The sequence below is a fragment of the Myxine glutinosa genome, chromosome 12, assembly GCF_964187855.1.
Source record: "Myxine glutinosa chromosome 12, kmMyxGlut1.1, whole genome shotgun sequence".
NCBI classification, from domain to species: domain Eukaryota; kingdom Metazoa; phylum Chordata; class Myxini; order Myxiniformes; family Myxinidae; genus Myxine; species Myxine glutinosa.
The window spans coordinates 20,359,625-20,425,791 of record NC_136272.1 but is presented as its reverse complement, the minus strand read 5'-3'; the positions used below and the strand labels follow the sequence as shown (position 1 = coordinate 20,425,791).

The following is a 66,167-nucleotide window of genomic DNA, read 5'->3' as shown; positions in this document are numbered from 1 at the left end:
ACGTTTGCAAACTATGTTGCCGCTATGTTGGCGTTAAACTATGTTTTAAAACTAATAAAAACCATTTCATCTAAATAGAGGGGGGGGGGGGGGGGGATTGTCACTGTACTCGCAAGCCGTTCGCCGTTCCTTTGCGTTGCGAATGGACCAAAACATTTCATGCACCAAACCATTTCATGTAAAGCGTTCGCCGTTCGCTTTGGCGTTGCGAATGGACCAAAACATTTCATGGACCAAACCATTTCATGTAAATAGAGGGGGGGATATAATTTTAGATATAGATATAGTACGGGCATGCCCTAGTCTATCTATAATTCCAGTAATCTCTGTCTGTCTGTCTGTACGTCTGTACGTTTGTCTGTGACCGCTGTTTCTCGACAACCACGGGTCCGATATACTTTTAACTTGCCAGGTATATTGCTGGGGACCCGAGGATGTGCCTTTTCAAGGTTTCATATTAATCGGACAATTACTTACCGAGCTATGTCCAAAAAACGATTCAACCAATCAGAGAGCAGCGAACGATCGCGTGTGCCGAACGTGGCGGGCACACTCTGCCTCGGATGGCACATTTGAGAGCGTATTCATTTATTTCACGTTTGCAAACTATGTTGGCGCTATGTTGGCGTTAAACGATGTTTTAAAACTAATAAAAACGAATTTGCGATTCATTCGCTTTCCTGCGCGTTTGTGTACGCGATGGCGATTTCTTTACCAAACTCCGGAAGCCGTTCGCTTTGGACCGAACCATTTCATGTAAATAGAGGGGGGGGATTGTCACCACTCGCAAGCCGTTCGCTTTGGACCAAACCATTTCATGTAAATAGAGGGGGGGGATATAATTTTAGATATATATATATAGTACGGGCATGCCCTAGTCTATCTATAATTCCAGTAATCTCTGTACGTTTGTACGTTTGTACGTTTGTCTGTCTGTGACCGCTGTTTCTCGACAACCACGGGTCCGATATACTTTTCACTTGCCAGGTATATTGCTGGGGACCCGAGGATGTGCCTTTTCAAGGTTTCATATTAATCGGACAATTACTTACCGAGCTTTGTCCAAAAAACGATTCAACCAATCAGAGAGCAGCGAACGATCGCGTGTGCCGAACGTGGCGGACACACTCTGCCTCGGATGGCACATTTGACAGCGTATTCATTTATTTCACGTTGGAAAACTATGTTGCCGTTAAACTATGTTTTAATAAAGTTTTAAAACTAATAAAAACGAATTTGCGATTCATTCGCTTTCCTGCGCGTTTGTGCACGCGATGGCGATTTCTTTACCAAACTCCGGAAGCCGTTCGCTTTGGACCAAACCATTGCATGTAAATAGAGGGGGGGGATTGTCACCACTCGCAAGCCGTTCGCTTTGGACCAAACCATTTCATGTAAATAGAGGGGGGGGATATAATTTTAGATATAGATATAGTACGGGCATGCCCTAGTATCTATAATTCCAGTAATCTCTGTGTGTTTGTTTGTTTGTACGTTTGTCTGTGACCGCTGTTTCTCGACAACCACGGGTCCGATATACTTTAAACTTGCCAGGTATATTGCTGGGGACCCGAGGATGTGCCTTTTCAAGGTTTCATATTAATCGGACAATTACTTACCAAGCTATGTCCAAAAAACGATTCAACCAATCAGAGAGCAGCGAGCTATCGCGTGTGCCGAACGTGGCGGACACACTCTGCCTCGGATGGCACATTTGAGAGCGTATTCATTTATTTCACGTTTGCAAACTATGTTGCCGCTATGTTGGCGTTAAACTATGTTTTAAAACTAATTAAAACCCCGGGGGGATTGTCACTGTACTCGCAAGCCGTTCGCCGTTCGCTTTGGCGTTGCGAATGGCCCAAAACATTTCATGAACCAAACCATTTCATGTAAAGCGTTCGCCGTTCGCTTTGGCGTTGCGAATGAACCAAAACATTTCATGAACCAAACCATTTCATGTAAATAGAGGGGGGGATATAATTTTAGATATAGATATAGTACGGGCATGCCCTAGTATCTTTCAATCCTGACAAATCTCACACTCTTACGATGTCTCTCCGAAAAGACCGACTGGACAACCATCCACTTTCTGAATAATCCTCTCCAAGAAGTTCTGTCACTCAAGCTTTTGGGTCTCACTATCTGCCATGATCTTTCCTGGGAAAACCACATTTCAAATCTGGCCTCCAAAGCCAGTCGCCGACTGGGCATCCTCCGTCGTGCGAGGTCCTTCCTTGGCACACCTGAGCTCCTCACCACATACAAGGCTTTCATCCGCAGCTCAATGGAATACTGCTCTCCCCTCTGGGGTGGTGCTCCTGCCTCACACCTAGCTCGTCTTCACGCTGTTGAAACCAAAGCATTCAGAATCATTGGAATCTCCCGCGATGAAGCTAACTCCAAGGGCCTCTCACTCACTCACCGCAGGCAGGTTGGTGGTCTTTCCGTCTTCTACCGACTCCTCTCTGGCCTTGCCCCCCCAGCTCTCTCTGGGCTCTGTCCCGCAAATATTCCTACAGGTCGCACAAGATCTGCCTGCAACCCTCTTATGGTCAAACTGCCAACATCAACACTCTCTTTGGTGTTTATTACCTTGGTATTGTGTTTTATACCTCTCCCCCCCCCCCCTCCCTTCCCACACCTCCTCCCCCCAAGCCCTCTCCCTCCCACACATCTCCCTGCTCTCAAATGTTGTGTTTGTGTGCTTCCCCTTCTCTCCCCATCTTGTTTTCTGCTCCCTCTTTTTGTATATTTTGTTTGTCTGGTTGATTTGTTTGTGAAGTAAATGTTCGCTCTTTCACGAGCCTCGATTCAGTATACAAAAAAAAAAAAAAAAAAACTTTGTTTCGGGTGCCGGAGATAAGTCGCCGACTCTTCGAGAAAGACACCGTGGGATCGTTAGCGTCCACCAAATGCCGCTAGCGGAAGGGACAGCCGGCTTAACATCCATCCGAGGGACATGCACCACGTGGTATTATTTAATAATTTATCATCGCCTCCACCTTTTCCCGCGGAACCTGCACCACGTGATATTATTTAATTTATCATCGCTTCCACCTTTTCCCGCGGAACCTGCACCACGTGATATTATTTAATTTATCATCGCTTCCACCTTTTCCCGCGGAACCTGCACCACGTGATATTATTTAATTTATCATCGCTTACACCTTTTCCCGCGGAACCTGCACCACGTGATATTATTTAATTTATCATCGCTGCCACCTTTTCCCGCGGAACCTGCACCGCGTGATGTTATTTAATTTATCATCGCTTCCACCTTTTCCCGCGGAACCTGCACCACGTGATATTATTTAATTTATCATCGCTTCCACCTTTTCCCGCGGAACCTGCACCACGTGATATTATTTAATATATCATCGCTTCCACCTTTTCCCGCGGAACCTGCACCACGTGATATTATTTAATTCAACATCGCTTACACCTTTTCCCGCGGAACCTGCACCACGTGATATTATTTAATTTATCATCGCTTCCACCTTTTCCCGCGGAACCTGAACCACGTGATATTATTTAATTTATCATCGCTTCCACCTTTTCCCGCGGAACCTGCACCACGTGATATTTTAAAATAATTTCTTATCCCTCGCACCTTTTCCCACGGAACGTGCACCGGACACGCACTTACTGATCACGACTCGTGTGTGGAAGACCTTATTACCAGGTGGTAGTGGTAAGGATGCAGCTACCCACGTAAGCATTGAAATCGATGATTTCCGATGGTTGAACCACAAACTGCAGCGGAACCGCGAATTCGAGAAAAAAAGTCAAAAATTCAATTCGAGCAAAATGCGATTCTTGAAAATCCCCAGAAAGGGGAATTTGGAATTTTTCCCGGTTAAGTATCAGAATCTTCTTCCCGAGACATGATGATTGGTTGGTCATGTGATTGATCATGTTAACAAAAGTACATCATTCGATATTGATAAGTGAGTGCCAATTGAAGTTCAAGGACTGGCAGGATAAATCTGGCAGGTACATCAATATGCAGGTACATCAATATGCAGGTAGATTAGCGCACACGTCTCTGAGCTGTCTCGCCTGGGTTCAAATCCAGACACAGCTATAAACTGCCTACCTGGTGTTTCGCCATGCAGCGACATACACCAATCATTGTGTGAAGGACGTTTAACCCAAGGAGCCATCTCGGACACATTGCTGTTGATGGAGGTTAAAGATCCCAACGGAGTCTTTCACGAGGAGTAGGTGAGTTATCGCCGGCACCCTGAACAAAGTACAAATTCCCTTCCAAATCAATTGCAATCGAACGTCAGCAGCTCGTGAAAGACTTCGGCCAAAATTTTTCTCTGCACTATAAAGTGGTGTAATAATTGGGCACTTAAAGAAGTAGTAGCAGGAGTAGTAGTAGGAGAAAGGCTGAGAAGTAGTAGTAGAAGTTGTATAGTAGTAGTAATGGTATAGTAGTAGTAGTAGTGGTATAGTAGTAGTAGTGGTGGTATAGTAGTAGTAGTGGTGGTATAGTAGTAGTAGTAGTGGTATAGTAGTAGTAGTAGTGGTATAGTAGTAGTAGTGGTGGTATAGTAGTAGTAGTAGTAATAGTAGTAGTAGTAATAGTAGTAGTAGTAGTAGTAGTAGTAGTAGTAGTAGTAATATTCGTAGTAGTAGTAGTAGTAATATTCGTAGTAGTAGTAGTAGTAATATTCGTAGTAGTAATAGTAGTAGTAATATTCGTAGTAGTAGTAGTAGTAGTAGTAGTAGTAGTAGTAGTAGTAGTAGTAGTAGTAGTAGTAGTAGTAAAGCGACAAATCATTTCCACATTGGAGATGGAAGCTTGTGGGTGTTCATGCAGGACTTGCAGGTAGCTTGTGTGTGTTCATGCAGGACTTGCAGGTAGCTTGTGTGTGTTCATGCAGGACTTACAGGTAGCTTGTGTGTGTTCATGCAGGACTTGCAGGTAGCTTGTGTGTGTTCATGCAGGACTTACAGGTAGCTTGTGTGTTCATGCAGGACTTATAGGTAGCTTGTGTGTGTTCATGCAGGCCTTACAGGTAGCTTGTGTGTGTTCATGCAGGACTTGCAGGTAGCTTGTGTGTGTTCATGCAGTACTTACAGGTAGCTTGTGTGTGTTCATGCAGGACTTGCAGGTAGCTTGTGTGTGTTCATGCAGTACTTACAGGTAGCTTGTGTGTGTTCATGCAGGACTTGCAGGTAGCTTGTGTGTGTTCATGCAGTACTAACAGGTAGCTTGTGTGTGTTCATGCAGGACTTACAGGTAGCTTGTGTGTGTTCATGCAGGCCTTGCAGGTAGCTTGTGTGTGTTCATGCAGGACTTACAGGTAGCTTGTGTGTGTTCATGCAGGACTTGCAGGTAGCTTGTGTGTGTTCATGCAGGACTTATAGGTAGCTTGTGTGTGTTCATGCAGAACTTACAGGTAGCTTGTGTGTGTTCATGCAGGCCTTACAGGTAGCTTGTGTGTGTTCATGCAGGACTTACAGGTAGCTTGTGTGTGTTCATGCAGGACTTACAGGTAGCTTGTGTGTTCATGCAGGACTTATAGGTAGCTTGTGTGTGTTCATGCAGGACTTACAGGTAGCTTGTGTGTGTTCATGCAGGACTTACAGGTAGCTTGTGTGTGTTCATGCAGGACTTATAGGTAGCTTGTGTGTGTTCATGCAGGACTTACAGGTAGCTTGTGTGTGTTCATGCAGGACTTACAGGTAGCTTGTGTGTGTTCATGCAGGACTTGCAGGTAGCTTGTGTGTGTTCATGCAGTACTTACAGGTAGCTTGTGTGTGTTCATGCAGGACTTACAGGTAGCTTGTGTGTGTTCATGCAGGACTTACAGGTAGCTTGTGTGTGTTCATGCAGGACTTGCAGGTAGCTTGTGTGTGTTCATGCAGGACTTACAGGTAGCTTGTGTGTGTTCATGCAGGACTTACAGCTAGCTTGTGTGTGTTCATGCAGTACTTACAGGTAGCTTGTGTGTGTTCATGCAGGACTTACAGGTAGCTTGTGTGTGTGTTCATGCAGGACTTACAGGTAGCTTGTGTGTGTTCATGCAGTACTTACAGGTAGCTTGTGTGTGCTCATGCAGGACTTACAGGTAGCTTGTGTGTGTTCATGCAGGACTTACAGGTAGCTTGTGTGTGTTCATGCAGGACTTGCAGGTAGCTTGTGTGTGTTCATGCAGGACTTACAGGTAGCTTGTGTGTGTTCATGCAGGACTTACAGCTAGCTTGTGTGTGTTCATGCAGTACTTACAGGTAGCTCGTGTGTGTTCATGCAGGACTTACAGGTAGCTTGTGTGTGTTCATGCAGTACTTACAGGTCGTTTGTGTGTGTGTTCATGCAGGACTTACAGGTAGCTTGTGTGTGTTCATGCAGGACTTGCAGGTAGCTTGTGTGTGTTCATGCAGGACTTACAGGTAGCTTGTGTGTGTTCATGCAGGACTTGCAGGTAGCTTGTGTGTGTTCATGCAGGACTTGCAGGTAGCTTGTGTGTGTTCATGCAGGACTTGCAGGTAGCTTGTGTGTGTTCATGCAGGACTTGCAGGTAGCTTGTGTGTGTTCATGCAGGACTTGCAGGTAGCTCGTGTGTGTTCATGCAGGACTTGCAGGTAGCTTGTGTGTGTTCATGTAGGACTTGCAGGTAGCTTGTGTGTGTTCATGCAGGACTTGCAGGTAGCTTGTGTGTGTTCATGTAGGACTTGCAGGTAGCTTGTGTGTGTTCATGCAGGACTTGCAGGTAGCTTGTGTGTGTTCATGCAGGACTTGCAGGTAGCTTGTGTGTGTTCATGCAGGACTTGCAGGTAGCTTGTGTGTGTTCATGCAGGACTTGCAGGTAGCTTGTGTGTGTTCATGTAGGACTTGCAGGTAGCTTGTGTGTGTTCATGCAGGACTTGCAGGTAGCTTGTGTGTGTTCATGCAGGACTTGCAGGTAGCTTGTGTGTGTTCATGCAGGACTTGCAGGTAGCTTGTGTGTGTTCATGCAGGACTTGCAGGTAGCTTGTGTGTGTTCATGTAGGACTTGCAGGTAGCTTGTGTGTGTTCATGCAGGACTTACAGGTAGCTTGTGTGTGTTCATGACTCGGCAGATACCGGTGTTGGTGCCACGCAGGCATGATGGGCCGAATGACCTGGTCATGCGCCAAAGTTTACCTTTCGTGTGTTTTACATGTCGAGAATAAAACGGAACCAACCCGGTCTTTACTTTCCAAGGCGTGAAGGCAGGAATGACAGGTACTTGGGTAACAGAAATCCCCAGGAATAATTACAAGGCAGGCACAAGTTACTCACCATTTTAATTACTCACACAATTACTCAAACTTATGGTCACGTGGACAGCTCGTGCGACCTTCAGGTTGCCATGTACGATGTACGACAAGTCCGTGTACGATTTGAGCTCGTTTGTGAGTACCTGTGCTCGTTTCTCGTTATAATCCAAGTGCAAAACAAGTCCCGAGTAACGATGGAGATGAAGAAGAAAAAGAAAGAAATAACAACATGGCTGAAGAAGTGGAGCCGGCTGCGTGGAATTTCCCCGGGGCAGATGGGAGGGGTTCGGGTTTCCCCATCAGAAATTCCAGTTTGCCTACACCCTCCTGGGGGCAGGTTCAGCACGCCACTTGGGTTCGGATCTTCGTGCACGGCGTTCGCTTCTGCTTCACCTGCGGCCGCACGACCTCTACCTACCTGCCTTCGATCGTCTCGCTATGGATTCCGCGCCATGGACCCTCGATCCCACCAAGAGGAAAACGTTGCCGGGAAAGGAGGCGCCAGCCACGGACGAGCGAGTCGACTCCGGGATCGCTTCCCTCACCGAGGACGAATGGGATCTAATGAATCGCATGGGAAGCCTCAAAGTTTCCGAGGACTCGAGCAACGACGGGGAGCCGGCGCAGGTATCCACCTGCCTTCGTCTTCTCGCGGACGTGAACGACGATGGAGACAAGTGAGTTTGTCCGTACACATGACGTCAATCTGAGTTTAACACGTTAAATCGACAACACCTTGCTGGAGGTATTCTAGCCTGCCTGGGAGGTGGCGGACGGTGTCCTTCGTGACGAGTAGGTGAGTCATCGCAGGCACCCCCGAACAAATTTGGCCTAAGTACTGCTGGGAAGGCAATGGCAAACCACCTAGTGTAAGCAATGCCCCGACGGTGTCCTTCGTGACGAGTAGGCGAGTCATCGCCGGCACCCTGAACAAATTTGGCCGAACTATTGCTGGGAAGGCAATGGCAAACCACCTAGTGTAAGCAATGCCGATAAACTGCAACAAATTTGGCCTGAGTACTTTTGGGAAGGCAATGGCAAACCACCTAGTGTAAGCAATGCCGATAAACTGCAACAAATTTGGCCTAAGTACTGCTGGGAAGGCAATGGCAAACCACCTGGTGTAAGCAATGCCCCGACGGTGTCCTTCGTGACGAGTAGGCGAGTCATCGCCGGCACCCTGAACAAATTTGGCCGAACTACTGCTGGGAAGGCAATGGCAAACCACCTAGTGTAAGCAATGGCAATAAACTGCAACAAATTTGGCCTAAGTACTGCTGGGAAGGCAATGGCAAACCACATAGTGTAAGCAATGCCCCGACGGTGTCCTTCGTGACGAGTAGGCGAGTCATCGCCGGCACCCTGAACAAATTTGGCCGAACTACTGCTGGGAAGGCAATGGCAAACCACCTAGTGTAAGCAATGGCAATAAACTGCAACAAATTTGGCCGAACTACTGCTGGGAAGGCAATGGCAAACCACCTAGTGTAAGCAATGGCAATAAACTGCAACAAATTTGGCCGAACTACTGCTGGGAAGGCAATGGCAAACCACCTAGTGTAAGCAATGGCAATAAACTGCAACAAATTTGGCCGAACTACTGCTGGGAAGGCAATGGCAAACCACCTAGTGTAAGCAATGGCAATAAACTGCTTGGTGAGCACCTCCGTTCTGTTGTACACGTACGGATCGTATAAATTGGGCATTCATTTTATCCCATGTGATTGTGAGTGCTTGTAGGATAGCCGGCATGGTGACTGTGAGTGCTTGTAAGATAGCCGGCATGGTGATTGTGAGTGCTTGTAGGATAGCCGGAATGATGATTGTGAGTGCTTGTAGGATAGCCGGCATGGTGATTGTGAGTGCTTGTAGGATAGCCGGCATGGTGATTGTGAGTGCTTATAGGATAGCCGGCATGGTGATTGTGAGTGCTTGTAAGATAACCGGCATGGTGATTGTGAGTGCTTGTAAGATAGCCGGCATGGTGATTGTGAGTGATAGGATAGCCGGCATGGTGATTGTGAGTGCTTGTAGGATAGCCGGCATGGTGTACTCCTAACCAATGATGCTTTGTGGTTGCAGCTTGCTCCACCAAGCCATTATCCATGAGGTCCCGGATGTGGCTCTGGAGGTGATCAGGCTGGATGCAAACAAATTGCTCATCAACTCGGTGAACGACCTCATACAGGTGAGCGTTTCTTTTTGTTCAAATTAATGATAAACAAGCAGAATGAGGGATTATTACTTCGGAATCCAGAACCGACACAGGAAAGATTACAAAATCAAACCTCCTCCCTACAAAGCCCCACTAAGTTTCAGCTTCTTCAAATGGTCTTCTTGAGTTGATCGTTCGAAGGGCTTGTTGCACAATGAATGAATTGTTGAATAGAATGATTTTTTTTTTTTTGGTATACAAGATCGAGGCTCGTGTAACAGCTAGGGGTGAGGGGAGAGGTATAAAACACATGGACACTGCTAGGACTTCCAGGAAAGAAGTCGGAATTTCAAAAAAGTGGATCTGGGATGAATTGACGGGGGTAGGAGTTGAAGTTGAAGCACAATGCTCAACTGCTGCCTGCAATTTGTTGCAGACCCCACTACATTTGGCCATAATTACTGGCCAGTTGGCAGTCGTGTCGGCCTTGGTCTATGCTGGTGGAGACACGGCTCTACGAGATGGCGACGGGAACACGGCCTGGCACCTGGCCTGCACCTTGGGTCGCGAGGACTGCTTGCGTCACATGGCTGGGGCTCTTCAGCGCAACGCCAGGCAGTTGCTGGAGCTACACAACTACCATGGTAAGACGGTTTGACAACCTACTGTATAATGCGTCGTCGTATGTACCGGGATTTCTCAAAGGTCGAATTCTGATGTCATTCAAGCTGCATGAATGACGTAAAGGTTGAAGGTAAGATGTATTTGTCGCTTCAGGACTCGACTGCCTACACCTGGCAGTGCTTCAACGTGACATCACGATGGTCGAGCTTCTCCTGCAACTCGGAGTTAGTCTCGAGTCTTACGAAAGCAGGAGCGGCCGAACCGCTCTGCACCTGGCCACCGAACTGCACGAGCCAGCTGTGGTGTTCAGGTTGGTGCGTTACGGAGCCGATCTCAACGCTCGCACCTTCAGTGGCTGCACGCCGCTGCACCTCGCCGTCGGCCTTGGAGACGAGGGGACGAGCGTGTTGCTCTGCCACCTGGGCGCAGACAGGCACTTACGCAACGGAGAAGACGATTCCCCAATGGATTTGGCGGAGACTTTCCCACAGGTGAGACTAACGTGCAATCTGAAGTACACAGGTACACACAATTGGCTTGCACTTTGATCAGATTTGGACCCAAGAGCCAAAAAACAATTTTTTCCAATTTTAAGATATCCCGATTAATAGTGAAGACTTTTTCCGAAGGAATTTTTAGAATATTAAGGAATCAAGAGACATCTTGAAGGAGGAAACTTTCTGTTAAGCAGATTAAGTCTCGTTTGTCAGAAGCAACCTGTACGGAGAGATCAGTCAAGTTTGAGCGAAGGCCCCGGATATTTGAGGTTCATACCATTAATGAAGAGGAAGGGGGAGCATCGGGTGCAGGACAGGGGAGGGGTAGGGTAAGATGAGGAAGAAGAGGAGGAGGTAGGGAAAGCTGTTGATAGTGCGTCGAAGACTTTCAGTTTTGAACACTAGTCACTGGATCCCAAATTGCCATTTTAAACATTCAAAAGGTCTTGCCTTTTATCAAATATCAGGTGAGTGTGCACTAATCATCCGAGACCAATTAGCTAACACATCGTCGTGACCTTTGATAATTTTCAGGAAATGACACCCGAGCAGGGGACCCCCATCACCTTCATCAAAATGAAAGTGGAAAATTGCACATTTGGGTGGGATCAAGTTTAATGCAAGAAGCAGCTCCATTAGTTATTTATTTTAGACCAAATCGTGGAATGAAGATCTTAACCTAAACTTTGTTTTGCAGATGACATCGCTGTTCCTCTACGATGACATCCGGATAGCGGGACAAAAAGTTTGCTGAATGGACCACATACGGGACAGTTGAACACTGACGTGCTGTCCTCCGAAACGGTCCCACAAGGATCATTTCAAGTGCAATAGTACGCTGTTGGACCATGGATTCCAGAAGGAAAAAGAAGAAGAAGAAGACCAACCAGGGAAAACAACTCTTCGGAGCCCTCAAAACCGCATGGATGGGAAAACGAAACGACTGAATGCCAAACCCAACTACACGATCAAAGGAGCTATTCCGAGTTTTATTACAGGATCGTCTGTCTGTCGGCGGACTTGGATACCCACATCCTGGTCAATGATCTCAGTCATCCAAATGTCCTCTCCCCGAACCCCGATATTTCAACCACAATCCCCAAAACAGACGCTTTGAAGACAGCTCCGTATGTCCAGATTCCAACTTCGACTCACGAACCTTGGAAAGTTGGACCGATTGTTAAAATGGTAACCGATCTGGTGACTTAATTGATGAAATTCAACTTGTGATGCAAATTCAATTCTTATGGTATTGTGGACTAAGCAAGTGCATCACCAGCCCCGCCCCTTATAAAGGGAATTGAGGAAGAAGATTCACGATATTTTACATAACTTGAGAATACATTTTAAATACAAAATCCATGGAGACATAGTCAATGAAAATGTTTCAAAAACCACTATGCTGTATATATTGTACGGAATTGTAATACACTATTTTATTTTAAATATTGATCACGTTTCACGGTTGTTTTATTTTAACTCGACATACCATCATGAATTTTTCAAGTATATTTCTCACCCCGCCCCACGCCGGATCATATTCTTGCCAAATGCGCAAATGATAGCATTTACAGTGACTCTTTCAAAATGCAAGAGTAATAACGTACCGCAAAAATTCCTAAAGAATTTGGCTGCTTGGCCTCAAAACCGCCGCAGTCGAAAGAAAAAGTTCAACTCTGACTCAGATCGCCACGATTTGCCAGGCACGTAATGATGAAGCCATGATGATTGAAATCGGGAATTTCCACTCGGGGATCGGAGGACGAATCACGTGACTCATATCCATGGAGCAAATTTTTTTTTTATCCAAACCTTGCAACTATTGTTACAAAATTTCCTGCGGGACATATTGCATGCAAAACTTTAGTAAACCAACAGAATTTAAAATAAACAAAAAAAAATCTCCATTGCACTCCGCCTAGGGAAGTGCGTGGACAGGGAATTTATGAGAATGAAATTTCAATGCATACGGGGACATCTATTTATTACGTACACGATTGAAATCGAGAAAAAGGAGATAGAACCAAAGGCAGAAAGAGAAAGGGAATGCACAGAAGGGGCAAGATGAGTCAAAAATTTGCATACTAGTTGATAGTCCATCATGTGTGCTTTGTCCTTTTGACGAACAGGTGGTGTAATTTCCTGAAGGTGATACCGATCTTTTTGCTTTATTTATTTATTTATTGGACAGCTTTCAAATGCATCATGGGATTTGTCTGGATCCATTTTATTACACAATTTCTTCACAAAACAACGAGCAAGCAGTGAAGAGGAACATAAACCAAACTTTTTGCCAAAGGACATTCAGTTATGGAGAACATTTGAGGTGATGCTTCCAAGGTACACCTGACAAAAATAAAATTAAAATAAAAAAGTAGCCATGGCTCAGTCTCTCTCTGCGATTGCCACCAAGTGGGTATCCACCTCGGCTTCTGTCAAAACCCTGCAGGAAAACAATTTCAAATAAATAAATAAAGCATTCACACAGGAGTGAAACGGCACACGGTCCTTTGGAAACATTGACGTGCCACTCGGAACAGATGACGGCGACGTGGGCTGAATGGAAACTTTACCTGAAGTTGGGAGCCTGAACCTTCACAACGCCCACCTCGATCTCCGTGGGCTTGAAATCGGCCGAAAGCACAGTGGAGAGACACGTGATTGCCGTCTGCAGGCAGAACACACGACTGCCAACATGTACACCTTCCATCGAGAATACTCTCAGGTAAAGAGGTATTAACACACAAGGAAATAAATATAAACCCTTCACAAATGAGTTTCCATGCCAAACTATTACTAGTGGACGTACTTGCTATGTGTGGGTTACAGGATGGAACAAAGAGGGTCATAGAACAACAGGATTAATAAGAAGAGGAAGAAGAAAAGTGCGACAGCTGTGCTTGAAGCAACACCTATCAGAATGCTGTGACGTCATGTGGGATACAGGAACAACTGAGACTTCGCTCTTTCACGAGCCTCGATCTCGTATACAAAAAAAATATATAAAAAAATAACGAGCATATGCTACTCCTCCCATATATGTCTATAAACCATCGTGAATATTATTATTCACAGAATCCAAAGCATTTAGAGACATCTATAGCTCAGCAGCATTTGGTGGAATTTTCATAACTATTGTTGAACTAGAACGACACTCTTCAACCTCACTGATATGCCTCGGCCCACATTATTACATCATTATACATACTTGTACCAAGTTTGATTTAAATCCATTCAGCTGTTCTCAAGTTATCACATTTTTTACCTGACATGACCTCTTGGCCTTTGACCTCTTGATGCCATAATCCAATCAGTTCATCTGTGCATCATACATACTTATACCAAATTCACAAGTTGGTGTTGCAACATACATTTTACTTAACTTGACCTCTTGACCCCCAAAATCGAATCAGCTTATCTTTGCATCATCTATCTATAATTCCAGTAATCTCTGTCTGTACGTTTGTACGTTTGTACGTTTGTCTGTGACCGCTGTTTCTCGACAACCACGGGTCCGATATACTTTTAACTTGCCAGGTATATTGCTGGGGACCCGAGGATGTGCCTTTTCAAGGTTTCATATTAATCGGACAATTACTTACCGAGCTATGTCCAAAAAACGATTCAACCAATCAGAGAGCAGCGAACGATCGCGTGTGCCGAACGTGGCGGGCACACTCTGCCTCGGATGGCACATTTGACAGCGTATTCATTTATTTCACGTTTGCAAACTATGTTGGCGCTATGTTGGCGTTAAACGATGTTTTAAAACTAATAAAAACGAATTTGCGATTCATTCGCTTTCCTGCGCGTTTGTGTACGCGATGGCGATTTCTTTACCAAACTCCGGAAGCCGTTCGCTTTGGAGCGAACCATTTCATGTAAATAGAGGGGGGGGATTGTCACCACTCGCAAGCCGTTCGCTTTGGACCAAACCATTTCATGTAAATAGAGGGGGGGGATATAATTTTAGATATAGATATAGTACGGGCATGCCCTAGTCTATCTATAATTCCACTAATCTCTGTGTGTATGTTTGTTTGTATGTTTGTATGTTTGTATGTTTGTCTGTGACCGCTGTTTCTCGACAACTACCGGTCCGATATACTTGAAACTTGCCAGGTATATTGCTGGGGACCCGAGGATGTGCCTTTTCAAGGTTTTAAATTAATCGCAGAAGTAGTTACCGAGCTATGTCCAAAAAACGATTCAACCAATCAGAGAGCAGCGAGCTATCACGTGTGCCGAACGTGGCGAACAGACTCTGCCTCGGATGGCACATTTGAGAGCGTATTCATTTATTTCACGTTGGCAAACTATGTTGGCGTTAAACTATGTTTTAAAACTAATTAAAACTACTATCTATAATTCCACGGGTCCGATAAAAAACACCGTACTCGCAAGCCGTTCGCTTTGGACCAAACCATTTCATGTAAATAGAGGGGGGGGTTGTCACCGTACTCGCAAGCCGTTCGCTTTGGACCAAACCATTTCATGTAAATAGAGGGGGGGGATATAATTTTAGATATATATATAGTACGGGCATGCCCTAGTAATATATAATTATACCAAGTTTTGTGAAAATCCCATGACTGGTTCACAGGTTAGCTCGGCAACAGAAGTTTTACCTGACGGGATGTCTGACATTTGACCTTTGACCTCTTGAACCCAAAATCTAATCAGGTCATCTTTGCATCATAATACATACTTCTCCCAACTTTGGTCAGAATCCCATCACTGGTTCATAAGTTATCATGGTAACAGTATTTTTTACCTAACATGACCTGTGAACTTTGACCTTTTGACCCCAAAATCTAATCGGTTCATCTTTACATCATTATACACACCTGTACAAAGTTTGACTAAGATACCTTCAGCCGTTCTCAAGTTATCACGGTAACAAAACCTATCATGGATGGACGGACGGACAACCTGAAAACATAATAGCTCCAGCGACTTTGTCGCCGGAGGCAAAAAAAAATCCAGCGACAGACTTCTGTACTGTAGACTTGTAAAAAAAAAATTAAAATGTTTGAATGAAGCCGTAGTTGTTAAACCCACCTCAACGGTCTGCTCGTAGGTCCACTCCGGCTTCTTCTTGATCTTCTTTTCCAAAAAGCTGTTCGCCTCCGTCTGTTTCACGCCTGCACTTGTTGCTTTGAAGCCGCAGTAGTAGCCAGCTGGGTCGCACTTGTACAGCTGAGGCCCGTACTCTTCGTCGATTCCGATGATCATCATACCTGTATAGAGGTTATGGAGGAAAATGCTCAGAAATAAAACAAATAAACAAACAAGCATCATCTGGCAGAGTTCATTTTTGGATTCAATTTATTTATTGTCAAAGTTTCAATGTAAGTTGGCACAGAACCCATTCCCAAAAATACAATTACCACATAGTACAAGTATATGACACAATTTCATGAGGGCATCAATGCAAGAGATACAATGGAAATAAAAAAACATTCTACGTTTGGAAAAACAATGTCATCAGTGCTTTCGCCGTCGAAAGGATGAGAAACAACAGTCTATTTGGTTCCAAAAACGTTGGTTTCTTGCACCTTGAGAACGAACAAAGAAGCCTGGTGTTGGTTTAGCTGTTAGGGTGCCGGCTTGGGATCCCAGGATCCTGGGTTCGAATCCCGGTCGATCGCTGAATTAATGCCAGAGGGTTGGACTCAGCCTGTCATCCTTCCAAGGTCGGCAAATTGAGTACCAGTTCACTGGTAATTCCCTGTGTGTCGCAAGAGGTGACTAACAGAGTTGGCGGCAGGAAGGGCATCCGGCCATAAAACATTGCTTCAAAAAGGGGACCAAGGTGCCAAAAAACGCCAACCCCCGCTTTGCGGGGGAAAATGGCCTCTGAAGGCGGTTCTTCTTCTTCTTCAGCTTGAGAACAAACTAGAGGGTACTTCCGTTTATGCAATCTTTGAACTCGTATGTCGAGCATGACGGTTTATTGCAACTCACTGTTAAGTTCCTTTTAGGTCACCGATTGCATCATCACTAACCAACAGCCTTTATAATTGTGTGTGTGTGTGTGTGTGTGTGTGTGTGTGTGTGTGTGTGTGTGTGTGTGTGTGTGTGTGTGTGTGTGTGTGTGTGTGTGTGTGTGTGTGTGTGTAGTTGTACACATGCACACAGATACACAAACCCATTAATGTAGTGGGTACCAGGAAGCAAGTGCCACACGAGCTATTGCTGCATGCATCCTGACCAACAGGAAGTGCCACCACACATTAACCCGTCTGTGGTACACAAAATAGTTCTGGGGGTATCCAGGAACAAATTAAATTTAAAAAAGTCTCTCCTCGACAAAGTCGCATAGGCTTCGCCTATTAGGCACTTCTGGGAGGAGCTTCTGCTCCATGCTGAGGGCCAACAATGCGTGGATGTCCGAGGCTGTTCCCTCTGGGGTGGATTGGTCTATAATTAAGAATTAAATTATCCTCCCAGTATTGGCTACATTACAATGCTATGGAGATGGACCTCCTCTAAGTTCATGCCAAATAGGTAGAGCCTATACACCTGTTTAGCCAGAAGAGCCTTTTAGAGAAATATAATATATGTCGTTGTTGTTATCAAATTTATCTCCAATTGATGTTAATTTTTCACAATTTAGCTCAAATACCATGATGTATCCATACTCCACCTGAAATTTGTTTTGTGACATTTTGACTTCTTTTTGAAATAAAGGAGAACTTGATCTTGCTTAAAGATGTGACAACATCCTTTTGTGGTCACTCTTTTGCAATAACAAAATAAAGAAATAAATTATCTAGAACGGCACTCGGTAGAGCGCATACCTACGCCAGGCTGAACAGTTTATGTTTTGTATCCCACTGATAGGCCGGATCTGGATTCGGACCTGAACCAAAATCTAATCGGCTTGTCCTCGTCACCTAACCACCTCGTCCACCAAGTTTAGTCATAACCTGTACACAATTTTTTAAAATATCATGTTGTGTATTTTCCCGATCTCCCAATGGTGTAGAATCACTTAGAAAAATTAAATAATTATCGTATCCGAATCCATATTCAGATCTTCACCAAAATCGAATCGATTTGTCCTCGTCACATACCGAACCTCTCCGCCAAATTTTGTCCGAATCCGGCCACATCTTTTGGAAACCATCTTGTTCACAGACAAACAAACAACCAAACAGACAGGGGTGAAAACAACCTCCATCCACCTTTGGTGGCGGAGGTAAATACGAGTCTGCACAAGCCAGATAATTCACACCTCTTCAGCAATAAAACACGTGTAATGGGAAAGGGAGATAAAATGAGAGGTTAACGAGTACGGAACTCAGACGGGCATCGTTGGAGAAAATGGAACTCTAACCCAAATTTAAAATCCTAGAATTAAGCATAAAGTTCTCCACAAAATATCCCAGAAAATGAAGGAGCAAGACAAAAAAGGACGTCCTGAAAATATCCAAATGTTGTGTAATAAAATTGTGTCCCGACAAATCCCATTATACATTTAAAAGCTGTTCAACAAGAAAAATAAATAAACAATAAAACGGTATCACCTTCAAGAAATCACAACTAAATGTGCATTGAAAAATACAATAAAGGGCCTGACAGGTGACAAACATATTTTGCAGGTAAAGACATTCAGGACCATTCAGTGAGAGGCCCCTCGATGTCAGGTCCATTCAGGACTGAATTCAGGACATTCAGGAATGTCAACAAAAGCAGAAAACTGACCTTCGAGGGGCCTCTCACTATTGAGAGCAAACAGGAATAAGGAGCCAAATAGAGATGACTAGTTACTCATGCAAGTCAGCGTGCCACAATGTTCAGCCATTGGAGCCTAACTTGAGGCTCATATTCACTTCCTATTCTGGCTGCTTTCTCTTCGCTCATCGCATCTACTTTTTCCTTTGTTTTCCTTGCTAGCCATTTATCTTCCCCCAACAAATTGAATCTTTGCATCCAGGCCTTTCCACTCCCCCCCCCCCCCCCCCCCCCCAATAAACCCAATCAATACTGGATCCCAAATGCTGCTCTTCTTCTAGACTTATTAAAGACAGCCAAACCACCAACAGCATATAATAAGAGCCAAAATGTCGCTCGTCTCTTACGATTCACAACAATGCTTGACACAGCCAGCTCTTCGTGACCATAATATTGTGCAATTTATTGAAGAAAAAAAAACCAAAAAACCCGACGAACCAAAATACACGTGACCAGGAACACAGCATTCGGTAACTTAATAAAAAACAACCAGCTAGCAAAGTGAACTCACAACAACCCAGGGGACGCATCTCAGCATTTTGCGTGTACACCTGGGAAATGTCCGCCATACGCTTGCACAGCATATCCACGGGGATGTTGTAGTTGAACTTGTACTTCCAGTTTGCAGCCTCGTAGCGTGCCCGCTGAACTTGGGACCTGCCGTCAGCTGTGTAGGCCAGGACATAGGACTGGGTTAGTTAGTGTCACACCGTCTTGCTCATATACATGCGAGTGCACGCACGGCGATGATGCTCGCACTCCAAAACCTCATTCAATGGATTAAGCATTCAACTCTATTATAGGATATGGAGCCATATACATATTGCATACACAAAAATTACCAAATTTATAATCCCAAGTACACATATTCCCCTCTCCACTTGTTCTTATTCCCTACCCACCCCCACACTTAAATTTTTTTTTTCTTAACCTAACTCCATAAAAATTTATGGGGGGGGGGGGGGGTAGGGAAAGGAAATTTCTAAAATACATTTACAAACATGCGACAACACTTCATATGTTATGGGACATACAGTCTGGGGATCGAGGGCATTCTTCGGCTGTACCTGTCATCCCGGTCATCATGCAGCCAATCTTGTCGGTGATTTTGAAAATCTGCGTCACCGAGCTTGATTCGAGAAGCTTGTCCTGGAACACAAGCAATACAGTAATAAACAAGAGAGAACAATCAGATTGCAGACCCTCAACAGGACGTGTTTTAGTGGTTTTTAAGGCTTTTGTGTCAAAACAAATATGGTGGCCGAACCACGTGACCGATTGTCATAAGTATTTTTTTTTCCTCCACCAATTTAACCCTAGATGACGCTCAAGAAATGTCATCTTGATCAAACGAAGTTTTGTACTTGTCGAAATATGACGTCATAATGGAGGCACCTATGGCATCATCATCAACATATTCTATTCCCCATGGAGAGTTCTTGACAATGAGCCATGTCTCAATTATTTATATGCAGTGCTTTCGGAGATATGGAGGTGCAATTTTTTTCGGTTTTTCAAGGATGACGCCCGTACCACGTGACCTATGAGGTCATAATTATTTTTAAAAATTCTACAGGAGGAGGTGCACCTATGGTGAACGTTTCCTGTCAATGGGACCAACAGTTGCAGAGAAAATCATATTTATTCTGTGCGGACAAACAAACAAACTAGAAATCAGCCAGAGACCGAGGACTTGCCGGAATGTACTTTTTTATTGACCTTGAGTTTGACCTTTCAAGGTCACTCAAGGTCAAAGGTCATGGTGCCAAATGAAATGTCGTATGGGACTTCCTATATGTCAGTAACAGTAAGTGTATGCATATCTCTTGTACTTTTGGAGTTACAATGGTTTGAAATATATTTTAAATGAAAACTCGACCCCCCTGATTTCATGTTTTGGGTGACCTTGAGCTTGACCTTGGGCCTAGAGAGTTAAAAATTGGACACAGTCTATTCCAGGGCAAGGCAAATATGTGTGTAAAGTATGGCGATTCTATGTGCAACGGTGTAGACGTAGTACTACACAAAAAAATAGACAGACGGACAGACAAGCCAATCAACCAACATACTTGCCGGAATTTTTTCCGGCAAGTAACAAACAAACGGACTCAAATGCAATACCCTATCCTCTGGCGAGGGTAATATCCCAAGTTGTCCTGAGTGCAATGGCAACCCATTAAATGTGTGGACTCACATCAAACACATGTCTGACCATGCAGAGCAAATAGATTACTCTCACCCTGGAGGCCCATTAGTGAGCGAGCTGGATTTTTACCTACAATCCGATCGAGACCATGCTAATTCTCCCGAGATGAGCTCCATTTCTCGTTCATAATCCAAATCCTTAATACCTGCAGCTTTGAGCTGGATTGCAATCAACGACCTTCGTTATGCCAAGTCCAGTAACCTCACCACGAGGTCCCACTAACAATCATCTGTAATAATAAAAAAGCAGAGTGCGTGTGTGTGTGTGTGTCTCCTCCATAACTCCAAAACCACGAAACCTAACGGCCCCAAACTTTGCATGCATACTCCTTGACCTCCAAGAGAGTGCATGGAAAACTGGGTGTTTGGGTTTGTTTAAACACCCTTTTTGAAATGATCAATGAGGTGCTCATGGCAAAAAATCTAAAAAAAAGTCTTACCAAAATAAATGGAGATTTCCCCCCAAAGAGTATTATTCATTTTGAAAGTGTGTGCACATTGATATCGTTTTATCACGAGGCCTGTGTCATTGTTGCTTCGGAAAAGCTGGCCCCAAGTTCAAATCCCATATACGGTTTAAATTTCACCGGTCCAACTTCCTTGTGAATCATGTAAAAGTACACCAATGTATTTTTTTGTGTGGGTACATGTGCAAGCTTCGCTATTTAAAAATCTAAATGGAATCTTAAATGCTAATTTCTCTTATCTTCCCCCTGCCACAATCAAAATGGCCGTGCAGAGGCTGTCTGGAAAATGATTTGAGGGTCAGAGAAAAGCAAGAGTCCGAGTGAGAAAGGTGGGGAAATGGGCAAAAAATCGAAGGAATTAATGAGATCAAGTAGATGACGGACGGCGAGAACCTCCCATAAAATTTTGACAAGAAGCTTGCAATTTCAATCCGATGCGACACCATATTCCGATACAGCGGCTCGGTGTTGCCGAATAATCTTCTTGACTTGTGGTCATGCTGGGCGGTTTGCCATGCCTCTCCCAGCAGTAGTTAGGGCATGAATTTGTAATTCGTTCAGTGTGCCGCAGATAGCTCGCCTACTCCTCATGAAGGACACGTGAGATCTTTAACGCGCACCGACTAATTCCGGCAGACGGGACATCCAGTTTAACGTCCGTCCGAGGTACGACACACACATTTGACGGATCACCTTGCCTCTGAAACACCACGATGACAGTTCAGAGCTGGTTCGGGATTCAAATCCTGGCTAGACGGCTTAGAGGCGAGATGCGTACCTGCAGACGTACCTGCAACCATCCTGTCAGGCTGCTTGCAATTCATGTGATGCAAATAAAATACAGTATTTGAATTTTTTTCAAACGCAACCCCAGATGATCTGCAAGGACTAACAGGTTACAGATAGTGCAGAAAGGACTCACGGGCACTTTCTTCTGTGTAACAAGGACCACGCAGTCTTTACCCCGCACTGCCACGGACGTAAGGCCACCTTGGTTAATGGCTTTGAAGGCATATTCTGCAAAAAAAAAAAAAAAAAAGTATGAAAATTATATTTTACAAGACACTACAGTGTACACCTTTTGATTGATCCTGGGTTCTAAGAGAACAGTGTTCAAAACCCCAGGACATTGCATTATCCCAGATCCTTTGTGCTGCCACTATGACGTCATCAAACGCGTTGACAACCAGCACGTCCAATGGGCTCGCTTTGGGTGACTAGGCTATTTCGAAGAGTTGTAAATAACATGAAACAAGTTACACTCCATATAAATAGTTCGTCACAAAGTATGCACGGCTAAACGAGGAACGGGATAGAGGCGAAAGAGAGCAAAGAGTCGGGAAAACGAGCCTGTTCCGGCCTCGGCTACGTCTAGGCCCAAGAAGGCCTCGCCATTGATTGACCAAACGTACAGATCCTTCTAGTTCTACTCTATCCATTCGAGGATGTGCACAGCTATTCCCCAAATCGTTTCTACCTCACTCACCGACTTGGTAAAGTCTTCCCTCCGGAGAGAATATCGTAATGTGCCGATCAAAACCGGCGCTCGAACCCCGAGACATCATAACAACAAAACACCCCGAGCAACGTGTGCTTGGGGTTCTTCTTCATCAGATTTTTAGCATGAAATGAATAGCGTGAAAACCCCATATCGAGTAAAAACCTAACCAGCTATAAATAACGTTTATAGTTATACACCTTTCCCGACATTCATCGAAAAAATTTGTATCGCCAACATCATTGATTATATAACTGCATAATCACCGCACTCGAGCCTCCATGTAATTTTAGGAGCAAGTCTTTACAGTTTCTCGTATAATTTCAGTATTTATTTACGCTCGGAACGTTTGTGTATAATTTATTCCGATAACAGAAGCAAAACATTTGTTCTTGCTATTTTGTTTCAAAGAAATCCGAATCGCAACCATGTCCACCACTTGCAATTGCGACGCCAGCTACACCGCCATGAAAATGTGAAATTCGGGAAAATAATTCAAAGAAGCACAGACATATTCAAAGTACACAGCCCCATGCCAAATAATTAAATATCCTCCAGCCGAGGCGCCTCCGTGGCATTGCAGCTAATAGAGGAACTTAAGTGATTGATTAATTGCACAATTAAAATCAATAAATTACGATCATGAAATATTTTCTTAATCAATTGGCTAATCGCATACCTAAACCACCAGTGCTTCATCCGAATCTGTAACTTTTTGAAAATTAATGAAATAAGCCATTAATCGAACAAAAGAAGGATTTATCAATAAATAATTAATCGATTAATTGATTAATCAATAAATCAAAAATATCCTTTTGAGCCACATCACTTGGTCACTGTCGTGTCCAAATATCAGCTTTCTAGCTCAAAAGGTGCCTGAAATATTGGCCAGATGAGAAAGAAAATAAATAAACGATTATAATAATGAAAAAAATATAATCATAAAATAATTTAACAACTAATCAATTGGCTAATAGAATACCTAACCCCCCCCCCCCTTCATCTGAATCTGTAACTTTAAAAAAAGTAATTAATAAAGTCATTAATCGAATAATTAAATAATTAATCGATTAATTGATTAATCAATGAATCAAAAATACCTTTTACAGCCAAATCACTTGGTCATTGTCATGTCCAAATATCAGCTTCCTAACTCAAAAGGTGCATCAGATATTGCCCAGATGAGAAAGAAAATAAATAAGTTCTTAATTAATCGATAATAATTAAGTAATTGATCAATTCATTAATTAATCAAAAAACAAAAAATACCCGTTTTTGCCAAAGCACTTCCTCACTATTGCGCGAAAATTTCAGTATCTGAGATATCGCCCGGACAAACAAACAAGAAAACAAACAAGAAAACAAACAAACAAACAACCGGAGTGAAAACTGAGTACTCCCTTTCAGCGTGCGTCATTGCCGGGCCCTCTTCGGTGCATCCCCTTTACCGTGCATTTTGATCTCGCCTCGCACGTTCTTTCTGAACAGAATACCATCGTTAACTGAAAACGCTATATGTACTATAATATCAGGAGGCATTCAAGGATGACACTTGGGAAAATGACAGGGGCATCGAAAAGGTCCCTTTATATGGCAAATTATAGAAAATAAGAAAATTCAAAAAATCTCGTGTGCATGCTGTACTACCCTTGTGTTCTTAGGAGGAACCAAGTAATGCTCTGGAAAGGTTTATATAGAAAGAGGCGCCAATTTGATTCATACATGAAGAAGCATGAAGAAGTAAATGTATTTTATTTTCCAGATGTGGGACGCTTCGGAATAAAATGGTCGTACTCGGAATAAAATTTCCCGTATTTGTGAAATGCGAGGTTGAAGATATGACCTAAGAGGGCTCATTCAGGTCTAAAACTGATATGGTGGCCTCATGAGACTGTAAATACAGATTTTAATTTGGTCACAATTCACAAAACATAAATAACGAAATCGGCACTCGGTAGAGCGCATACCTCTGCCAGGATAAACAATTTACGTTTTTTTATCTCAATGATAGGCCGGATCTGGATTCAGAGCTGAATCAAAATTGTTATCGTCACCTAACCAACTCGTCCACCTAGTTTTGTCATAACTCATCAATAACTTTTTGAGATATCCCGCTATGTATTGTTTTTGGTCCTATCTCCCAATGGTGAAGAATCACTTAAAAAATTAAATAACTCTCATATCCGAATCCATATTCAGATCTTCACCAAAATCGAATCTATTTGTCCTTGTCAGACACCCAACCGATCCACCAAGTTTCGTCCAAATACGTCCACAACTTTTTGAGATATCCTGCTATGTATCGTTTTGGCCCCGTCTCTCAATGGTGAAGAATCACTTTTAAATGTTCTCGTATCCAGATCCGGATTCAGATCTTCACTAAAATCGAATCAATTTGTCATTGGCAGACACTCAAACTGTCCACTAAGTTTCATCAAAATCAGTCCACTGAAGTGCGCGGTGCTACACGCGCGACTTGCTATCAAGGAGGAAGCGGACAACGCGGTAAGTTTAATGTTCTTTATTAAAAGAGGTCACTGTAGCACTGGCGCGCTCCGGGCTGCGCGCCCGGTGTATATCCTGAGGCCACGCCTACCCCTCGGCGTGGCCGCCACCCACTTGGTACGCGGAATGATGTCACCACGCCAGTGAGCTTCCGTGTCCGCCACACGCGCCCCCCCAGAATTCCCGCGCACCTGGAGGGCCAGTTTGTGGGGCAAACAGATGACCCGGCCGAAGCGCCCTCTGGCGACCGGCGGCGTCCGGGGTGCAGGGATGCCAGGTGGGATGCCCCCGGCTGTACCCGGAATGGGTGCCGGACCGGGGGGCAGCGTGCCTGCGGTGCTGGGCGGTGCCGGGGGTCCGCACGCAGGGGGGCGGCCCCTACGCGGGGGCCGAGCCACCAGCGGTGGGTGGTCCACGTCGGGGTGGGCCGAATTGAGGCAGTCTATGGAGACCCGGTCAGGAGTGCCGCCGATGTCCAGGGTGAAATGTTTCACCCCGGTCTCCAGCACGTGGAAAGGCCCGTCGTACGGGGGCCGCAGTGGTGTCCAGTGGGCGTCGTGCCGGACGAAGACGTACTCCGCGGTGCGAAGCTCCGGGGCGACGTGTGTAGGAGGGTGCCCGTGGTGCGCCGTCGGCACCGGGGCGAACCTCCGGACGGTCTCCTGCAGCGCAGAACGCTCCTGCGCCGCGGACCATGGTGCCGTGGGGTCGGGGAGGAACGCGCCCGGCACCCGCAGCGGTTGTCCAAAAACCAACTCCGCCGCGGAGGCACGCAGGTCGTCCTTGGGCGCCGTCCGGAGGCCCAGCAGGACCCAGGGGAGCCTGCCGACCCAGACGCCGTTGCAGAGGGTGGCCCGGAGCGTAGCCTTCAAGGAGCGGTGGAAGCGCTCGCACAGGCCGTTTGCCTGGGGGTGGTAGGCCGTGGTTCGGTGCAGCTGGACCCCGAGCCCCCGCGTGACCGCCCCCCAGAGCTCCGAGGTGAACTGGGGGCCGCGGTCGGACGAGATGTCCGAGGGGGCGCCGAACGGGGCAACCCAGGTGGCGATGAACGCCTGTGCGACGTCCGCCGCCATCGTCGTCACCAAAGGCACGGCCTCCGGCCACCGGGTGGTGCAGTCCACCATGGTGAGGACATGGGTGAAACCCCGCGAGGGGGGCAGAGGTCCCACCAGGTCCACGTGAACGTGGTCGAACCGACGTTCCGGCACCGTAAACAGGGCCAAGGGGGCCTGGGTGTGTCGGTGCACCTTTGCGCGCTGGCACGCGAGGCACGTCCTGGTCCAGCTGCGGACCGCCTTCCGGAGGCCATGCCAGACAAACTTGTCGGCGACCAACCTCTGGGAGGCCTTCGTGCCCGGGTGGGACAGGCCGTGGATGGCATCAAAAACCTGGCGCTGCCAGCCTGCGGGCACGATGGGGTGAGGCCGCCCGAGGGAGACATCGCAAACGAGGGCCGTGCCCGCGCCGTCGAAGGGCACCTCGGTGACGCGGAGGCCCGTGATGGCGGTCCGCAGGGCCTGGACCCCGGGGTCGGCGGCCTGGTCCGCCGCCATCCGGGCATAGTCGATGCCAAGGTGGACTGCGTGGGCGACAGCCTGGGAAAGGCAATCGGCCACCGGGTTGTCCTTTCCCGCGACGTGCCGGATGTTCGTCGTGTACTCGGACACGGCCGCGAGGTGACACTGTTGCCGGGCCGACCACGGCTCGGCGACCTTGCCCATCGCGAAAACCAGCGGCTTGTGGTCGATGAAGGCCGTGAACGCACGGCCCTCGAGCAGATGGCGGAAGTGCCTGACCGCCAGGTGAAGCCCAAGCAACTCGGGGTCGAAGGCGCTGTAACGGCATTCGGGCGGGCGAAGCTGCCGGCTGAAGAACGCCAGCGGTTGCCAGGCACCACGCACCCATTGCTCGTACACCGCGCCCACCGCGTAGTCCGAGGCGTCGGAGGTGAGGGCGATCGGTGCATCGAGCGCCGGGTGCGCGAGCATGGTGGCGTTGGCCAAGGCAAGCTTCGTGCCCGAGAACGCCGCGTCCATCTGCTCGGTCCAGGTAATGTCACCTTTGCCCGGCTTCCCTCGAAGGGCCTCGTGTAAGGGGCGCAGGAGCTGGGCGATGCGGGGCAGGAACCGATGGTAAAAGTTTACCATGCCTAGGAACTCCTGGAGCCCCTTGATCATGCGGGGGCGCGGAAACCCCTTCACCGCCTCCACCTTGGCCGGTAGGGGGACGGCCCCGTGACTGGTGACGCGGTGCCCCAAAAAGTCGATGCTGGTGACGCCGAACCGGCAGTTGGCGGGGTTCACGATGAGGCCATGCTGGCCCAGACGTTCGAAGAGCGTGTGGAGGTGATGAAGGTGCTCTTCGCGGGATGCGCTTGCGACGAGGATGTCGTCTAGGTAGACGTACAAAAAATCCAAGCCGCGCAAGACGCTGTCCGTTAGGCGCTGGAACGCCTGAGCCGCATTTTTCAAACCGAAGGGCATCCGAAGAAATTCGAAAAGCCCAAACGGCGTGATGACAGCCGTCTTCGGGATGTCCTCCGGCCTGACAGGAACCTGATGGTAGCCATGCACGAGGTCCACCTTTGAAAAGAAGGACATCCCCACCAACCGGGCGGAGAAGTCCTGTAAGTGGGGGACGGGGTAGCGGTCGGGGGTGGTGGCGTCGTTGAGGCGCCGGTAGTCCCCGCACGGTCGCCATCCCCCGCCGGGCTTGGGTACAATGTGGAGCGGCGATGCCCACGCGCTCTCGGAGCGCCGCACGATGCCGAGCCGCTCCAGCATAGCGATTTCCGCTTTCACTACCGCGAGCTTCGTCGGCTCGAGGCGGCATGCCCGGGCGTAGACCGGTGGCCCGGCAGTGGGGATGTGGTGTTCCACCCCGTGCTTGACGGTCCCCGCCGAGAAGGTGGGCCTCGTGAGGGCCTGGAAACCCGCGAGGAGGCGGGCGAATTCGTCCGCTGCCGGAAGCGTACAGATGAACCTGGCCGGAACGGAACCGCTCAGCAAGCCGCTCGATGAGCCGCTCTGTGAGCTGCTCAACGAGGCGGGCAGCGCACACGCGAGCGAGCTGAACGTCTCAGCCTGGACAAGCCTTCTGCACTTTACATCGACCAGTAATCCATTAGCACATAAGAAGTCCGCGCCGAGCAGTGCCATGGGCACGTCGGCCATAACGAACGACCAACGGAAAACCTGCCCTCCAAACCGCAGGGAGAGACAGCGTTTTCCGTACGTGCGTATAGACGTACCATTGGCCGCAAGCAGCGCGGTACCTCGGCCCGTAGTGTGCTTGTCGGACGTACCGGCAGGAACGACACTCACCTGCGCTCCCGTATCGCACAGGTAACGGCGCCCGGACAAAGTGTCCGTTATGTACAGAAGGCTGTTGGAATTGCCGACGCTCACCGTTGCCACCGAGCGCCGGCTCGCCCGTTTCCCGACCTGCCGAATGAGCATGGCGGGCGACACTGCCGAGCCTCGTGGCCGAACTTGGCATGGAAGAAACACCAGGTGGGCAGCTGCGGCGTCGTAGGCCGCGGTTTTCTTCGCGGCGGCGGTGGTGGTGGTGGGCGGGGCGTGGCGGCGGACACGAGGTGCGTTGCATCAGGGAAAGCCTCGGGAGCCTCGGGAGCCTCGGGAGCCTCGGGAGTGGTGACTGCGCCAAGACTCGCCTGCGTGTCCAAAGCCGCGTAGTATTTGTCGGCCTCGGCAGCGAGCGCACGTGGTTCCGTTAACGCGGAACCGGCCAAAGCGAGGCGGACTCGTGCTGGCAGCTGGCGTCGAAATAACGCCCGGAATAGAGCGTTCGGGGTTTCGTCGCCCATGAGCACCAGCATATGATCCATACGGACCGACGGACGTGTGTCCCCGATCTCGGGGAGGTCCAAGAGGCGATCGGGCTGTGCGTCCACTGTAAGGCCGAACGTGGCGAGGAGGAGACGCTTGACCGCCTCGTACTTGCCGTCGGCAGGTGGATCCCTTAGGACCAATACGACGCGGGTGGCCGTGCCAGGCCCGAGGGCGGCGACCACGTGGCAGTACATGGTCTCGTCCACCGTGATGCCTCGAAGTCGGAACTGGGCTTCTGCCTGCAGGAACCAAACTTCGGCTTGTGACTCCCAGAATTCGGGGAACTTGATGGAGACCGCGTTGGTTGCCATTGTTGCGGTGGTTTCGGGTGGTCAGCGATGGCTGACTCGAATGTCGGTCACCAATGAAGTGCGCGGTGCTACGCGCACGACTAGCTATCAAGGAGGAAGCGGACAACGCGGTAAGTTTAATGTTCTTTATTAAAAGAGGTCACTGTAGCACTGGCGCGCTCCGGGCTGCGTGCCCGGTGTATATCCTGAGGCCACGCCTACCCCCCGGCGTGGCCGCCGCCCACTTGGTGCGCGGAATGATGTCACCACGCCAGTGAGCTTCCGTGTCCGCCACACCACTACCTTTTTTGAGAGATATCGTGCTACATATCGTTTTTGGCCCCATCTCTCAATGGTGATCGAAGAAACACTTCTAGGTTCCGGATTTTCATGAAAAGATAATCATATCTTCCTTGTCAAACACCAAACTTATCCACCAAGTTTCGTCCGAATCCGTCCATAAACTTTTGACATATCAGCCACCTCGGGTAGCCAATGTAATAATCTTACCATCATAACTCTTAAAAATTGTTCTATAGGAAGATATCTACTTCGACGTCAACATGGATTATTGGGAATATATGGCAGGAAGTTGGTGTGAATGGAATTGATGAGAAGAGGACTTGCTTGACTGATGAATGACCACAATAAAATAAAGTGAATGAAGACAAAAAAGCACAAGAATCAAACAGACAAAATTGACCACAGAATTAAAAAAAAAAAACGTTATTTTTGCACGCGGGGAATATTACACAGCTGCTTGAAAGTGAACCCAGTGAAAAATAAGGAAACTTACAATATAGGAATTTGAATTCTCACAATTTGCTTCCTTTCAAATGCAAAGCAGTCTGTTTCCAGGAAATCCTTTTACTGTAAAGCATTTGGTGACAAAAATTGTCAGAGTTAGTCGGAGTAGTTTATTTACAACAAACCAAGAAGTCAAGTCACCGTCAATCAATTTCCCTACAAATTCGTTTCCTAGCTAATAGCCTTCGCGAAATGATGCATTTGCACCAAGTCGGGAATGATAAGACAGCTAATGTAGGTATCTGTGAACTTTCAATCTGAAAACCTTCCAATGCGGATTTCCCCCAAATTTCCCCCAATCCTCATTTCTGGACTTGGCAATGACAAACTTCTTTGCAAATGTGTCTCATTTTGTCTTTTTTTTTTCTTTTTTTTTTGGAATTTTGAATTTTTGAATTGAATTTTGAATTGAGTTGAATTTTTTAAATTTTGAATTGAATTCAATTTTTTGAATTGAATTGAATTCAAATTTTTGGGAATTTTCACTTTCATGTCATTATTTCAAAATGTCTCAATTTTTATTTCATTTTGCAAATGTGTCTCCTGCTCGTCCTCGGCTCCAATTGGAACATGTCATCATATGCTAGTGAGAATCAACATCTCTCTGGCTATTCCCGGAGAGTTGCCTCGATGCCGGCAAGTCTGGCATTTCACAAAGCAGATTGGCACAGACTGCAAGCAGCGGACTGGTCTCCCATATCTACTGCCCCTGATATTAACTCAGCCTTGGAATTCTTCTACAAAAACATTCTCTCTCATGCACAGATTCATTCCCTCTCGTTTTCAGTTATCCTGCCCTTCTTCGCACCCATGGTACACTGAATACTGTGGTGAGGCAGTTACTATGAAACACCTTGACTTCTCTTCCTGGAAGGCAAATCTGACCGAAGGCAATCTCAGTGCATTCCAAAAGGTCCGCAACAAGTGTGTGTCCACTGTTAGGAGAGCCAGAAAACATCTGTCTAACCTAAAGAATGAACTTTCAAACTTGTCTCCCTCCTTTAAAACCTGGTGGTGCCTTGTTAAGTATGTTCCTGGAGTATGCTTCCTTTCCATCCCTTCCCTCCCTTTAAATGGCACTACAGCCGACTCTGCTCGTAAGAAGGCCGAATGGCTCAATTCTGTGTTTGCTTCCAAATCTTGTGTCCCCAACCCCATACTCTCTGTACCCATTCTTCCCTGTCATACCCAACTGCTCTTGGACTCTGTTGTTTGCACCTGAGAAGGTGGAGAAGGTTCTTTCAATCCTTGACTCTGACTCAGAGAACAGACCAGAAGACATCAGCTCAGATATCTGAAAAACCTGCTCTGCTGCTCTTGCACACTCTCTTTCAGCCATTTTAACCCTGTCATTTGACCGATGTCACCTTCCATTTGCTTGGAAGTCAGCCAACATCACTTCATTACAAAAAATGTGCAAAAACTGATCTGATCAGCTTACTTCCAATCATCAGCTAGGTCATGGAATCCATCATCGCGGTTAATATGAAATCTTTCCTTTTCTTCAACATCAACCAGATCACTGCACCTTTGACATGCTGAGCTGAGCTCACCTAACAATGGATGGAGGCCCTCGTTGAATGTTGAATGGGTATCCAGATCTGGATTCGGACCTGTTGAATGGGATGGACGTTGCATGGGTATCCCATCTGCCGGCATTCGTTGGTGGACATTAAAGATCCCAAGGTGTCCTTCATGAAGAGTAGGCGAGCTATCACCTGCACCATGGGAAAATTCCAAATTCCTGCCCTAACTAGTGGGGGACATTACATTAGCAGCATTGCCCTCAGCCAATGATGCTACCCTGAAGCTTTGTGCTGCATACGAATGAAAAAGATCTCTCTGACTCTGCAAAATCGTCTTTAGATAATTGTTGATGATTCCACCCTCTGCCGTGACATCCCTCATCCTTCAGACAGGTAGGCTGCAGCCTCTTCATTGTCTTCAGACCTTGAAAAAAAATCTCAAGCTGGTCAAACACTTAGAATATGTCTTTCAATCCTGACAAATCTCCCACTCACTGTCTCTCCAACAAGACCATCTGGCAAACCCTCATATGTACTTTCTTAACAATCCTCTTAAGGAAGTTCAGTCACTCAAACTCATGGGTCTCACTTTCTTGGGCAAACCACATTTCAAAGTTGGCCTCCAAAGCCATCGGCCGACTGGGCTCATCCGTTGTACAAGATCCTTCCTTGGCACATTTGAACTCCTATCTACCTGCAAGGCCTTCATCCACAGCTTTATGGAGAAGTACTCTCGACTGATCTGGCGCCCCTGCCTCACATCTTACTCAGCTTTACGCCATGGAAACCAAGACCTTTAAGATTATTGGAATCTCCCATGATGAAGCTGAGTCTATGGGCCAATCACTTTCCTATCACAGACAGGTTTGTGGTCCTCCGTCTTCTACTGCCTCCTTTCTGGTCTTACGAAAGCTCTTTCCATGCTTTGTCTCCCATGTTTCTGCACGCCTCACACGGTCTACCATCAACCCACTTCTGGAGAAATTCCCTACATCCAGGATTACTGCTCACCTCCTTTCTGGTCTTGCATCCTCTGTTCTTTCCATGCTTTGTCTCCCATGTTTCTGCAGGACTCACACGGTCTACCATCAACCCCTTCTGATGAAATTCCCTAAATCCAGGATTAATGCTCACCTCCATTCACTTGTTCCTTTTTTCCCACCTGGGGAACCAATTTCCACATCCTCTTCAATCTTCAAGACAGTTGTTCACCACCATCTCAAATCACCCCCAATCCAAAACCATGATATTTTCTTCCCTCGTTAACCTGCCCCCACCACCTTATCCTAATCCCTCCTCCCAAATTACCAGTTTTTTCCCCTCCTGAGAGTTTCCTTCTGTATCCATCTTGTCCTTTCCTGTCCCCCATTCCTTCCCACACTCATTGTTTGTCCAAGTCTCCCCCCATCTTGGCCTTCAAGTCGACTGTTGATGTTTGTCCCTCTGTACTGTTCCTTTGGTCCTGTTAGGTCCTGATCCATTCAGTGTACTAGCTCTTCCATGAATCTCGACTATAGAGTATAAGTAAAAAAAACAAGCGTTATGCCTAGGTCCCCCCGTCGGTGAAGTGATGTGAGTTGACAAAGTGGGAGATGCAGAAAACATGGAAGGGTCGATAATATTTGCGAGTGGGTTGGAGACACACCCACACACAAGATTAGAAGTTAGTAGTTCGTTTATTTTTCAAGATATTCCACTGACAAGGTTCAGACATACATGGCGGCGGCCATCTTGGATTTTGACGTGGCGACCCAATTTTCAATAGCGTTCTTCCGTATGCCGAGATACACCCACACACCAAATTATAAGTTGGTACTTCGCTTATTTTTCAAGATATTCCGCTCACAAGGTTCAGACATATATGGTGGCGGCCATCTTGGATTTTGACGTGGCGACCTAATTTTCAATAGCGTTCTTCCTTATGCCTAGATACAGTGGCGCACCAGATTAGAAGTGAGTAGTTCGTTTATTTTTCAAGATATTTCGCTCACAAGGTTCAGATATATGTATAGTGGCGGCCATCTTGGATTTTGACGTGGAGATCCAATTTTCAATACTGTTCTTCCTTATGCGTAGATACACCCACACACCAGATTAGAAGTGAGTAGTTCGTTTATTTTTCAAGATATTCCACTCACAAGGTTCAGACATATATGGTGGCGGCCATCTTGGATTTTGACGTGGAGATCCAATTTTCAATACTGTTCTTCCTTATGCGTAGATACACCCACACACCGGATTAGAAGTTGGTACTTCGCTTATTTTTCAAGATATTCCGCTCACAAGGTTCAGATATGGTGACAGCCATCTTGGATTTTGACGTGGCGACCTAATTTTCAATCGGGTTCTTCCATATGCCTAGTTGCACCCACACACCAAATTAGAATTCGGTCCTTCGCTTACGCACGCACGCACGCACGGATGGACGCACGCACGGACGGAGGGGAAAACCATAGTCCCCCTTTCGCTCCGCGGTGCGACGGGGGACAATAAATGATTCGGACCTTTCTAACGGCAGCCTGGATGCAGGTCACGTGTGAAGGGTCTTCAAATGCAGGTTATTAAGAGCAGTGATCAGAAAGAAAACAATTAGGCGTTTGATAAGTTTCAATTCCTGTTGCGGCAGAGAGACAATTGTTGTGTTGCCAGAAAATGACGGCAGTTTGTATCCAGCTCGTGTACATTTCCTTACATTGTGCAGTTTCATTATATGATTGCTTTCTCTTCCCTGTTGGGACGGCCTTTACGGGTCCACAATGAATGCTTGTTAGAAAATAAAAACTTTCCTGGTGTCTGGGGACTTTTTCTTTTGTTGGACCTGTGATTGCGAACGCACTTTGTATACACAAAAGGTCCTGCAGAACAATCCTCTCATGCACTCATCCCTGGTTCATTGTCTTCGGAACCTGTGATCTCGGTGTACTTTCGACCCGAGAGTTGAGAGTTTATCCCACGACTTGTAATGTGAGAACAGCTACTATATGGGTGGGCCAGGGCCTGTTTAGCACTCCCACTTGAGCCCAACGTTCGAGACGCTGCGACATCAGGTTCAAATCCCATGTAGATCATGGCAAAGTGCATTGGTGTCTCCAAGTTAATAATTTTCTCCCACATTTAATATAAGAGAAGAAGCGCCTCCATGAGCCCTTTTAGAGGGGTCAAAATACGAAAAAAACTCACCTAACCCCAAAAATATTGATACAGAAGGTTTTTCATTGGATTCTGGTACCATTGGGCATGCTAAATAACATACTAAAAATCTAGTAACATCTGACTTCCGGAAAGTGGTCATTTTCAAGATGGCGTCCAAGATGGCCGCCGGGAGCTTAAAATGGCCATATCTCAATTATTATTCAACCTAGAAAGGTGGTTTTGGTGTCTAACCCTGGGTTTTAGGGCCCAAGGAATCCAATTGAATCAATAAAATTACCATCAGTTAATTATTTATTGACAAGTCCAAGATGGCATCCCAAGGTGACATCCTGATCCACTAAAATGGCTCTGTCGAATTGTAGTCAACGTAGAGAGATTTTTTCAGTGTGTATACCTAGGTTTAAGGCACCCAGGAAATCATCAAAATTACTTAAATAAGCACAAAGTAATCAGGTAATCCAGTAAGCCAGGTTTACCAGCCCATTAGGCATTTGTTGTCTTATACAGTTAGTCGCTATTCATCGTCATCCTCCGACTCCTCTGGAAGAAACTTGTTATGTGGATTGTCACATTCTTCAAGTTGGCACGGTCCACAGGCAGCAGTACATGGTAGTCCATATCGTCTCCAAGAGCAGCGCAGTGTCTTGCAGGCAGTGGAGCAGTTACAATGAATGACCTTCAAGAGACTGTCTGGAGCAGCGTTCATTCTTGACATAAGTGGGACAAACTGATTATCCTGCAGGCTCCACCCTCATTTCATGGCATCCATACCCTCTTCTTTTCCCATCCACACCATGATCTGGTAGTACGCTCTACGACAGTGAAGTTTGGTAGCAGATTCAGTTGGGGGCAGACGGTCGGGTGTTACAAAAGACGAAGCAGAGACAACCTTCTTGCTGAAGGTGTTAGATCGCATTGTTGCAAGGGAATCTTTGCACTTGCCACCAAAGATAGCCATTACTCGGCATCCAAGGTCATCGATCACCTCTGTGGTCTGGTTTGGGATGGTGAATGTGTTGGCACAAGACCGAAGGACAGGGTCTCCTTTTACAAGCTTCTGGAAAGCAGTCTTTTTGCCAACACCAAAAATCCGAGAAGTCGTGTCACAACCAGTCATGGCATGGATGAATATCAACTGAGAACACATGTCATGTCCGAGGATTTCTTTTACACGGTTGATGTCATACACTTTAAAACTGCCATCAGCTTTGGACTTGTCTGATCTGAAATAAAGGCTCTTACTGTCTCCCTGCGCATAGTAAAGGAGTAAGACAAGGAGATCAGTATCTTCTCCAATCAGTGTAGTGGTGTGTAGAAGAGATGCCTCCACTGCAGCCTTTACTATATCTACGTCAGCATCTCCAGGTGCATTGACCACAGTGCAATACCTTTCTCTCAGTTCATCACTTATCATCCCGATCAGTCTCTGTTTATTGATATCTCTTGACAGGACCTCCTCCTTCTTGCCTGAGAACTTTGTCTCAGCAGTGAAGCTGACAATGGGATGAATATTGTGTCCTCTTCTCTGATGCGTGTTGTCTTTAATGGACGGCCCTTCCTCATAGCCATCAAAGACAATGGTCGAAGCTGAACCATAATGCTGGATGGTGAAGTCAGCATACGACTGCGCTATTTGACCATAGCTTTCTCCACTCTTCCATGGTATTCTGTGAAGGTGTGAACCTCCATCAAGGACGTGGATCTCCGTTTCTGGTACAGAATCTGTAATGATCACTGAATACTGTGGACTGGAGTCACAGGTGGCTGTGGTGTAGACACATTACACTCTTATCTCCAATCTGAAACACACACTTGGTTCATTAGCTGGTGAGTCGGAGGATGACGATGAATAGCGACTAACTGTATAAGACAACAAATGCCTAATGGGCTGGTAAACCTGGCTTACTGGATTACCTGATTACTTTGTGCTTATTTAAGTAATTTTGATGATTTCCTGGGTGCCTTAAACCTAGGTATACACACTGAAAAAATCTCTCTACGTTGACTACAATTCGACAGAGCCATTTTAGTGGATCAGGATGTCACCTTGGGATGCCATCTTGGACTTGTCAATAAATAATTAACTGATGGTAATTTTATTGATTCAATTGGATTCCTTGGGCCCTAAAACCCAGGGTTAGACACCAAAACCACCTTTCTAGGTTGAATAATAATTGAGATATGGCCATTTTAAGCTCCCGGCGGCCATCTTGAAAATGACCACTTTCCGGAAGTCAGATGTTACTAGATTTTTAGTATGTTATTTAGCATGCCCAATGGTATCAGAATCCATTGAAAAACCTTTTGTATCAATTTTTTGGGGGTTCAACCATATATTGACCCCTCTATTTATCTCTGTCGAAACTACTTCTAATATCATCAATTCAGAATGAACTGTCTTTCCCACACAAACATATCAATTGAGTGAGTCACCACGACCATAAGCTGCACTGTTGAGTATGATTGAGTATCGAGCTCTGATTCTGGTAAAACAGGTCTTGATAAAGAAGACTTAGGGTGTGCACTTTCTAAAAACCATGCACTTGTCAAGCCCACCTGTGGAAACACCGTCCAGAGTTACGATGGCAACACCTTTTGTGTTTGGGGAGAGGAAAGTCTATGTTCCAGAAAAAATAGCGAGAATGGTCATTACCTGCGCCACCAGAGATGGATGGAGGTCATGTTTTCACCCCTGTCTGTCCGTTTGTCTGTGAACAAAATATCTCAAAAACTTGTGGACGGATTCGGACGAAATTTGGCAGAGATGTAGAGAATGTGACAAGGACGAAATGATTAGATTTTGGTGAAGATCCGGATTCAGATCCGGGTAGTAGAATTTTTAAAGTGATTCTTCACCATTGGGAGATGGAGCCAAAAACTATATATAGCACGATATCTCAAATAGTTGTTGACGGATTTGCACGAAACTTGGTGAACCGGTTGGTTGTCTGGTAAGGACAAATAGATTCGATTTTGGTGAAGATCTGAATGTGGATTCGGATATGAGAATTATTTAATTTCCTAAGTGATTCTTCACCATTGGGAGATCGGGCCAAAAACGATACATAGCAGGATATCTCAAAAAGTTATGGACGGATTTCGACGAAACTTGTTGGACATGTTGTGTGTGTGACAAGGAACAATCGATTCAATTTTGCTGAAGATCCGGCTCCGGATCCAGATAGTATAATTTTTAAGTGATTCTTCACCATTGAGTGACATGGCCAACCAGGTGGAGGTATGCTCTCTACTGAGTTCCGTTCTAATTTGTTACTGTGTTGTTATTCTTGCGCAAAAATATAATTTCCCCCTCATCTTCTCTTCTGAAATAAACTACATTCCTGTAACGACTTCTCTTTTAGTTCTATTTCCTGCTCTCAACTGATGCGATGAATTGCAGTCTGTAAGCTCCATAAAACGACATGAATTTTTTGCTTGAACTGAAAGCAAAGTGTAATTAAAGGATTGGAGGCAAAATCTCCTCATTTCAGGTAAAATTAATTATGTCAGTCACGAATATATACAGTACATGCATATTGTTAGGTTTGAGGGGTACGTACTAGTTCGGATGTTAAGTTAACTTGGTCAGCGTGTTTGCACAGGTTAGATCATTTTCTGTAACCAGGGACTCATTAGAGTGAAGTTGTCCTGTTTCTATGTATTCTGTGAGAGGGAGTATAGTTTGTAGTAAAAGTAGTAAAAGTAAAAAAGTTTGTAGTAAAAGGCCGTGCATTGATGCTGCCAGAGGCAGCAGTATTCACATAGTGCCAGTGCACTTGCGGGGGCAGTGTGGGCCAAATCTGTGGCAGCAGTCGGGCAGTGTATGGAAAGGTGTGTTTCTTTCCAAGTCATGTCCAATTAATTGAATTGGCCACAGGTGGACTCCAATCTAGTTGTCGAGACATCTCAAGGGTGATCAAAGGAAATCTGAAGCACCTGAGCGCAATTTGTGTCATAGCAAAGGGGTTGAATACTTATTGACTCAATACATTTCAGCTTTTCATTTTTAATTCTTTTGTGAAAATTTCTAAAAAAAAAAATTCCACTTTGACATTATGGGGTTTATTATGTGTCGATCAGTGAAAAAAAAATCTCAATTTAATCCATTTTAAATTCACAACAAAATGTTAAAAAGTCAAGGGGTGTGAATACTTTCTGAAGGCACTGTAACCGTGACAAGCAATTGTAGCGGTCAGTCACAAACAAACTAGCATGTTCGATCTTGTGGCAGATTGTAAACAATCTGAGTGTTTATCAAACACATCTGGTACATTTCTACTGCTTGTGGTTTCAGCGAATGTAAGTAATTTGCAAGTTCATATCCTGCTGGCTCAGTTGATATTTATTACTAGTAATCGGGGTCCACAACCATCCATGACCATGATGTAAAAAGTCCGGCCAGGTCCTCACTTTCTTCTCGTCCCCCACGCAGCGGGAGGCGGGGTTTTGCAATCATTTATGCGTCTGTCTGTCTGTCTGTCTGTCTATGTGTGTGTCTGTCTGGGCCGTAATATATATATATATTTTACCATTTGAGCGATTGTCACAAAATTTTCAACAAAGCTTTATTATGAGAATATGTAGAAGCCAAATCAATAATTTGGTCAAAAGGTCAAAGGTCAGCGTCACCTAAAATCATCAATTTTCATCCAATTGACCTGAAATTTTAAGAATTTGCATATTCGGTCATGGTATTGAGTCACCAATCAAAAGCTAGGAGCCAATTGTTTTTTTTTTTAGATCAAAAGGTCAAAGGTCATGGATTGCATAAAATAATCAGTTTTCATCCAACTGACCTGAAAGTTTTAGAATTTGCATATTGGGTCACTGAATTGTTTCACCAATCATAAGCTAGAAGTTTGTTTTTTTTTAGAACAAAAGGTCAAAGGTCAAGGCTGCATAACATCATCAATTAACATTTGACTTAAAGAATTTGATAATGAGTCACTGAATTTATTCACCAATCAAAGGCTAGGATCAAAACATAGAAGCTGATTGTTTGTTTTTAGCTCAAAAGGTTAAAGGTCAAGGTTGCATAAAATCATCAATTATCATCCAATTGACCTGAAATTTTAAGAATTTGCATATTGGGTCACTGAATTGTTTCACCAATCAGAAGCTAGAAGCCAATAGTTTTTTTTAGATCAAAAGATCAAAGGTCAAGGTTGCATAAAATCATCAAGTTTCATCCGATTGACTTGAAATTTGAGCAGGGTTTGCACATTGGGTCACTGAAGCATATTGTTTTTGAGATCAAAAGGTCAAGGTCGCCTAAAATCGTTATTTTTTTTTGCTGTTTGTCATGTTTAGAAAATGGAAGAAGAAGAAGATTGAATTTGAAGCGGACGTGGACGGGCTTTGCATTTTCAGATGTTTTCTATTTTTGTTTAAATTGTTTTTCTCCGCAACCCCTTTAGCGATTGTCACAAAACTTTCAACACAAGAGTGCCTGCCTCCCCATGGATAATGTTTTAACAAAGTTACATGATTGTTGGATGGAAAATGCGGCCGGGGTTCCAAAAAGTCTGTTTTCTGCAGGCATGGGTTGCAGGGTGTTTCAGGTATCAGGAATAAATGGCCTCGTTATTGCTATTTGATTTGGAAACTTGTCCGGAGTAATGGCACACAGTGACCTACTCTAACTCTCAGCTTTGTAGTCAGGTGGGGGATGGCAACTGGACTAGAAATGGGCAAGCAGGTACGTCTGGGCTCCACTGTCCACCAAAGATTGTGAAACCCCCTGCTTTAACTGCAACAAGCAGGTTAATCATCCAAGATTGTAGTTAGAACCCGAGTTAATATATTTTCTGACCTTGTTTTGGGGGGAAGTAGCAGGTTGATGGGGGGTAGGGTCGAGGGGGTGTTGGGGGGAGGGGCGATGCTGCCTGACACCAGGTGCCTCCATTCACACGAACCTGCTTCCTTTGTGGCCGGTGGGTATTACATACAGTACCTTGCGTGAGTAAACAGCAAACTGCGGGGAATTTCCCAGCAGGGCCAAGGTGTTTCACCGCCCAGTCAATAATCCAAACCAGTAATAACAGCAACCCAAGCCCGAGTAACATGAGCAAATGCAAACACAAAACCAGTCAACTTGAAAATGATAAGCATTCAAATAATTTACATCCGAAAGTTGTGTCATTTATAATACATCCCTCGAGTTACTGGTGGAAGAAAACGACATAGTTGTGGTAAATGCCAAAAACAAGATTTATATCAAGCAATACTTGCTTGTTACCCAACCTACTGATCAGGGGTGTGTTCAGTTACCAAGTTTCTTGTAGAGTGCTAGCCGAGTGGCTTAGGCACTCAATTCGAAACCGTCGATGAGGAACTCCTGGCTTGGCAAGCTGCTTGGTAACTGAACACACCCCTGGTGTTAAGCCGGCTGTCCTATTGCATTGTACTGTAGCGGCTGCCGCTGAGTTTTCACAATCGCCTTGCACCTATCAAGGACGCGGAGCGATCACCATGCCGGGCTCGTCCAGGACGCCCAGGCCCGCGCTCAACTTGCCAGGCCTCAGTCGGGACGCCCGGGCATGCCCGGGCATGCCCGGGCAGGCTCGCCCTCAACTTGCCAGGCCGCAGCCAGGACGCTGGGCCACGCCCCCTGGCGCCGGGCCTGGGCAAACCCCCTGGCGGAATAGATATATATTGCTGACTGATAAACGGTTTTTCAGAGTGCCTGAGTGTTTGATTTCATTAAAGCAACTCAGATGAATTCTAGCTTTTTGTCGCGTCCATTCTTCCGATCGACGTGGGAGCCCCGGCTCCTTCATTGGTGACCTATCGACATGGACACGGCAGTCGCCCTTAAACTGCCTACCTTCTGGGAGGCTCACGCGGCGGTTTGGTTCGCACAGGCGGAGTCCCTGTTCGCCCTGCGAGGCATCATGGCCGACGACACCCGCTTCCACCATGTGGTAGCTGCGCTCGGGTCGGTTACCGCGGCCCGCGCCCTGAGCCTCCTCGAAAGCCCGCCAGCCGCTGACAAATACGGCGCGATTAAGAAGCTGCTCCTCGATGCTTTCGCCCTCCCATCGGCGGAACGCGCACGGCGCCTGCTCGATCTGCCTGAGCTCGGCGACACGCGCCCTTCCGAGCGCATGGACTACATGCTTTCACTGCTCGGCGAGCACTCTCCGGCATTCCTGTTCCGGGAGCTGTTCTTCCATCAGCTGCCTAACCCGGTACGCCTCGCCCTGGCAAGCACGACGATCACAGATCCCCGGGCCCTTGCCAGAGAAGCCGACAAGATCTCCGCCGCAGGACAGCGCATCGTAGCGGCGACATGGGACCCACCGCCGTCCGACGCAACACCCAGGGCGCCCGAGCACCCGGCACGGTCGACGGCCGAACTGCCGATGCCATTGGCGGCCGCTCTACCGAGCCGACCACCTCCGGCACGACGACCGAGGCCTCCACCTGACCAAGCGTGGTGTTACTATCATGCCAGGTTCGGACAGAAGGCCCGGACATGCCGACCCCCGTGCACCTTCGGCAGGCCGGGAAACGGCCGGGCCGGCGTTCATTACCAGCCATGAGCGCCGGCCACACGGGCAACTTACTGTTCATCACGGATAAAGCGTCCGGACGGCGCTTCCTGTGCGACACCGGCGCCCAACTGAGCGTCATACCCGCCTCTGACCAGGACAGGCAATCCGCGGTTTGCGGCCCCTCCTTAGTTGCGGCCAACGGATCGACTATCCGCACCTTCGGCCCGCGCAACGTCACCCTCTGCTTCGGCGGCCAACGCTTTGCTTGGACGTTTGTAACCGCCAACGTGCCCGTGGCTCTGCTAGGCGCCGACTTCCTCTGCGCACACGGACTGCTGGTGGACGTCCAACGGCGTCGTTTAATCAACGCTGAAACCTTCAGCTCCCTGGTATGCACATTGAGCAGCTCCGCGCCGACCGAGCTGGCATGCGCCGTCCCGGCGGCGAACGAGTTTGCTCGCCTGCTCACGGAGTTCCCGGCCCTCACGCGGCCGACGTTTTCGGCCGTCGCAGTACGGCATGGGATCGAGCACCACATACCAACCACGGGCCCGCCGGTCTACGCCAGGGCCCGCCGCCTCGACCCAGCCAAGCTCGCCGTAGCGAAGGCCGAATTCGACGCGTTGGAGCACCTCGGCATCGTGCGGCGCTCCGATAGCGCGTGGGCCTCGCCACTGCACATCGTGCCAAAGCCGGGGGGTGGATGGCGCCCGTGTGGCGACTACCGCCGTCTCAATGACGCTACCACCCCCGACAGGTACCCGATCCCGCATATCCAAGACTTCTCCGCCCGTCTGGCGGGACGGGTCATTTTTTCGAAAATTGACCTCATACGGGGATATCACCAGGTACCTGTCAGGGCGGCCGACGTCCCTAAAACGGCAGTCATCACGCCGTTCGGCTTATTCGAATTCTTGCGGATGCCGTTTGGTCTCAAGAACGCGGCTCAGGCGTTCCAGCGCTTGATGGACGGCGTGCTGCGTGACCTGCCGTTCCTTTTCGTTTACCTGGACGACATCCTCGTCGCCAGCACGTCCCGGGCCGAGCACCTCCTCCACCTCCGGACACTGTTCGAGCGCCTCAGCGAGCACGGCCTCATCGTCAACACGGCCAAATGCCACTTCGGCACGACGGCCGTTGATTTTTTGGGCCATCACATCACCAAGAACGGGGCCGTGCCGCTGCCAACCAAGGTCGAGGCCATCACCACGTTCCCGCGTCCCCGCACCATAAAGGCCCTGCAGGAATTCCTGGGAATGGTGAATTTTTATCACCGCTTCGTGCCCCGCGCTGCTCAGCTCATGCGGCCCCTCTACGAAGCCCTCCGGGGCATGCCGGCCAAGCACGACATCGCCTGGTCCGCAGCAATGGATGCGGCCTTCCAAGGCTCAAAGCGGGCCCTCGCCGACGCAACACTGCTCGCTCACCCGGTGCTCAACGCTCCCATCGCCCTCACCACGGATGCCTCCGACTACGCGGTGGGCGCCGTACATGAGCAATGGGTGAACGGGGTTTGGCAGCCACTCGCTTTTTTCAGCCGGCAGCTCCGGCCGAACGAGCTCAAATACAGCACGTTTGACCGGGAGCTCCTCGGTCTACACCTGGCCGTCCGCCATTTCCGCCACCTCCTGGAGGGCCGACCTTTCACGGCGTTCGTCGACCACAAGCCGTTGGTTTACGCCATGGCCAAGGTCACGGAGCCATGGTCGGCCCGCCAACAGCGCCACCTCTCCGCCGTGTCGGAGTTTACCACGGACATCCGGCACGTCGCCGGCAAAAACAACGCCGTGGCCGACTGTCTTTCCCGGGCCAGCGCGAACGCGGTCCACCTGGGCGTGGATTTTGCGCTTATGGCGGCGGACCAAACCACCGACACCACGGTGCAAGCCCTCCGGGCGGTGGACACGGGCCTCCGCCTGGCCGACATCCCCTGCGCGGACACTGTCCTGCTCTGCGACGTCTCCCAAGGCCAGCCTCGCCCCATCGTGCCCGTCACCTGGCAACGCCGCATCTTCGCCTCCCTCCACGGCCTTTCCCACCCGGGCCGGAAAGCTTCCCAGAAGCTGGTGTCGGCGCGTTTCGTCTGGCACGGCCTTCGTCGGGACGTCCGCGATTGGACCAGCGCCTGCACGGCCTGCCAACGGGCCAAGGTCCACCGACACACCCAGGCCCCGCTGGCACCTTTCACCGTGCCCGAACGACGTTTCGACCACGTCAACGTGGATCTGGTGGGCCCCCTCCCCCCGTCACGGGGGTTCACACACCTGCTCACCATGGTGGACAGGACCACCAGGTGGCCGGAGGCCGTTCCCCTCGTCTCCACCACCACCGCCGACGTGGCGTAGGCTTTCATCGCCACCTGGGTCGCCCGCTTCGGCGCACCGGCGGACATCTCGTCAGACCGCGGTCCACAGTTCACCTCCGAGCTGTGGGGCGCGGTCGCCCGCAACCTGGGGATCAAGCTCCACCGTACTACGGCCTACCACCCCCAAGCAAACGGGTTGTGCGAGCGATTCCACCGCTCCATGAAGGCCGCGCTCATGGCCGGCCTTCAAGACGTCGGGTGGGCCGACCGGCTGCCGTGGGTCCTTTTGGGCCTTCGCACGGCCCCCAAGGAGGACCTCCAGGCATCCACCGCCGAGCTTGTCTATGGCCAGGTGCTACGCGTCCCGGGCGAATTTGTGCCCGACGCTACCAGTCCCTGGTCCGCAGCTCACCAGCGCTCGGACCTCCAGGAGGCCGCCCGACGGTTTGCCCCCGTGCCAACATCCCACCATGGTGACCCCCAGTCCTACGTCCCCCCAGCACTCCGCACAGCGGAGTATGTTTTTGTGCGTCACGACGCACATCGGTGGCCACTCCAGCCGCCGTACGACGGGCCCTTCCGGGTGCTGCGACGGGACGACAAGTCGTTCGTCATCGACATCGGCGGCAGGTCGGACCGGATTGCTGTGGACCGCCTCAAGCCGGCGCACGTGGACGTCGACCACCCACCACGGGTGGCCCTTCCGCCGCGGCGAGGCCGTCCCCCGTCCACGGTGCCCCCCACTCGACCGCCCACCACCTCACCGGACCCCCTCCCACGACCCGCCAGGGGTCGCTTCGGCCGGGTCATCAGAACCCCCCTCAAATTGACCCTGCCGGTGCAAGTCGATTCTGGGGGGACGTGTGTAGCGGCTGCCGCTGAGTTTTCACAATCGCCTTGCACCTATCAAGGACGCGGAGCGATCACCATGCCGGGCTCGTCCAGGACGCCCAGGCCGCGCTCAACTTGCCAGGCCTCAGTCGGGACGCTGGGCCACGCCCCCTGGCGCCGGGCCTGGGCAAACCCCCTGGCGGAATAGATATATATTGCTGACTGATAAACGGTTTTTCAGAGTGCCTGAGTGTTTGATTTCATTAAAGCAACTCAGATGAATTCTAGCTTTTTGTCGCGTCCATTCTTCCGATCGACGTGGGAGCCCCGGCTCCTTCAGTACCATAATTTGTTATTGGCTAACCCCCGCTCTAGCAGGGAAAATGGCCTTAAAATGCCTGTTGTTGTTGTTTGTCCTAATGCATTGTACACTTTCGTTGACATTAAAGACACATAGACATGCTGTAGAAATGGTGGACGTTTCTGCTCGTACTCGGAATAAAATTTCCTGTATTTGTGAAATGTGAGGTTGAAGACATGATCCAATAGGGCTCATTCAGAAGGTCTAAACCTCATGAGACTCTGAATACAGATTTTAATTTGGTCACAAGTCACAAAACATATCTACCTAAAGCGGTACTCGGTAGAGAGCATACCTCCACCTGGTTCAACAGTTTACGTTTTGCATTTGTTGATAGACCAGATCTGGATTCGGACCTGAACCAAAATCGAATCGGCTTGTTCTGGTCAACCAGTCAAACAGAAAACCAAATACTACGTTGGAGTCATTAGAAGGAAACAAAAAAAAGAGCAAGGATGGAGTCACAAGGAGGAACTTGGATAGGATTCAGGTTTCAGCCGCTCCTCCTCTACCCTCAAACCCATCCAAGCGCAGCCAAGTGAGCCTTCCAGAAAAAAAAATCAGCAAGAATTCACTTCTCCGAAGACAGATAGATAAAGAAAGAGAAATAAAGAAGAAGCAAGAATTAGAATGAATAAAGAGAAATATGAAAAAGTAGAAAGAAATATGAAAGGAACGAAGTAGCTCTTCCGCAGCTCAATGGAATACTGCTCTCCCCTCTGGGCCGGTGCTCCTGCCTCACACCTAGCTCGTCTTCACGCTGTTGAAACCAAAGCTTTCAGAATCATTGGGATCTCCTGCGATGAAGCTAACTCCGAGGGCCTTTCACTTACTCACCGCAGACAGGTTGGTGGTCTTTCTGTCTTCTACCGACTCCTCTCTGGCCTTGCTCCCCCAGCTCTCTCTGTGCTCTGTCCCCCAAATATTCCTACAGGTCGCACAAGATCTGCCACCAACCCTCTGATGGTTAAACTGCCGAAATCTCGGCTCTCTGCTCACCTTCACTCTTTCATTCCTCTTTTCTCCCGCGTCTGGAACAAACTCCCTCACTTTCTTCAATTTCACTCCCCCCTCCAAGTCTTTAAAACAGCTGTTCACCACCATCTCTTATCTTCCCCCATCCAAAACCTTGATCTTTTCTACCCCCGTTAATTCACCCCAGATCCATTTTTCTGAAATACCAACTTCTGTCCTGGAAGTCCGAGCAGTGTCCATGTGTTTTATACCTCTCCCACCCCCCCCCTCTTCTCATGCCTCCTCCCCCCAAGCCCTCTTCCTTCCACAGATTTCCCGATGTCCCTTTTCTCTAATGTTGTACTTGTGTGCTTACCTCTCTCGCCCTATCTTGTCTCCCGCTCCCTTTATTGGTTCACGAGTTGTCAAACAGAGTGACCACTATATTCGTCATGGGTGTGTGTCTGTCTGTCTGTCCGCAGCATAACTACCCGATGATATCATCCGATCTTGATGAAACTTGGGTGGGAGGTTGATATCATGATCTAGTTGTGTCCTGCCTATAGTGGGCGTATTGCGCCCATTGTGGGTGGAGCGACGCCCGAAAAAGATGTCTTTTTAGGGGGTAATCGATTTCAAGCTACATCTTCTCCGAGGGGTTTGGTGGAATCTGATAGGAGTTTCGATATTTGGTTAGGCCAATGTCATGTGTCTAGCCCCACGGAGCTCGATTTTTCATTTTCGCCCAAAGGTCAAGGTCACAAGGTCATGAAATTTAGAAAAGTCGATTTTTGATGGTTTTATTACATTGTTCGCTCCTGATAGGGTGAAATGTTTTTATATTATCACATACATCATGAAATACAAGTTTTCCAACAAATTTCAGAATCCTCGACCTTTGACCTTTGAAGGTCACAAAGGTCAAAGTTTCAAAGTTGTCGGAATCGAACCGAATTTTCGGTATTGTGTAGCTAACTAACCTCATAACTGATTATACATTATTTTCTATCTCCTTTCAAGGTCAGTAACCTTCGTTTTGACATTTCAAGGTCACAAAGGTAAAATTTTCAAAGTTATCGGAATCGAACCGAATTTTCGGTATTGTGTAGCTAACTCGTCTCATAACAGATAATACCACTCGTTTGTGAACCATCGTCGTCTCCTGACTTGTTATATGTTTTTCTATGCGTCCGTTTTTTTGTGTGATTGATGTTAACTCTTACACGAGCCTCGATCTTGTATACAAAAAAAACAAAAAAAAACGTAACCAAGTCATCTCCCAAGTTTTTTCATAATCCGTCCATAACTTTTTGAAATATCAAGCCATATATCGTTTTTGGTCCATTGACTCAATGGTTATAAAGAATCATTTGGGATTTAAAAAAATTATCGTATCTGGATTCGGATCTTCACCAAAATAGAATCAATTCTGCCTTGTCACAAACACAACCAGACCACAATGTTTCGCCCGAATCCGTCCACAACTTTTTGAGATATCCTGTTCACAGACAAACAGACAGACAGACAGACAGGGATGAAAACATAACCTGAAAAAGCATGGTAACAATCACCAGACTAAGCCTGGTGTTGGCATAACAATGTTGGCATAACGGTTAAGGAATTTGGCCTAAGATCTTAAGGTCTTGAGCTTGAGATCCTGCTGTGCCGTTGACCTAACACCAGGTGGGTTGACTCAGCATGTCATCCTTCCGGGGTCGGAAAAATGAGGACAATCTTACTGGAAACAGGGGCGCTGCATTAGCGGCGCAGCCGCTTCCAAAAGAGAAAAAATCGCACCCGTGTCCGAAGGAAGTGGTTCAGTTTGGCATTTTTGCTATGAAATAGGCAAAGCCGAGAAACGAACTAAACCCTTTAAAATTATCCGTTAAAACCCTTTAGAATTACACATTAGAACCCTTTATAACACATTAGAATTATCCATTAGAACCATTTTAACCCTTTATAAATACCCGTTATAATCCATTACAATTACGCTTTAGAACCCTTAATAATTACCCTTTAGAAATACCCATTATAATCCATTATAATCACGCTTTAGAACCCTTAATAATTACCCATTAGAACCCTTTGGCATTACCCATTTTAATCCATTAGAATTACCCTTTAAAACCCTTTTAACCCATTAGAATTACCCCTTGTGTGGTGGTGGATCTTGTGTAGCCACCCGGCTGCTGGTTGCATCATTTTTCTGTGGGCGCATCTGCGGCTGATACAATGCCTCCCGATAACGAGTTATCTGGTACTCATTTTGCCGACCTCGGAAGAATAACGGGCTGAGTCAACCCCACCTGGCGTTAATTCAAGGGGATTCAAACTCAGGACCTTAGGATCTCAAGCCCGCCGCCCTCTCCATTAGGCCAACACCAGGTGATATACCCATTATAATCCATTAGAATAACTCTTTAGGACACATTAGAATTACCCTTTACAACCCATTAGAATTACCCTCTAGAACCCATTAGAATTACCCTTTAGGACCCACTAGAATTACCCTTTAGTACCCATTAGATTTGCCCTTTAAAACACATTAGAATTACCCTTTAGGATTACCCTCTAGAACCCATTAGAATTACCATCTAGAACCCATTAAAATCGTGTTTCGTTTAAGCGATAATTACCGAAGTGTTTACAAATTACCTCACTCATTGATTCGTTGACTCACCTGCGGACAACGCTCGATCACATAAGCTCACCGGACTAAAATCCATGTGAACTGAAAATGATGCAACCAGCAGCCACAGGCTGGATACGCAACAAACAACAACAACAACAACCAGACTGCGTTTGCAAGTCACCACTCACCAATGAACAGGTTCAAGCATCCTTGTAAATTGATTTGGAGGATGGAAATGTTCGTACGATCACTAATACTAATATAATAGTAATACTGTAATAGGTCTATACGTCATTTAATTTACACAAGGAACGTTGGGCAGGAGGAGGTCATTCGGCCCATCAAGCCTGCGCTGCACCAACCACTGATTTAAATGCAGTGGAGGGGTGGAGCTGGAATCACTGGTTTGCTGAAACAACGGAAGTCACCGGCCGCCATCTTGGTACTCCCTACAACATGAAAAAGCACTGTTAATAAAAGTCATGTTTTATTTTAAAACTTGTTCTTAGTACTCACAAGAACATGAAAAATCCCGATAAAAGAAAAACTCAGTTTATTTTAAAACGTGCTAATCTGTCATTTTTTTCCACGTTGTCTTCTGTGGAATTTTTTGGTCGGTAGGGAGTCCCAATATGGCGGCCACTTGGCTTCATCAGCAAACGCACTGCCAATCGCTGGTAGTTCCTCCATATTATATATCTCAGCGCACCAACCCCATCCACACACACCCCTCTATCTCCAATGCATCCAGGTTCCTATATAATCCCATTTGAACATATCCACCCCTTCGCTGCCACGACCTTTCCAGGTGGACCATAGGTGAGGGCGAGACTACCGGAAGTAAGCTGTAACACGTGCCCTTTTGTGGTTTGTTTTCAACGTATCCAATCACGTGATTGTTGTCGCGAAGGCTGCACTAACCGGAAGTGACGTAGTTCCGCGGGCGCCTGTTCCATGCAATTTGATCGAATTTGTTTTGACAGACAGGGGGAGCCAAACATTCCTCAATGAAAACCATAATACATTGCCAGTTGACTGCGGTTTCGGCAACACGACCTCACGATCTCCCCCTATCACAGCAATACGCTCACCCATTAACCAATCAGATTTGAGAGTGAGGCACGGTTCAGTGGCCAATCAGATTCGAGCTTTCAAGGGTCGAAGAAGATGGCAGACGCCGGATGTTCCACTCAGTTCAACTGGACAGTGGAATTAGAAAATGCAGTAATCGATTTTTTTGCAGGTAAACAACATGAATGTATGTTAAGGAACAAGCTTTGGAGTATTTACAGGTTTGCAGCACGCAGGTTAGTCGAAGCCTGCCAGGTTTACACCTTAAATGGTAATTGTGATATGAGCAAGTTTGTCCATGTTTATTTCGGATTTGTTTCGAATGAGCGATTTATATGTAGGATGAGACTTTTAATAAATAGATTTGGGTCTATGTGCTTCACATTCCTAAACTAGGCTCATTTGCTGCGTGGACAACTTGGTCTGCAATTTTACAATCTTGTGGGTTTTTTTTTTTTTTTTTGCTGTTTTGGATTTACAGGTATAATATATAAACATTCGCATTGTGACCAATGATGTTAACCAGCCCTGGGCAGTCTCCAATAGAAGACTGAATTTGAGTTTTCATCTTCAAAGGTTGAGTTCTGAGTTACAAGGATGTACAAGGAACCTGGACACGGGAGGAGACCATTTGGCCCAATGTGCCTGTGGGTCCATTACATTAGTTTGCTTAATTTTCATTGGGCAGGAGTGTGAGTGAGGTGTGCGCAGGAGAACAGTGGGACAGGTACAGAGACATCACTGGAGTGTTTTATTGCTTTTTTTTGAGGGTGAAGAGGTTGGCGAGTAAGGAATGAACAAGCACCGACAGTGCGTTAACCTTTTGGCGAGACCTCACAGTCACTACACATGTATACAATCACCCATCCATACCTAAGCTACCTACCGGTCCTGCCAATGTACCTGCACGCACCTATATCCCCAGTTTCTTAAGTTTGAGTCTGGAAATGAGTGTTTGCACCCAATGTTTCATTCCAAATCACAAGGACTGTGGTCTAAATGTGAGTGTTTACACCCTATTTCTGATTTGGAGTTCATAAAAATGAGAACTTGAGTCGTATTGAAGTCCGAACACGAGACCACGGCCCGACATCAATCCCATTTACTCTCCATTGCAAGTCGTGTACCATGTTTGAAATTTTTGCAATTTGTTCGCAGAAAACCCATGTCTGTGGAATCATCGGAGGAAGGATTATTACACAAGAGAAAAACGTGCCCAGTTGTTGAACTATCTCTGTGCTCAACTCGGCACGCGTCATCAAGGAAGTAAACTGACGGGTGCGCATTTGTCTTGCTGCACTGATAGTCATTTATAAATTTATTTAGGCACACCAAGTGTTACAACCATCTACTGTTCCCTGATTAAAATACATGGTACATCCACATATTATGTAATTGAAAAGGAAGGGAGGGATTTAAATTTAGAACAGGGAGGGTAGGGTGACATATTTGGGGAAATAGAGGAGGTAGGGAAGAGAAAAGGAATGGAGCATTTCAGATGTTGTTAGTGAAGGTCCAAGGTTTGCGCACATATATATTAAGAAAAGGAGAAGCACATGTCCATGTTTGTCCGTCTCTCCGTCCGTCTGCCAGTTACACTTTATTCTAAGGGGTTCATGCTGTCAAAAAAAAAAAAAATGGAACCGTTGGAAAGCAAATGATATTTACTTTGTAACAAAGGTTTGTGTCCATTTAATCATATAAATATTCCTGCTTCAAAAGCCTGTCTTTCTGGCAGGGCAGAGGAGGAAGCAGGACCTGGAGCTTTAGTGTAACGGTTCCAACGGTACAATAGGAGGAACCCTTTATAATAAAATGTGATGGATACGGAAGGAGCACACAAAATTGACATCTGGTAATGCTTCTCGACACAATATAACAATATTTAATTGCACACAAGGAGCACACAAACAACAACCACAGCCACTAATACAGCAGCGTCAAAAACAGCAGCTACACCAACTATCGGGGATGCCTTTTTGTGGTAGTTGTACCTCCCAACACAAGTCGGGGGCCAAATCTTCCCCATTCTTCTCTGCTGCATGGATTTGTCAGGGTAGTGCAGTCATGGTCAGAGAGCCGATTGGTCCCCATGGAGCGGCCCTTTCCCTCTTGCCTCTGTCTGTTCTCTCTCTCTCTCTCTCTCTCTCTCTCTCTCTCTCTCTCTCTCTCTCTCTCTCCCTCTCTGTCCCTTAACTCTCACTCTCTAACTTTGTTGTGGCCCTGACTTCGTGAAAGCGGGGGTACACCATCATGTATGTGGGGGATCTCTGGGTCGCTTCTGGGAGAACGATCGGCTGTCTCCGTGCCGCGGGCTTGTTCGAGAGAACTGTCTAGGGCTATACAACAACAGCAGCTACGTGTTATAAAAGATCCTTTTTACGCGTGTTTCACTTCATTTTACATCCTCATTGAGACTCACAGATAGACATGCAATATGTTTGTGGTGTAACATGGTGTTTTGTTTAAAGCTGCCAGTGAAGCGACGGAAATGCATGTCTAGGCTCAGTGAAGCCTAGTCAACATAAATTCCACTGATGACCCAGTTCTGGCTCTAACAGATTGTGATGCAAACATAATCTGTTTCTCCTCTTCTTGCAGTTGGAGCCTTGAAAGCCAGATGGAAAAACATGAGGACAACCTTCCAAAGGGAGCACAAAAAAGTTGCAATGTCAAGGGCCTTTGGAATGGGTCCGGATAATATCTACAATTCCAAATGGCGCCATTATCCCCGACTTTTATTTTTGTCCGAATGTGAAGATGAGCAGTTAAACAAAGGCCATTTTATCCTGAAAGAAGAGTTTCCAGAAACGCATTCTTTGGATGAAATAACAGCAAATGATTCCATAATTTCCGTCTCACCAATACCGTCAGAAGAAACACTGACGCTTGAAGACATGCCAGGCACCTGCTTAAGTGACATTGAGCTTCAGGAACCCAGGCCGAAGCATTCTAGAACTAGTAGAGATAAAGGAACCGGAGAAACATCGATGGAGGCCCTGCAGAGTCCTGCTCAATGCCTGAGGTTGTTTGACAAACCAAATGATCACAACGGATTTTTTAGTTACGTGACTGAGTTTCTGTCGGCCTTTCCTCGAGACAAGCAAAGAGAGGCAAAGATGGAAATGATAGAAACAATGCATAGGCTTGGGAAAGGTAATCTGTGAACCTTTGTTCGTGATGGGTTTGTGTTTTAAAGTTGCACCAAGTTATCCCGCGCACACAAATCGAAAGGAAGGGTTAAGCAATTGGTTCACTTTGTCGGTCTGTCTGTCTACAAACATCAGTTTATGATTGAGGAACAAACAACTTAATGTAAATTGAATGTTGTATTTTGAACACAATCGGAGCATGAATCGGAAAGCGAACCGGAAAGTTTAACAATATTTTGACTCAGAATTTATCCGGATCGTGCATCAGCAGAGAGGAGAGAATGAATGAATGAATGATCGTTTTAAGGCCATTTTCCCCCGCTAGAGCGGGGGTTAGCCTTGCGGGCCCCATGACAATCATGGTTCCCTGTTTGAGGCAATGTTTTTAAGGCCGGATGCCCTTCCTGACGCCAACCCTTGGTCACGCTCTTACGATGCGCAGGGATACAGTGTGCCTATTCTGAATCAGGGTACACACCGTGATCATTCATCCCAGCAAGCTGGTACTCAATTTGCCGACCTCGGAAGGATAACAGGCTGAGTCAACCCCCCTGGCGTTAATTCAGCGATCGACCGGGATTCGAACCCAGGATCCTAGGATCCCAAGCCGGCACCCTAACCGCTAAGCCAACGCCAGGCTCTCTCAACACCGAGAGAAAAACCACCTTTAGAGGCCATTTTTCCCCGCAAAGCGGGGGTTGGCCTTTTTCGGGCACAGTGGTTGTTGTTGTTTTTGTGGGTCCCCTTTTTTGAAGCAATGTTTTACGGCCGGATGCCCTTCCTGCCGCCAACCCTTTTTGTCGCCTTTTACGACAAGCAGGGAATTACCAGTGAACTGGTACTCAATTAGCCGACTCGGAAGGATGACAGGCTGACTCAACCCCCCTGGCGTTAATTCAGCGTTAATTCTCAACCTGGCGTTAATTCTCAACACCGAGAGAGATATCTTTAATTACTCCGGCTGTTAAAGATTCATTTTAAACTGGAAGCTTACTGTTTTTAAGGACGTCATAAAGGACACAAACTGGCATAGAGAATGAATGATAAATGTGTTCAATTAGGTGGTGTAAAAGACGCTGCATCAACGGCAGTAAACTAATTTCTTTTTTTACAACCTTTAAAATCTTAATTTTATTTCAATTGAATTGTACACTTTTAACACTGTAAAACACAAATCGCCTTTTTGGTACTTTAAAAAAACCTTCTGTTTAGCAGTACCTGGACAAAATATGACGGCATTTTACGTCATCACGACCAATCAAATTTGGCGCTCGCAGACCACTCCCTCTTCCATGTCCTTTTTTCTCAGGACTGTGCGGAGTAAGGTGTTCTATGAACCCTCTCTCTAGTTTATCTTTTTAAGAAAAGCACGTCAGATCATGTCACCATGTAAAGTATTATCGTGTGGATGTCTCTATTAACATGGAGCACCCACGGATGACAAATCGAGCTTACTTTGAGGCGACTGTCAAATACGGATTTCACTCGACAAGCACGGGAGGAAAAGAGAAGAAGAAGAAGCGGAAGCTTTACCTGACGCGATCCGTGCGCAGTCCTCAAACCTGCAACGTTATTAAACTCACACCGAAAACGTAATGAGAATGTATAAAAGTAATATTTATTAAACGGAACCCGAAACGATGGACGCGCCGGTAAATAAATGTCCTAAGTTGGGATCCCACACACCTCACTTCAAAAACAAGCACAGGGGAAGAATTAATCAAAAGAAACCGTTGTGTTCTGTGTGGTGCGGCTTAGCGCTGTCTGGCTGCAGTGTCAGGGATGTCAGGCTCCGAGCGCAGTCGCCGACGCGGTACCGGTTGACGGGAACAAGGCCCCGACGCGCCCCCGTTCACCAGGCCTCGATATAAAGCCTCTCGCGCCAAGCGAGCGAGCGGGCGTGCAACCCGCCTCCACAGCCGTGCAATCTCCTCCCGGATTCAGCACGGTCTGCGATGCACCCAACGTTTGGGTCAGAAAGGAGAGAGGGTCGAGGGTGAAGGAAAGCGTACGGGCAGGAGGTCAGAGCAAAGGAATTGTGAGGGCAGGAGTGAGCGAGGTCCAGGAACTAAGGTCTCCTTCAACGAGCAGGGACGAGAGAGAGAAAATGTCGGTCTCCTTTGCTTTTTGTCAAACCCTTTTGACGTCATCTCTCTCTGCCATTCGATTCCCTGCCGGCCAGCATCACAGGCTCAATTCTCCACGACGATCTCTCTCATCCCATTCGTTGGTGGCCAATCAGTATGCTGCTTTCTTCTACCTTCCTTCCACCAATCCCAGGGAAGCTTCTTTCCCCTCCCCTGGCCAATCACAAGTCTTTCCTACCCTGTCAATCGGCGGCCCTCTTCTTGCCCCTCCCTCAACCAATCACGAGTCCTTCTGGGCGTGGCTATTGCCTGGCTTGCTCGATGTGTGTTACTATGCCAGCTGGTGATGTGGCTGGCTGTGGCTGCATCGGCAGTGCACCGAACTGGCTTCCGAAGAGTTTTATGGTTATTGTGGCGGAGGGGGGGGGGGGGGGGGGGGCGGATTTAAGTAGTGTTTGTGTGGTGTAACTATTGGGCCTAACTAATGTCTATGGTGCATTGCCATACGGGACAAAGGAATGATCACAGGGGGAACGACGTACAAGAGAATTAACATAATCCCTACAACTACTCGACATGCCCCATTCCTCGTAATGGGGACGAAGATACACTTAATCCGACATACGGGCTAGACAGGTCCTCTACTTATTTACATCGAGATGGTTCTTGCTACCCACAATCATCGGAGCACCTACCTATGCAGATCTACCGAAATCTATATGTGTCCCTACCCCCAAATTCATAACAGTATTGTTACAGATCTGACTTTGAGGATAAATAGGCCTGGATTATACGAGTTATTTCACAGTGCATGTTAGCGTAAGCGCATGTAATTAAGGTAGTTAAAGAGACAGTGTTGAGATTGTTTTAGGAAGCTCCCTTGCGTTTTGTTCCCAACCTGTTTGTGTCTATGTACCCGTGTCCCCACCTTGTTGTTTATTGTGGTTTTCCCCTTTGTAACCTGTCATTATGTGTTTTCCTTTTGTAATAAATCACGAAGGACACGAGTGCAATCATGTCGTCACATGGGTTGGAAGCCTTCAGAACTAGATACCCCAACGTGAGTCAGGACAGTGTCCCGGAGAGCAGAGCTGCCGATAGCTCTGCCCCGTGAGGAACTATCAAAAGAATCCGTAAGAGTGGAAACCGCTCTCTTTTCACCCTGCACTCTCTCTGCTCAGCTGTCGACTTCCTACTTTAAGGACTCTGCCCTCCAACCCCCGTCCCCCTGCACGGTTCTTTGTTCGACAACACCAGCATTCTGTTATTGAAGGTCTCTTGGTGTGGGCCCCTGCTGTTTGTGATGCACTGTGGTGCCAGGCAAGCGATGAGCCCTTCGAGTCGCTCGGCCATCGGAGCATTTTGGTCGGAAGTTGTGGTGCAAGCCACGACACTTAAGCTGCAAGTGTCTTTTGTGTCTTATCTTCTCCCTCCATCTGTCCTGGCAACCAAGTGAGTGCTGCCTTCAAGCTAATTGATTAAGTTTGTCGTTGGCACAGTGGGCATAAGGATTGTTATTATTTATTCATTGGTACTGCTTGTTAAGCCGCTTGCGGCCAGCTCTCTTCTTTGCTCCAGTTTTTCTGGTTATTAAATTATTTCTGAAAATGAGAACCTGTGTTGTGGACATTGGGGGATGTGGAACATTGGGGAACTCCAAGCATGTACACTTAGTTGGCAAAATAAACCCCCAAAATGGGTAAAATGTGGAATAGCACATTTAACGTGCCATCGGTAAAGACGAGTCGCCGGCAGAGCTCCTTGTTGCTCAGTGTTGGCAGATTCGTTACAGCCAGACGGTTTTCAACCACCAACGACCAACGTGTATGCAAATTAATTGGGACATATTTGATGACGTATTTGATCACATTTGATGACAAGGGGACATATTTTATCCATTCCCACCTGGCGGACCCTTCGGTCGTTAGAAGACCACTGACCGTAGTAATAACTACAATTAATGTCTCAATGCATGAACATCCAATGGAAATTATGGTTAAAAGCAGTAAATAATCCTAACACCGGAAGCCATTTTCTCCTCGATCTTCATTCCTCTGTAATATGTTTAAAGAGCGTCTTTTGAGTAAAAACAAAGCTTCGTTTTAAAAACTGAGAATGCTGGATTATTATGTTTCTCACTTCACATCTTTGCATGGAGTAATGCAACTTAACGGAATTGTCCACAATTTCCATGGACATTGCCCCATATTGTTCATAGTTGGACGTGAACACACACATGATTTCACATTTGCATTGCACAGCCACTCGAGGACGAGACATATTGCTGTCTGCGCATACATCACTGTGAAGGAAGTGATTTCACAGGTGTGGAAGAAAGAGAGACACATCAGCTCTGAAATGTTGGACTGGGAGAGTGTGGCCAGCCATGTGCAACCTGGTAGAGCTGGGGGTTGCAGGCTCATCCATAAATCCAGATGAAAGTTGCACAGGAATATTTATGCAACCTGAAATTATGTTTGCTTTAATTAATTATTGCTGAATACTCCACGGTCTTTGATCCTCCCAAGTACTGAAGTTCTTTTTCTGAGTTTTTTTTATTTGTGGGCAAAATCTAGGTTTTGGAAGAGCGAGGAGACATAGCAAACTAGACCGGCACTCGGTAGAGCGCATACCGCTGCCAGGCTGAACTGTTTAGGTTTTTTTTGTTTTTTTTTTGTATGCAAGATCGAGGCTCGTGTAAGAGCTAACATCAATCACAAAAGAAACAAACAGACACAAAACATACAATAAAGGGAGCAGGAGACAAGATGGGGAGAGAGAGGGAAGCGCACAAGTACAACAGCAGAGAACAGGGACATCGGGAGATCTGTGGGGGAGAGAGGGCTTGGGGGGAGGAGGCATGGGAAGGCAGGAGGGGAGGTCGGGGGGGGGGGGGGGCGTGGGAGAGGTATAAAACACATAGACACTGCTAGAAGTTCCAGGAAAGAAGTCGGTATTTCAAGAAAAATTGGATCTGGGGTGAATTAACGGGGGTAGAAGAGATCAAGGTTTTCGATGGGGGAAGATAAGAGATGCTGGTGAACAGCTGTTTTAAAGACCTGGAGGGAGGAGTGGGATTGAAGAGAGTGAGGGAGTTTGTTCCAGAGGCGGGAGTAAAGGGGAATGAAGGAGTGAAGGTGAATAGAGGGTCTTGATTTTAGCAATTTCACCAGAAGAGGGTTGCAGGCAAATCTTGTGCGACCTGTAGGAATATTTGGGGGACAGAGCACAGAGAGAGCATGGGGAGCAAGGCCGGAGAGGAGTTGGTAGAAGACAGAAAGACCACCTACCTGCCTGTGGTGAGTGAGTGAAAGGCCCTTTAAGCCTCGGAGTTAGTTTTGTTTCCCACTGATAGGCTGGATCGGGATTTGGACCTGAACCAAAATCTAATCAGCTTGTTCTTGTCACCTACTTAACTCGTCCACCAAGTTTTGTCATAACCCATCCACAACCTTTTGAAATACTGTGTCATGTAATAGATGGCTTTTTGGCTCGATCTCTCAATGCTGAAGAATCACTTGAAAAAAAAGCAAAAATTATAGTATCCGGATCTTCACCAAAATAGGATCAATTTGTTCTTGTCGCACAACCAACCTGTCCACCAAGATTCGTCTGAATCTGTCCATAACCTTTTGAGATAACCCTGCAACCCTGGAAGTTACTGCTACGACTGCGACTACGACTACCACCATTAATTGCTCTGGTTAGATTTTTATTTTATTTACCAAAGTATTTCACAAACTGTCTGGTCAGGCCTGACGTTCAACTGGACAAACTTGCAATTTGCTCAGAGTGCAGGTGTTAACTCGACGACTCTTCGCTGAAGGACACCGTGGGATGCTGAATGGTCCATCAACTACGGCTTGCAGACAGGACTTCCAGTTTAACGTCCAACATATAATCGGGCTGGCAATGGCACCCAGATTAGGCAGGTCAAAGGTCAGTTTGTCACCACTATGCCATCCTGTTGGATTTCTGGAGGAAGAATAATTATATGATCACATGATAAATCATGGAGTGTGTTTAGAATTATTTTGAAGCTCAAGGGTTTGGAACACTTTTGTTGACAAACATAGCTAATAGGTGCATTATTGTGCTTCGATTTATAGGTCAACCTGTAGACTGAACTCCATCTGGTGGACAACAAGGTGTTTGCATAGACTTTCCGGTAAAGGATGATCACTGTGCTTCGGTCATGCTCCCGCACATCACTGTTTTTACTATTTTTTTTTTGTTTGATCCGATTGTGAAAAAGCAAATGGGATTTCCGATTTTGACATGTACTGTAGCTTTAGAACTTTAAGCAGCAAAGGTCATGATGAATGATTTCGCTTTTTGGGTGTTAAATTTTTATTTATCACAGCTTTAAACACTGACTGATCTCCATATTAACTGGATTGGAGGGGAACCTCATTTTTTGAAGCCAATTGACCGCCATCTTTGTTCTCCCATCACGAACACGAATGAATGGGACTGTTAGTAACTAAGGTGAATGCCAGTTATCGATGAAATGTGATTGCATTTTGAAGCAAGTATTTGTATTGACGCAAACGGGATTTTCTGTGTTGCGGGAGAAGCAATATGGCGGATAGATCGCTTCCGGTGGCTTCAGGCACGCCCAACCCATTAACTTTAGACACCTTATCCAGTTACTATAGAGATCAAAGGTTAGTACGATCCTGTGATTCCCTGCTTTCTTGTTAACATGAATTTTAAACAGCTGCACATTAATGATTTTTTTTTTCTTAACGCAAAAAAGGTTGAGTCACATCCTAGCTTACATTTATGCTATACACCTCCAAACACTGCTCCATTCACATGCACATTTGCAAATCTTGTTAAATAACAATCTGCTTCTGTATATCAATATTTAAATGGAATCTTTACCGTATGGTTGTTGCGATGGAATAAAAAGTCACTTTTTCGAGAATTTTTGTACGGCGTGCTTATACTTTCCTTTTGAAGCAATATATCGGCAATGCACGATTGCAGTGCAGTACTGTACAACTCCACGTACAGGAGTGTGTTCAGTTACCAAGCAGCTAGCTAGCGATTGCCAAGCCAGCCGTTCCTTAGCAACGGTTTCGAATGAAATAATTGCTTGAGTGCTTAAGCCACTTGGCGAGCGCTCTACAAGAAACATGGTAACTAATCACGACCCTATTGTCTATATTTCATGTAGAAACTCAATCTTCGTTTGAAAAATTAAATGGTTATTTAAAAATAATAATGAATGTCTCATGGGATATTGGTTCGTCGGTCGGTGGTGTATGACGATATTTATTTTTGGAAAGGCTGGTTTCACGTTATATATATTTTATTATTATTATTATTATTATTTTACAGGTGCATCAAGATATACATTGTGCCTCTGCAGGATTGCTAAAAATGAACCTATTCGGTGCATTTGTATGAAGCGATTCAGAGCATAATCTTCGGTGCATTTTTGTGTTATATATAGATGCTCGTAGATCTGGCCAACGGAATTTCTTTTTCACTATTCGTGTAGTCTTTCGATCTATATGCCAGAATATACGTAATATAAAGCGATATTATCGATTAATTAACATTGTTTGTTCTTCCCTCGATCGAATGGCAACGGTGTGTTAAGTTACAAAGTTTTTCATGGAGCACTCGCCAAGTGGTTGAAGCACTTAAGCAAGCACTCCATTCGAAGCCGTTGATAAGGAACGGCTGGCTTGGCAAATGATAGCAAGCTGCTTGGAAACTGATCACAATCCTGATTCTTTCATTGGTTCACTTTCATCTCCTGTGCGTGCTCACGTGGCAGGATTGCCCGTTCCTCATTCCTTCCGGAATAACGATGGATCATCCGGTCGGTTCGTACCGCCACGGTGAGTGACCCCACACAATGGTTTACCTCACTGATTCCATTCTGTACTTGCATTTTGCGTAATGACTGTCGTGATGAAGAACCGCCGAGGTCATCAGTCAGTCACCGTGACGCGTACGTAACGTCATTCCCAACACGAACCTCTTTGCATGAAATACCTTGACGTTTACTCACCGCCTGGGTTCTTGCTTCGTGCGCACCGTACACGGTCGCGACCCGTTGTTGTGAGATTGTTTTCAGAAACCCCAAGTACCAGACCCTCTTATACCACAGAAACCCCAAGTACCAGACCCTCTTATACCACAGAAACCCCAAGTACCAGACCCTCTTGTACCACCGAAACCCAAAGTACCAGACCCTCTTATACCACAGAAACCCAAAGTACCAGACCCTCTTATACCACAGAAACCCCAAGTACCAGATCCTCTTATACCACAGAAACCCCAAGTACCAGACCTTGTACCACAGAAACCCCAAGTACCAGACCCTCTTGTACTACCGAAACCCAAAGTACCAGACCCTCTTATACCACCGAAACCCCAAGTACCAGACCCTCTTGTACCACCGAAACACAAAGTACCAGACCCTCTTGTACCACAGAAACCCCAAGTACCAGACCCTCTTATACCACAGAAACCCCAAGTACCAGATCCTCTTATACCACAGAAACCCCAAGTACCAGACCCTCTTGTACCACCGAAACCCAAAGTACCAGACCCTCTTATACCACAGAAACCCCAAGTACCAGACCCTCTTATACCACAGAAACCCCAAGTACCAGACCCTCTTATACCACAGAAACCCCAAGTACCAGACCCTCTTATACCACAGAAACCCCAATAGTCCAGGAGCAAAGACCATACCTATTACCAGGTGGTTATCGTTCAACACCACTTTGAACCTGTGGAAAGGGACCCTGTGGAGCAGTTCCAGCGATGAGAGTATGTGGTTATACCTTTGGAGCATACAAGGTTTCTTCCTCACCTTAATGAAACAATACATTTCAGATTTACCTTTCTGATATGAGGCATAGCAGGTTCTGTGATACCTGGCTTCACCTGCCATCGTCATTGTTGACAGCAGCAATGATCATCGTGTTACGTGCTCCTCCCCAAACCCCGGTCACGGTGTACCTCCGAGCCCCGAAAGAAGTCACGGCAGAAAGATGTGTTATTCTGTGTGTCAAAGATCAATGGTGAAACCACACCAATTGTTACCAACAAACAAGTATTGTATTAAGGTCACACAAGAATAACAGCACAAGTCTGCTCCACTGGATTAAATTTGCACCATCTCTCTGGCTCCGACCTCACCCTCTCTGACCACTTAGCCATCACTCTGACCATCAACATCCCCGCCCCAACACCAAGGCATTATCGCACTATCAACTTCCGTAAGCTAAACGCTCTTTCACCTACCTCATTCTCATCCACCCTCTCTGAAAAAATGTCCACTTCTCCCTTCATTGACCTCCACACCCCTTCTGACCTCACTGACTACTACAACCACACTCTCTCCTCCTGCCTTGACCAGCTTGCGCCTGTAAAAACCAAAACAGTTTCTTTCACCCATTCTGCTCCCTGGTTTACCCCTGAACTCCGCCTGATGAAAACTCGTGCTCGCCAACTTGAAAGACTCCGCAATAAAACGGGTCTCACAGTTCACTCCCAAGCCTACAAGGACCACCTACAACACTACAAAGATGCCCTCTCCCGTGCCCGCTCCGCCTACTACTCTCAAATTATCCACTCTGGCTCCGGAAACCCAAAAGCACTCTTCTCGACAATAAACAAACTCCTCCGCCCCCTGAACACCACCACCCAGTCATTCACAGTAGACAACTGCATCTCCTTCCTCTCTTTCTTCCAACGCAAAATTGACAACATCTACAACAGCTTGACCACCGCCGCACCCGCTCCTCCTCCAACCACCTGCCCCCCCTTGTCCTGCCATCCCCTGTCTCGGTTCTCCCCAATCTCCCCTACTGACCTCTCTGAACTCCTCATAGGAATGAAAACTGCCACCTGCACTCTTGACCCCATCCCCTCCAGCTTTGTCAAGGCCTCCCTCCCTGCTCTCTCTCCACTTATCATTGCAACAATAAACTCCTCCCTGTCTACAGGCATCGTCCCACCTTCCCTCAAAATTGCTGCTGTTACCCCCATTCTAAAAAAACCTGGTCTAAACCCTGACACCCTAAACAACTTCAGACCCATCTCCAACCTACCCTTTCTGTCAAAAGTTTTGGAATGCGCTGTAGCCACTCAACTCAAACATCATCTCTCTGCCAATAACCTGTATGAAACATTCCAAATCCGGAATCCGCTCCAACCACAGTACTGAAACTGCTCACCTCAAAATCACCAACGACCTTCTCCTCTCCTCTGACGCTGGCAACCTCAACATTCTCGTCCTCCTCGACCTCAGCGCTGCCTTTGACACCATCGATCACACCATCCTCCTCACCCGACTTGAATCCACCTTTATCGTTACCGGCACTGCCCTCTCTTGGATTAAATCATACCTCTCTGACAGACGCCAGTTCATCTCCATCAATAACTGCAAATCCCCCACTGCTCCCCTCCTCCAAGGTGTCCCCAAAGGTTCAGTTCTTGGGTCCCTCCTCTTCATCCTCTACCTGTCCCACCCTCGGTCACTTAATCCGCCGTCATGGTCTCCAATTCCACTGCTTCGCCGATGACATCCAGCTTTTCATCTCCACCAAGTCCGTCTCCACCGACACCCACTCTATCCTGACAAACTGCATCACTGAAATAAAATCCTGGCTTCAAATCAACTTCCTCAAGCTTAACTGTGATAAATCTGAAATAATCATCATTGGCCCAAAAACGCTTACAAAATCCACCCATAACTTTGCCCTCAACATCGACGGTATCCCAGTATCCACCTCCCCTCACATCCGGAATCTTGGCGTCATCTTTGACCAAACCCTTTCCTTCGACAAATACACTAAACAGATCACAAAGTCAGCCTTCTTTCACCTGAAAAACATTGCCTGTCTCCGCTCATCCCTCTCCTCCACGGCTGCAGAAACCCTCATCCACGCCTTCATCACCTCCCGTCTGGACTACTGCAATAGCCTCCTCTATGGTTCACCCTAAAAAATCACCAATAAACTCCAATACATTCAGAACTCCGCTGCCCGTCTACTCACCCATTCCCGGACCCGTGACCACATCACCCCTGTCCTTTACAAGCTTCACTGGCTCCCCATCCCCCAGAGAATCCAGTACAAAATCCTCCTCTTGACATACAAAGCCCTCCATAACCTGGCCCCATCCTACCTGGCTGACCTCCTCTCCAGACACACTCCCACCCGCAACCTCCGCTCTGCTGGTACCAACCTCCTGACCCCCTCCATCCGGACCAAATTCAGATCCTGGGGGGACAGGGCCTTCTCCATCGCTGCTCCCACCCTCTGGAACTCACTACCTCACACCATCAGAGACTCCTCCTCACTCACCACATTCAAAACATCACTAAAGACCCACCTGTTCAACACTGCATTCAACATTCAACCCACAGCATTTAACCCCCGACTATCTCTTCTCCTTCTCCCTCCTTTTGCTTTAAATATTTCCCTATTGATTCTTGTCTTTTTGCAATTGTTGTTTTCATGTATTGTTATGCATTATGTTTTCCACTCTGTCAAAGCGCCTTTGGGCTTCTGGAAAAGCGCTATACAAAATAAATGAATTATTATTATTATTATTATTACTAGGACGTGCCCGTACGTGGGTGCCCGTTCCTTGCCAAAAAAAAAAAAAAAAAAAATTTGTGTAGGGGTGTGTGTGTGTAAACATCCTAGGGCGTGCCCGTACGTGGGTGCAAAAAAACATGCGTGCAAACAACAACAAAAAAAAACTTTGAAACCACGTGGCAGTAACGACCACAGAACCCCCCCCCCCTCTATTTACATGAATGGTTTGGTCCATTCGCAACGACCACAGAACCCCCCCCTCTATTTACATGAAATGGTTTGGTCCATTCGCAAAGCCAAAGCGAACGGCGAACGGCTAAATCGCCATAGCTCGGTAACTACTTCTCCGATTAATATGAAACCTTGAAAAGGCACATCCTCGGGTCCCCAGCAATATACCTGGCAAGTTTCAAGTATATCGGACCCGTGGTTGTCGAGAAACAGCGGTCACAGACACACAGACATACACACAGACATACAGAGATTACTGGAATTATAGATAGATAAGAACAATATTAATCAATCGTACAACCAATATATCATTCTTATGATGGTACCATCAGTTTCGTACTATATAACTCACTGTGCTCCAAGTGAGCGAAAATAACATTCCCAAAGTCTCTGTCCCGGCCTCAAGCCAAAGTCGATCCATGCTCCGGTGATCGCAAGAACGATGTCGTATCGAGACCAGAATCCAGTTCGGCTGACAGTTGAGTCACGCTGCCAAAGATGCGCAAAGGTGCCCTCAAGAGGTGACTGGGAAATCACACCTTCGGGTATGAACGTTCAACGGCTCCCAAACGGCGAACTGCAAATTCCCACTCAAAATCCATGTGTCACACGCAAACCAGGCGAACGGCTGGATGCAGTGAAATGGTTGAAGTGAGGTGAAAAGCCTGGAGCGATGCGAAATCGGGCGCGAGGCAAAATGGCTGACGGGCCTGTACTTGAGACGTAACGGCACTCCAACGATTCTCTTCGGAATCGACCGCAAAACCTGCCACGCAGGTTTATCTGTCACAGCGATAACAACTCTGTCGCAGGAATCCCTTTCCCAGGAAACCCAAAGTTCACTCGTGCCCCCCGTTCGCCAGCATTTGCTCAAGACCTCAAAGCAGCTCGGCT

At 46.9% G+C, this 66,167-nt stretch overlaps 4 protein-coding genes across 4 annotated transcripts in view; 3 read left to right on the top strand and 1 right to left on the bottom strand.

The window, feature by feature from the left end:
- The first annotated feature begins 7,535 nt into the window (after window positions 1-7,535).
- Window positions 7,536-11,983, top strand: LOC137438138 (NF-kappa-B inhibitor alpha). The gene is made up of 5 exons (XM_068133111.2): window positions 7,536-7,934; window positions 9,340-9,445; window positions 9,849-10,056; window positions 10,190-10,527; window positions 11,231-11,983. The coding sequence occupies exons 1-5, from the start codon at window positions 7,696-7,698 to the stop codon at window positions 11,285-11,287; spliced, it is 948 nt and encodes a 315-aa protein (XP_067989212.2). The 5' UTR covers window positions 7,536-7,695; the 3' UTR covers window positions 11,288-11,983.
- A 761-nt stretch (window positions 11,984-12,744) lies between these two features.
- On the bottom strand, window positions 12,745-22,771 carry PSMA6 (proteasome 20S subunit alpha 6). Its single transcript, XM_068133112.2, has 7 exons — window positions 22,432-22,771; window positions 21,868-21,962; window positions 19,341-19,422; window positions 18,785-18,940; window positions 15,595-15,773; window positions 13,107-13,201; window positions 12,745-12,976 (listed from the first exon to the last, which is right to left on the bottom strand). The coding sequence occupies exons 1-7, from the start codon at window positions 22,508-22,510 to the stop codon at window positions 12,919-12,921; spliced, it is 744 nt and encodes a 247-aa protein (XP_067989213.1). The 5' UTR covers window positions 22,511-22,771; the 3' UTR covers window positions 12,745-12,918.
- A 27,531-nt stretch (window positions 22,772-50,302) lies between these two features.
- LOC137438140 (uncharacterized) lies at window positions 50,303-57,081 on the top strand. The gene is made up of 3 exons (XM_068133114.2): window positions 50,303-50,400; window positions 51,387-51,506; window positions 52,830-57,081. The coding sequence occupies exons 1-3, from the start codon at window positions 50,325-50,327 to the stop codon at window positions 53,393-53,395; spliced, it is 762 nt and encodes a 253-aa protein (XP_067989215.1). The 5' UTR covers window positions 50,303-50,324; the 3' UTR covers window positions 53,396-57,081.
- A 3,823-nt stretch (window positions 57,082-60,904) lies between these two features.
- Window positions 60,905-66,167, top strand: part of LOC137438145 (protein YIF1B) — a 54,612-nt gene continuing 49,349 nt past the window's right edge. The window contains exon 1 of the mRNA XM_068133127.2: window positions 60,905-61,322. Within this exon, the coding sequence (XP_067989228.2) occupies window positions 61,292-61,322 (31 nt within the window). The 5' untranslated portion in view covers window positions 60,905-61,291. The remainder of the gene's footprint in view (window positions 61,323-66,167) is intronic.

Coding starts and splice junctions, on each gene's coding strand:
- LOC137438138 (XM_068133111.2), top strand. CDS start 7,696: ATGGATTCCGCGCCATGGACCCTCGATCCCACCAAGAGGAAAACGTTG. Junction 7,935..9,339: donor GTGAACGACGATGGAGACAA/GTGAGTTTGTCC, acceptor TTGTGGTTGCAG/CTTGCTCCACCAAGCCATTA. Junction 10,528..11,230: donor TGGCGGAGACTTTCCCACAG/GTGAGACTAACG, acceptor TTTGTTTTGCAG/ATGACATCGCTGTTCCTCTA.
- LOC137438140 (XM_068133114.2), top strand. CDS start 50,325: ATGGCAGACGCCGGATGTTCCACTCAGTTCAACTGGACAGTGGAATTA. Junction 50,401..51,386: donor AGTAATCGATTTTTTTGCAG/GTAAACAACATG, acceptor ATTTGTTCGCAG/AAAACCCATGTCTGTGGAAT. Junction 51,507..52,829: donor TCAAGGAAGTAAACTGACGG/GTGCGCATTTGT, acceptor CTCTTCTTGCAG/TTGGAGCCTTGAAAGCCAGA.
- PSMA6 (XM_068133112.2), bottom strand. CDS start 22,510: ATGATGTCTCGGGGTTCGAGCGCCGGTTTTGATCGGCACATTACGATA. Junction 19,423..21,867: donor TTACACAGAAGAAAGTGCCC/GTGAGTCCTTTC, acceptor CTTGTGTTCCAG/GACAAGCTTCTCGAATCAAG. Junction 18,941..19,340: donor CATGATGACCGGGATGACAG/GTACAGCCGAAG, acceptor TGGCCTACACAG/CTGACGGCAGGTCCCAAGTT.